The 72089-nt window shown below is 46.7% G+C and overlaps 1 protein-coding gene and 1 long non-coding RNA gene across 5 annotated transcripts in view; one reads left to right on the forward strand and one right to left on the reverse strand.

The window, feature by feature from the left end:
* Positions 1 to 20081: 20081 nt before the first annotated feature.
* LOC122463879 lies at positions 20082 to 35877 on the reverse strand. Of its 2 annotated transcripts, none has more exons than XR_006287585.1 (3): positions 35747 to 35877; positions 25243 to 25362; positions 20082 to 20136 (listed from the first exon to the last, which is right to left on the reverse strand). It is a non-coding gene; the product is annotated as an uncharacterized LOC122463879 (long non-coding RNA). The 2 variants fall into 2 exon arrangements; XR_006287584.1 differs by lacking the exon at positions 35747 to 35877 and adding an exon at positions 28704 to 28812.
* A 13855-nt stretch (positions 35878 to 49732) lies between these two features.
* HK2 (hexokinase 2) overlaps positions 49733 to 72089 on the forward strand; it is a 65681-nt gene continuing 43324 nt past the window's right edge. Inside the window, exons 1-2 of one of the 3 annotated variants that reach the window (XM_027827808.3) lie at positions 49733 to 50064; positions 64015 to 64177. In XM_027827808.3, coding sequence (XP_027683609.2) covers positions 50002 to 50064; positions 64015 to 64177 — 226 coding nt within the window. In that variant the 5' untranslated portion in view covers positions 49733 to 50001. The remainder of the gene's footprint in view (positions 50065 to 64014; positions 64178 to 72089) is intronic. The other 2 variants (XM_043536242.1, XR_006287523.1) reach the window with 2 other exon arrangements.

A 72089-nucleotide genomic window follows, 5' to 3' on the forward strand; every position in this document is an offset into this window, starting at 1 on the left:
ATACTGATTCCTAGACGAATATCTGCCTTGTCTATTCCTGGTACCCATGCGAATATATAAAGAGTGAAGGCAGGTTCGAACAGACATCAGGAATGAGAATTTCAGATGAAAGCAACCAAGTCGTTAGACTAGAAACCTCAAGCCAATGAGCAATATGAGGACATTTCATTAGACACGTAGCAAATGTATGAGGAGCCTGGAAAGATTCCATAGAATCATAGAATATCAGGGCTGGAAGGGACCCCAGGAGGCCATCCAGTCCAACCCCTTGCTCAAAGCAGGACCGATCCCCAATTAAATCATCCCAGCCAGGGCTTTGTCAAGCCTGACCTTAAAAACTTCTAAGGAAGGAGATTCCACCACCCCCCTAGGTAACGCATTCCAGTGTTTCACCACCCTCCTAGTGAAAAAGTTTTTCCTAATATCCAACCTAAATCTCCCCCACTGCAACTTGAGACCATTACTCCTTGTTCTGTCATCTGCTACCACTGAGAACAGTCTAGAGCCATCCTCTTTGGAACCCCCTTTCAGGTAGTCTGTAAATATGAGGATGGAGCCCATGGAGGGAAGGAAACAAACAGCTCCCTGCTAAAATCTCAGGCAGGGTAGGGAATTGGGGTGGATTGGCTTTTGAAGTTTGCATTAGTGAAAAGGGAAAACTTTTCTTCTGCCCTTGGCTAGTTGCCCATTCACTGTACCTTTTGGTCTGCCATTGCACCTTTTGAGCCTTGTTCCGCTATCACTTACATTGGTGTAAAGCCAACATAACCTACCCCTATTTACACTACTCTGAGAGGAGACTAGTAGCAAACTGACTGCTACTCCCCATGCAGGTGGGTCAGGAATGCCTTTGTTTGGCTGTCTCTGAATTCTTATGCAAAAGCTTCACTATGTTCCAAATCCTGATCCCCCCCACATCTGCTCCCAGCCACTCATGGCAGAGATTTAACCCCTGGGGAGCTGCTGATTGCATCTCCAGTGGTGCCCTATAAAGTACATCCCCTTTAGAAGGCCTTCCTGCCAATGGAACCTGGCTGCTCATCTCTCCTTCCTTATTTATGTGCTACTAAGAGTGATCGCTTTGATGAGATACTCAGCCAAGGGGGCAACAAGCCAGATGTTTAACAGCAAACAGAAAAGGAGTACTAGTGGCACCTTAGAGACTAACCAATTTATTTGAGCATAAGCTTTCATGAGCTACAGCTCACTTCATCGGATGCATTCAGTGGATGCATAAGCTCACGAAAGCTTATGCTCAAATAAATTGGTTAGTCTCTAAGGTGCCACAAGTCCTCCTTTTCTTTCTGCAAATACAGACTAACACGGCTGCTACTCTGAAACATGTTTAACAGAGAGATTCAGGACCAAAATAACGTTGTGCTCCATAGATCTTAAAGGTATCTTCTGATAGCTGTTCTGTGGCCTGCTTTCAATCATAGAACCAGAGAATCATAGGACTGGAAGGGACCTTGAGAGGTGTTCTAGTCCAGTCCCCCGCACTCACGGCAGGACGAAATATTTTCAGAGTGTAGAGGATCCTCAGTCAGCCAGTTTCCAAGTGGAGGTGCCACACCACAGCCACACAACAGCTGGTATTAGTGGTGACCCTTGAAGGAAGGCCAAAATTTCAGTGGTTCATGGAGACCATACTGACCTTGCCCCTCGGGGGGTCTCCCACCAACACTGGTAGTTGCAGCCAAGGAATATTTTAATCCATTTGATTTCTTAAAGCTAGAAATTGGAACTCAGGTTCTAGTCCTGGCTCTCTCATTGACCCCAGGCAAGTCACTTAACTTCTCTGGGCTCAGTTGCCTCCCCTCTAAAATGGGGATGATATTCAAACCAACTCGGAGGGGCGAAATGGGGCTTTGGTTTTCTAAAACAAGTGAGGATTTTAGGGCCTAGAAGAGCCAAGATAATTGTCTGCTGTGACAAGATAATTGTCTGCTGTGTAATGGCTTGTAAAGGCACAGGCTTGTTCAAAAAAAAAAAAACAAAAAAAAAGTACAGGGTTTTTTTAAAGCCTAGCAATCAACATGGTACTTTGACTCACACTTCATGCAATTCCACTGGAGTCTCTCAGATGACCAGGGTAAAGAGAGCTCATCAGAAGGGGTTTGTTTGCTTTTAAAAATTCTTTACCATCTCCAAAATCAAAAATCAAAAAGGAGTTGATTTCAACAATTTCCCCAGTCTCCAGAAAACTTCAAACAGCCGTGGAGGTGGCTGAGTCCCCTGGAAATTTAACACAACTCCTATATGTCAGTAATTTTGATCAGCTCTGCTTGTAACTTGGGTCAGAAGCTAGTTCCAAGGGAGGTGAGCTGAAGGTTCATTCTGCAGGTCTTTACCACTGAGAGAGCTGTCATCTCATATGGGAACGTCAGGAGACCAGAGTTTTCTTGCCTGTCTCTGGGACTGACTAAAGTCATGTCAGTACACTGAGTCTACCTGTAAAATGGGGATAATGATAATGACCAACTCCTGAAGGCGGCCCTACAGATGAAATGCACAACAGAGCAATGCAAAGTAGTTGTATACCGTCTCACTGTTTCCTGGTTTGCTGTCTGAATCCACCTCTTACCTCCTCTTATGTTTAGATTGCTCTTGGGGCAGGGGTCATCTGTGTGTCTTGTCTTTTTTGTGCCGCACCTAGCACAAGGGGCCAAAGACTGGGGCCCCTAGTTGTTACTACAATACAAATAAATAATGATGACGGATGACCTCCTAGAAACCTGACTGGCTAATACAGATTCAGTGTCGGTGGAACAGGAGGGGCCAGGAGGCCATGGCTCCATCACCTTTTACCGGCGGTAAGGCTGAGTGATGCAGGGGAGGGGCAGAGAAGAGCGGGCAGGGGGCAGATTCTTTGGAGGAAGAGGTGGTGCGGGAGCGGGGCCTCAGGGGAAGGGGTGGTGCGAGGGTGGGAGTTAGGGTGACCAGACAGCAAGCGTGAAAAATCGGGACAGGGGGTGGGGGGTAATAGGTGCCTATATAAGAAAATGCCCCAAAAATCGGGACTGTCCCTATAAAATCGGGACATCTGGTCACCCTAGTAGGGGTTCAAGGAGAAGGGGCAGAGTGGGGGTGGGACCTCGAGAAGGGGCGGCCCAGGGGGCAGGGCCATGGTTTGGGCGCCAGTGGCCCCCCCACTTTTAGGGAGCTTCCACTCCTGCATAGACTATAACATAAAATTTCTCCACCACTTTAAATGTCAGGGTGAGGAGGAAGCAACTGGAGACTTACATCATCCGAGAATGCATGAGTCACCTGGCTCTACCTCGGCTGACATAGCTGAGGTTAACACGATGCGATACGACAGGTCAGGCTAGGCGGAGCTGGTACTGGCAAGAAGCTTCTTGGTCAGGTGCCGGCCACCGCCCAGAGACTTCTGGGCAGCTGCCAGATTGGGATTACCAGCCAGGATCGGGTGCTGATGTGTCATTGGCACATAAACCCGGGGAAGGGCAGGCCCCTTCTTGAAGCAGTTCGTTAATGCTGTAGTCTACGAGCCGAGACATTAACAGGGTGTAAAAATCAGCAGGCACCAGTTTGGTAACTTCGTTCCAAAGGTACACGGAAAATCTCCTGGAGCGTTCGTATTTCTCCAGGGTGCCCCAGCGTGCGGCCCTGCTCTGGCTGTGACTCTAGCTGTTGGGAAGCGTGTTACTGCTCCCCCAACGACTTGGACCGGCTGAAACGGTTTTGGTTTAGTATAATGAAAATTAGAAGTAAGGGCCATTTTGGGGGGCCTGGCTACAGAGCCATGGGGCTGCTATTCCCCCTTCTGCTTGGGTGGATGGAACGCTGGCTGTGCCACCCCACTTCTGTGCTAGCCAATGCAACTATGCTCTACCTCCCAGGATACATGAGGGGGGGTTGTGTACTCCTGGCTCCCACCCCCAAAGCACTGGTCAGCACAGCTGTGCTGGGGGACAAACACTGCACCAGGTGTAGGGCTGGCACAGAGTACAGCCCGCTGGGCAGTAGCAGAGGATGGTGACTCTTCATCTATCTGCTCCTGGGCTACACACTGCCCCCAGGTGCGGCTTGGGACAGAGGCATAACTGACCCCAATGGGAGTACTTGTAAAGTAAGGTACTGCCCAGGCTCCGTGTATGTAGGGTGGCGGAATCTGGCTTTAGGCAAATCAATGCTGTAGCAGACTGAAATTCTGGTGACCTGGGTTCCAGTCCCAGCTCTGCTGCTGGGTGACTTTGGGCAAGTCACTTCCCCTCTCTGTGCCTCACTTTCCCCATCTGTAAAATGGGGACAACGATACTGCCCTTCTTAGTAAAGTGCTCTGAGATCTGCAGAGGAAAAGTGCCACCTGAGAGCGGGGCGTGATTGCACTTTTACTCTGATAGATGGATAAACTGAGCCTTACAATGATCTCTCCTAAAATGGTGTAAACCCAGAGCAGCTCCAGCTGGCTCAACACTGTTATGATGGTGTGAGCAAGGTCACAATCAGGCCCTCATTTGCCCAGAGAGGTTCCGGGCAGGCTCATGCCATCCTTGCACTCAGGGTACCCCTACTGAGTCACTTCTACCACCCTCAAACACCAGGCACGGCACCTTACTCTGCAAGCGGTGAGTACTGTAAAGATGGCAGAATCCAGTGACTTCAGTGGAGTGACTGCTGTGACTTCAGTGGGCTTTGGATCAGGTCTTAATGGACCTGCTTGAGTCTTCATGCGGCAGTGAGCAGGTGGGGAATAAAGCCCAGCACCCTTAGCCCCTCTGCTCAAACCAGGAAACTACACTGCTGCTCTGGAAAGTTGGGACATGATATTGTGAGATGCTGAACACACGCGCTCAGCTCCTCTTGACTTTACAAGGGCTCAGCACCTTGCAGGATGAGGCCCTTAACTGGGTTGCTTTGTCTCTCTCAGTCGTGTCTCCATTCACTGGAATCTGCTGCCTTAAGCCGGGAGGTGGCTGCATTCCAGAGACTCTCCAAATTCCTGAAGCATCCCAGTGGGAAGCACCAGGGCAGTTGTTCTCAGGCGTACTTGCACCCCGGGGGTATGCAGAGGCCTTGCAGGGGGTACATCAACTCTAGATATTTGCCTAGTTTTACAACAGGCTACAGACAAAGCACTAGCGAAGTCAGTTCAAACTAAAATTTCATACAATGACTTGTTTATACCACTCTATATACTATACACACTGAGATGTAAGTACAATAAATATTCCAATTGATTGATTTTATAATTATATGGTAAAAATGAGAAAGGAAGCAATTTTTCAGTAAGAGCGTGCTGGGACACTTGTGTATTTTTAGGTCTGATTTTGTAAACAAGTCCTTTATAAGTGACGTGTAACTTGTGGGTACGCAAGACAACTCAGACTCCTGAAAGGGGTACAGTTGTCTGGAAAGGTTGAGAGCCACTGACCTAGGGTGATGGTGGATTATCAGTGTCAGGGACTTCTGGAGTTATGGAATCTGCTACTGCTTTGTTTGGAGGAGCTGGGGCTTTTCTATCTTTGCTTCCTTCCCTGTGTCACCTTGGTGCTTTGGTTTTACACTAGCGGGAGATGGCTTTGAATGAAAGACACTAAATATTAAAGCTGTTACCGGGGCTGGCTCTGCTCGGAAGAGGCATGCTCCAAAAAGCAGCGTCTGGAAGGTTTACTGATGCAGCTGCTCAGCCGGGGGCTGACGCTCTGATGCTCTCCCTTGCTCTCTCTCTCTCTTCCTCTCCCTCCCTCAGGGTCAGTCTTGTCCTGAAACGACCGTTCAATTCTGGCATTTGTGTCCAGGAATTTGCTGCGGTCAGATGCTCCTGGTTTCGAGCTGGGATTCCTGAGCTGAGTGTGGTTGAAATTCCACTGGCTGTTGCCCGCAGGGATTTCATACCTGACACTGGCCTGCAAGAATATAGGATACCCTGCAGCAGTAAAGAGGGAGTCTTGAATCCTGAACCCTAATGTCCCTGTACTTTGAGGTAATTCTGACCTGAGCTGAGACATTAGGAGCCGTTCTCAGTAACACTCAAAAGGAAAGTGCATCCAGGGTTTAGAGAAGATGCTGTGGAAAATCAGGTAGCACTAGCTGTGTTAGGGAGACCTTCACAGTGGGGGAGGTTTAGGTTGGATATTAGGAAAAACTTTTTCACCAAGAGGGTGGTGAAACACTGGAATGTGTTACCTAGGGAGGTGGTAGAATCTCCTTCCTTAGAAGTTTTTAAGGTCAGACTTGACAAAGCCCTGGCTGGGATGATTTAGTTGGGGATCGGTCCTGCTTTGAGCAGGGGGTTGGACTAGAGGACCTCCTGAGGTCCCCTCCAACCCTGATATTCTATGATTCTATGATTCTATGATTCTCTACCCTAGGAAGGTTTAGGTGGTATCATACCAGTATATATCAGCAAAACCCTGCAGTGGGGATGCAGTTATAGTGGTTTTAAAGTGCCTTCTATACTGGTATAGTTTATGCTGGTTCCCCCAGCTGGCATAAGCTATACCAGCATAACTGCATCTGCCCTGGGGCTTTTACCCTCAAAGCACTATCAGTAACATAAGACACCTCTAAGCGAGCGAGCTATGCTGATAAAACTTAAGTGTAGACCAGGCCTCAGTCTGGGAGCCAGAGAGAACCACAGGGTGTGTCTGTGTCCAGCAGCCTCAAAGTCCCCTTTGTATTGTAACAGAGGTCAGTGCCTTGTCTACCACAAGGGACGTTACATAGCTGATATCTGAATACTTATGTGTTAAGGAAAGTCCAGATAGCGTTTTCATACTGATGTAACTCCATTGACTTCAGCTGTGTTACACCTGACTTAAAACAGAGATCGGAATTGGACTCCTAACATCAAACTCATATAAATCAAAGTAATTCCTGGTGCCCCAGCAGAACACACATGATTGTTCCATCTCTCCTTCAGCATCTCAGTCCTTGTCATCCTCCACAGTGCGCCACAGATCTACAGGTGGCATATTAGCCTTTGTGATGAGAAAGTGCGAGCCAGTCTTCAAAGAAGACGGCAGGATGTTGAACAGCTGGCTTCCATTCCTGGCTGTGCAACTCACTGCAACCTTGGGTAGCTCACTGCACTATATACCGTATCTTTTTGTAAGCTTCTCCAAGTATTTTTTCTTTTTACAGTGGGGAAACTGAGGCACAGAATGTTCTCTTTGACTAAAATGGGGGTTTTAAAAATGGCTGTGGGAAACACATAGTGAACATTAAAAGAAAAGGAGTACTTGTGGCACCTTAGAGACTAACCAGTTTATTTGAGCATGAGCTTTCGTGAGCTACAGCTCACTTCATCGGATGAAGTGAGCTGTAGCTCACGAAAGCTCATGCTCAAATAAACTGGTTAGTCTCTAAGGTGCCACAAGTACTCCTTTTCTTTTTACGAATACAGACTAACACGGCTGTTACTCTGAAATAGTGAACATTGTGTCAAAGGGATTCACCAGATCCTAGCTCTCCCTCCTTGTGAGGGTTTTGCAACTGACCAGCTCTGTCTAGTATTCTGTAGCATCGTAGTACATTTCTCAGTACTGACTATTTCCAGAGACATCTCTCAACAGGAGCAGGGCTAAAAATGCCTAGTTCCTGCTTGGTAGATCAGAGGGGCTTTCAACCCACAATACGTTATATTACCCTTATGAATGATATATGTTCAGGAAGCACAATGGGACTCATTAAGTGCAGCATACCTAGGAAAAATGCAATTGTTAAGCTGATATGCCTGGTTTTCAAATATTTTCTAACAATGAGGACCCGCTAGCCACATTTTCTTTGTTCTGGAAGCTGTTAACATCAGGGTGGGGACAGCTTAGTGGTTTAAGCCACAGATTTAACATATCTTGACTCCTTCCCCTTTCTAGCGACACACACACACACACCCCCACTGCCAGCAACGGTACAGTCATTTCAGTGGTTTTGTATTGGCCTAATTTTCAGAGGCTCTGAGCACTTGTAGCTCCCACTGTCGCAGTGCGAGTTGCGGATACTCAGCACCTGTGAAATTCAGGCCCCCATGTTTATAGCATAGGTGGGTTGGAAATCCCTTGGCATAAAAGGGGATACAGATAAGTACAGTACAAATAGATATTTGCATTCATTAAACATTAAAGAATCAAGCCACTCAGTACCCATGTCTGCATTTCACAGATGGGGGCACACGGCAGAAACAGAAGTTAAGTGACTTGCCCGTGGTCACACAGTGGGTCTGTGGCAGAGCAGGAAGTCAAATTTAGGAGTCTGACTTTCCTGACGCATACCTTGGTGTAAATCAGGAGGTGTTCCACTCTAAACAAGGGATTTTCACTGGTATAAATGAGGAAGAATTAGATTCTATCTCTGTACTCCATTTTGTCCAGATTCTGGGCACTGTGTCCATCACCCTGATATCTGTCTCGTACCTCCCAATCCTGTGCTTGTCTGAAGACCCTCCAGGACACCGAGACGGGCCCACTGGTGCCAACTGGCAAAGGGTTCACTGTTCTTTACAAGCAACTCCTGTCTCAGAACTGACAAACTCACTTCAACTAACAAACTGCTTTCATAGTATTTATACATAAAGGATGGCATGTGAGGTCTCTACTGGAAGTGTGAAACTTGTTGATACTCATAATCATTGCGAGATATGCATACAGGGACTATTTAAGGAATAATGTAACTATATTGACATTATGACCTTATTATCTTGGAGTAAAATGGAGCCACCAGCTAATAATATGGTGATAGCCCATTCAAGCAGGAGGAAGTTGTCATCCCTCCCTGGCTAGCCAATTATAATGTCTTGCTCAACTGTGTACCTTGGCACGAAACCCGAAAAGTCAAGGGAAAACCATCAAAGATAAACTATAAACATCCAAACCACTTGGAAGTGAAATATAGCAGTCTGTGAATAAAGACAAAAGTCTGATTCAGTGTATCACAGGGTGGAGGAGGACAGTCTGGATCCTTTCACTGAGGAGATACTTTGATGGGGGTGCTTCATGAATGACTAGGGATGAATTTTGGGGTGAGAATTTAGTTTATCAGATAGAAAAAATCCCTATTAATAAGTGTAGGCTGCGGTTCACATTTTGTGATTTTCTTTGGTACGTAACCATTTGTTTCTATCACTCACACTTGCTTCTGTTTGAATCTCTATTCTTTCCTCAATAAAACTGAATTCAAGGGCCGTGGGTGATACAAGAGTGGTATCTAAAGTAAAGCTGGTAAACTGGGGTACACTGTTCCTTGGGGAACAGCGGATCTGGGATTTCTGTGGGTATCCAGTGATCCAGGGCTGGACACCACTTTTGAAGGGACTTAGGGACTAAGGTGCACTTACCATCAACCCGCAGGGCAAAGGTGAGGCTGCTGTCACCAGAGGAGAAGGGCTGAGCATCTGACAGGCTGGTTGTGTTAGGGCACGAACACCCAGCTGGCACAGGCTAGATTCCCGCACACTGGAGACAGGTGATGACTCTCAGCCCGGTATGCCAAAGACAAGTCACACCCTCCAGATGTCTATGACTAGGCAAGATTTATGAGTCTGCATACTGCTTATTGTGCCTAAATGGAGCCCTTGGATGGAATTGTTTGCGGGAGTGAATTTAGATCCTGCAGATGGGTCACACAACTAGCCTGATTTTCAAGGGAAGGAAATCCAAGCTTGGGCCTCTTCTTCCAAGTTAACCTGCCCCGAGCTAAAGTACAGAAACAGCACCAGACACTAAGCGGAGTGGCGCGATATAAGGCGGGTAAAAAAAGCCTCCAGCAACAACCTAATGGTGACCCTAACCAGCGTTTCATTTCTCACTTCGGACCAGCTCCGGTGGTCTTGAAGTTTTATGACATATGGTTGCATTCTACAATCATGTACCCTTCCTACGCTGATTAATTCGGACTAGGTCTGAGCCCAGCCTGCCGCTCCATCACAGATCTTTCTCTTCGCAGCACTGATTGTTATATAACTGTCACATTTTTTTTCCTGGTATGATCTAAATGCAGACATGTCAGAAGATATACCCTCAATCACCCACCATGCAGCACTTTGTCTCCTGTTCAAGCAGTAGCAGGGGGGAGTAAACAAAGCCCTCTCTGTTCTCTCCGCTTGGCCGGTGTTTCATATTTCAGTGATTTTAAAGACTAGCTTTCCCTAAGATGTTCAGGTGGTGGAAGCCCGTTGGGTGAGGGGAAGCAATGTCAGGCTATAGCTGTTCGAATCAGCAGCACGCTTCTTTCCTAAGTGCTTTAGCTGTGTTGGAGCTTGCAGAGATAAATGTTTTCAAATAACAGAAAGTGTCTCCAAAAAAACAGCATGAGCCAAACTGCTGGCCTGGAGCAAGCAGGCAACAACTGCCCTCAAAATCAAGGGATCAAAGTTACATTGGTGTCAATCTGGAGGAACTGCAGGCCACGCTTTGGTCCAGGAACTCCTGGTTAGGTTTGTTTTATTCCCATTCTTCCCCATCAAGTAGTGGGGAGGTTTCATGGTCCACTAGAGCAGTGGCTCTCAACCTTTCCAGACTACGTACCCCTTTCAAGAGTCTGATTTGTCCTGTGTAACCCCAAGTTTTACCTCACTTAAAAACTTAAAAAATCAAACATAAAAATACAAAAGTGCCACAGCACATTATAACTGAAAAATTGCTCACTTCCTCATTTTACCATATAATTATCAAATAAACCAACTGGAATATAAATATTGTACTTACATTGCAGTGTATAGTATACAGAGCAGTATAAATAAATCATTGTCTATGAAATTTTAGTTGGTAGTGACTTCGCTAGTGCTTTTTACGTAGCCTGTTGTAAAACTAGGCACATATCTAGATGAGTTGATGTACCCCTGCAAGACCTCTGAGTACCCTCACAGATACACGTAACCCTGGTTGAGAACCGCTGCACTAGACTAGGAGCTAAGAACCCTGAGTTCTAGACCCAGGGCTTCCACTTATGTGCTGTGAAACCTTGAATTCTTCCTATGTCTGTACCTCCCTTTGCCTGTCCGTTAAATGGGGATAATCGTGGTACAATATCTGAGAGAACAGGATAATGGTGCAGTAGCTGAGAGAAAGGATGGCCTTGTGGTTATGGCAGTGGATAGAGACTTGAGGTTTAATCTGGGGTTTAATCCAGTTGGATCTTGGGCAAGTGACTTAATCTCTGGGCTTTAACTTCCAATCTGCAAACTGGAGATACCATTTCCTTTTCACACTCTGTCTTAGCTTGTAATATTTTAGTGCAGGGACTCTAAGCATTTTGTATCACACTTTGTTTTGTTTTTAAATGTTAAACTAAATACCAGCAACTTTTGTTTCCTGATTTTTGAGCTTTTAGGGTCAACCTCGGATCACATTGTTAAAGCTTTTCCTGCAACACTGAGGGCTAAAAGCTGTCTTGGAAATGAAAGCTGAGATTCTCACATAATCGCATGAATCTGGCAGCTAGGGTCTAAAAAATGCACCAAATCTTGCAAGACGCAAGATAAAATCACAGGGGGTTGGAAACCCACTCACTGTAACCCAACCAGGGGGCAGGAACCATTTTGTTCTGATCGCACAGCGCCCACATCGGGAGTCATGATCCATGACTTGGGCTCTAGGTGCTGTTATAACAACATGTACCAGCTGAAGATCTGTGTGAATGTGTACAAGTCAAAGGAGCTGAGCTGACTTACCTCAGCTGAGAATTAAGCCCACAGTGGAGAGTGGTTGCAGACTTAATGGTAAGTACAATAGGAATGAACTTAGATACACTCCCAGAGACTTACAATTGCTCTTGTGAATTACACTGAGTTTCTGTGAAGGAGACCCTCCCTGTCTGCAGGCAGGTGGAAATTTAAGACTCCAAGGCTGTAGGCGGAATGATTTTTAAACTCAGTGATATCCAAGACTGTGGCAAGGAAGAATTTGGCAAAACTTTCAGTGCTATTACATTTTCCATGGAATTTCTTGCACAGAACAAAATTCTACCTGACCACAACAAAAAAATAACTCTCTCTTTCATGCCTCTTTTGTCGTAAACCTTCTGAATGTGAACTGAAAAGCAAACATTCCCAACTGGACTAATCAGTATTATTTGCGGATTAGATTATTGCCTCAAGTAATCATGACGTGATTACAATAAAAGCTTGCCCATTAAGGGAAACATACACTGATTAAATCATCATAAAAGGCTTAGTTAAAAGGTCCTGGAGTGCAGGTATTTTGTATAATTTTCAAAATGTATGTAAGCTTCCAGAGGGTTTATCTAAAGCACAACACTAAAATCCATTTTCTGTATCTTTCCTCCTCTAACATACACACGTTTGTTTTCATTCATTTATTTATTTGTTAGATTGCTTTCTTTGCCCAGTAAACGTGGGGCCTTCCCCCTGCAGGACTGGGTCCATAGCGCTTAGAAATGTAGCAAAGTGAAGGTACAAAGGGGGTATTGTCTGCTGCGATGAGCACAGTACAGTGATCAGAGCCATGGGCTGCGTGCTGGCAGCGGTGAGTTATAATCCCAGCTCTGGGACTCGCTGTGTGATTGGGAGCATCAGTTTTCTCCTCAGGCTGCTTCGTGGAGGGACTTTCTCCTCTGGGCCTGGCCTACGCTGTGGAAATCTCCCTAAAAATGATAACCAGGCTTGTCATTTATTTGTATTCCCATGCTGCCTCAGGGCCTCATTGTGCCAGGCGTGGTGCAAACACAACGATGGCCCCTGCCCCAAGGAGCTCCATCAGACTCCACGTGGCTAGAAGCAGTTCTGGAGGGAGGACTTTCCCTACACTGATCTGGCCTCAGAGCTACAATGACGCTAGCTAGGCACAGCTCGAAGCAACAAGCTGTGCTGGGCCCCCAGGGGTCCCTAGCTGTACCAGGGGGCGGTGAGGCAGGAATAACTCTTAATCCGCCCCCCCCCCTTTTTTTTGCAGTGGTTAAAGTAAAATGAACTGAGGGTGGGCGAGAGGGGAGATCTCACTGCACAGCCAAGGATCAGAGGGAGATGGGGTGGGGGTGCACTGGGGGAGTGCTGCTCCCTCAAGGCAGGCAGAGGAGGGGGAGCTCCCCGCTTCTGCTTTCAGCAGAGCTGGGGGAGGTGTCTGTGCTTTTTCCTGCTCCCTCTTACTTTAACCTTGGCATCAGACCCATCCCCATGGGCCAGCCAGCTCTGCTGACCGGCATGTCGGGGCCAGGGCTCCGTTCAGTTGCTCCTTGGAAGGCATGTGTGCAAAGGTGGTACGTGAACCCCCCATTCGGGGAGGCTATCCCCCCTGCCCTGCCCCTTCTGAATATCTGGGTGTGGAGGGCATCCTTCCCAGCATCCCTCTGTGGCAGTGCAAGGCAAGAGAACAGTCTAGCTGTTAAGGTCTCTCAAGTGCTTTGAGATCCCTCAGATGGGAGATGCGCTATCTGTCTCTTGGGTCTTTCTGTAGCGCCTATAACTATTAACACTTGCACTGTCTAGTGCCCTAGCTAGAATGATACTCTGAGAGGCTTTTTCTTTCCTCTGGTTATATCGGTTGTAGGGTTCAGAAATGTGGGGTTTAGCAGAGTCGTGGTTTGGCCATAGAATGGGATAGGTGCATTGGGAGAAAGCCAAGAAATAATTAATTGGTGGCTCTCAATAATCCCATGCTATCCTCACCATATTAGCCCAGGGATTACTTTGACCAAAGGCTAATGCATCTTGGTGACACCAAATTATACCAGCAGCACTGAGACCAGGATCTGGATCCTGGTCTTATGGTAAGATTTGGATTTAAGTAAACCCATTTCCCCCTGCAAATTCAACTGGAGGAGCTTTTTTTTCCTTTTCTAACACATGCTGCCAGGACAGTTAACGTAGGTCTCTCATATGGGCCAGTGATGCGCTACCAATATTTTAAACACCAATTGCTCCCTTGTGACCAACCCTTGGAGCAGGGATTCATTTGTTGATAGACTAGGGACGTTGTTCCTTTGTTTTCCCATCTAAAGGAAGAACAATACTTGGCAAACTTGCATGAAGTTGCTGGAAACATTTATCCTGGATGCCTGGGAGGTATATACAGTAACTTGATAATATTCTGCTTGGGGAACTGCAACTGGGGGGGGTGAAGACCTTGAAGGATCTGTAGACAGCTTCCCTTGGGATGTTTTATTTTAATGGCTACAATTTGTCACAATTCAGTTAATCTTGAAGGCAAAAACCAGTTGCTTTGTGAGGATCAGTTGTCTCTGCCAGGCAGAGGGGAGGGCAGGAGAGAGAGGTGACCCCTTCTCAAACGTCTCCCTCCATCTTATTTTCAGAGCTATAGCAAGGGGCTCTGGTTCCCGCTGTCAGACACTGCCTAGCTTGCCCATTGCACCATGAGACCAGAGAATTGGGTCAGACCTGATTGCTGAGGCCAGGTCATTCCAGGGGAAGAGCTTGTTTCGGGCGCTGATGCGATGGCATGCTCTCAAACCTATATAATCTAAATGTGATTGAATTAATTGTGCCTCTGCTTAAAGCTCATAAACTCTCATCCCATGACACGGGCGAGGAAAAGTCGCCCCAGCCTGCATGCCTGAGATCACGTACCGGGAAGGCTGATTCAGCCGTGGAGACGGGCTTTGATGGCATGTTGCCATGGTGCTCAGGCAGGCAGCTCTTTCCTTCCATCGCTGCCAGGTCCTCGCCTCCCTTTATTTCTCTGTGTCTCTTTGTTTCAGTGATATTCATGCATCGCTTTCCCCCCTGCCCCTCCCCTTTTGCTTCTTGGGGTGGGGTGGAGGGGGGTCCCTTCAGACTGCTCTGAATAAGCACAGAAGCTGTTCTCACATGATGCGGCACCAGATGCCCGCAGCTGCTGAGCTGATTAAGCACTTCAGAGGGCATCCATTTAAAAGCCATGTGAATGAACACATGCCGCACACACCCCCTCCACTCCCCTTGCTGCACGTCTGCTAGGAGAGAGGCTCTTCTAGGCCGATCAAGGCTTTCCTTCGGCCAGGATGAGCTCATGTGAATGGGTGGGGTCGTGTGTGGGCGCAGCACAAAAGGGGGGGTTAGGAGGGGGAAAGGGATTATAATAATCCTCTGTATTTCTGCAGCTCCTTTCATCTGAGCATCTCGAAGCCCTTGCCATACATTTAATGAATTAAGATTCCCAACACCCTGGGGAGGAAAAGAAGGGACATTCTTCCCCCTTTTTCAATCAAAGCCTAAAACGAGGCAGAGGTAAAGGCCCAAATTCTAAGGGCCGCTGGGTGTGCTCAGCTCTGAATAGACGGGCTGAATTCTGATCTCTTTTAACCACTGTGAATCAGGAGTAACTGTGTTGAAGTCAATGCAGTTACAGTAGTATGGGTGAGTTTGCTATCAGGTCCACCTATTTCAATCATCTGTCTCACTTGGCATCTTTTAACCATGCTCATCTTTGTTGGTAGAATTTGGCTCCAAGGCCGTAGTGTGAGTGACTGGGTTTGATTCTGCTTTCATGGGCCACTGCTATAACTCCATTGACTTTAGAGAGTAACTTCTCTTTCACTCTGGCACAGATGAGGTCAGAATGGCCCCCACCATGCTGGAGATTAGACTCCCACCTTCTGCTGGAACCCCCGTTGGAGGGCAGCCAAGGATCTGTCAGTGAGACAAGATGTTCTGAAATTGTTGCAACCCAGATGCTACAGGAAAGGAAGACAGTTGAGCCAATGCCCCAAGAGTGAATTCCCAAGGATGCAGGACAGCAGAAAGGTCTCCTTACCATGCCTCTAGCTCCAGCCTCAAGTGCTGGACAGCCCCCGCCCCAAAACTAATCACTAGCACTCACCAGTAGATCTTAAAGAGCTTTATGCAGGAGGTCAGCATTTTAATTCCCATCTTGCAGATGGATAAACTGAGGGACTTGCTCATGGTGACCCAGCAGGCCAATGGCCAAGCCAGGAATGGAACCCAGGTCTCCCAAATCCAGTGTCTATCCACACTAGGCAACACTGCCTCCCTTACCAACTGCAAAAGAGAACTGAATGCAACTTTTCTGTCAGGGTTATCCGCCTGAGTGTTCTTAAAATGTCCTCCAGCAGCATGAGAGGCTGTGACAAAATGAATGTACCTTTTGATCTAAAAGATGCATTGTGGACTGGTTCTCAAACTGGGGGCTGTGACCCCTCAGGGGGTCGCAAGGTGGTTACATGGGGGTCACAGACTGTCAGCTCTGTTGGGCTGACAGCCCCAAGCCCTCATTAAATTAACACCCCCCCCCCATTTTTAATTTATAAGGGGGGGGTGTCACGCTCAGAGGCTTGCTGTGTGAAAGGGGTCATCACCAATACAAAAAAATTGAAAACCAGAAGGATCCCATCCAAAATGCAAAGTGAGCTCTTAACCACAGAGCACTGTGGATGCTTTGTTTTGTCAAATCCCAATAAAATCCCACCCTTAGCCGCCTTAGGCCTCCACTGCCTTCAAAAGGAGGAAGACTCAGCCCAGGACTTTGGACATCCTGCTGTCTCAGACTGGGATAGGAGAGTGCATGCCAGGGGAAAGGGACCATCCTAATGAACTCTCTGCCAGCAGCCCCCTTTTCCTACAGGGGTTTCCCACTCACCCACCCCTTCTGATCTCAACTGCAGCAGTAGTTCATGGGCTGAGAGGCAGATGCCGAGGCAGGAAGATCCTAGGCTACTGATAGCTTCATAAGGCCAGAAGGGACCATTAGGATCATCTGGTCTGACCTGTGGAACACCACTCGTTGGATGGCTCTCAGTAAATCCCGAGGTAAGCCCGTATCCTGTGGACGAACTAGAGCATCTTCTTTTCTAGAAAGGGACGTCTTATCTTGATCTACAGCTTAATAGCTTAAAAACAACACTTTGAACTCCGCTGGAGAGCCAACGGAGAGCCCATGCAGACCCGGGAATACAGTTTCTCATGTGCTCAGGGCAAGAAACTCCCTCTCTCAAGCTGGCTTTGGAGCCTTTCCCTTGACTCCACTGGGCTTTGGATCTTTAAACACAGTGGCTCCGGCAGGGTTCATGCTGCCTTCAGATGTTCTAATGAATGTCAGGAAGATTGGTAGAAAGAGGGGTCTTGATCCTCCACCTGCTATAAATTGTAATGCGCCAGGGCAGGATTCAAAGACAAATGTCAGCTGAGAGACTCCAGTAGTCTAAAGGGAGGGATAGCTCAGCAGTTTGTGCATTGGCCTGCTAAAACCAGGGTTGTGAGTTCAATCCTTGTGGGGGCCATTTAGGGATCTGGGGCAAAAATTGGGGATTGGTCCTGCTTTGAGCAGGGGGTTGGACTAGATGACCTCCTGAGGCCCCTTCCAACCCTGATATTCTATGATTCTAAAGGCCACTGAATGGGTTTTTGGGCCAGGCCCCAGCAGAGAATCTGATCCAATGTATCTGAAGCCAGAATAGTCTCCTATACATGAATTTGGAGTCACAATGGAAACCTGATTTTTATGCTCATCCCATTAGGGAACAGAAACATCATCATGAGCTTGTGGTGTTAGGGACTGTGCTTTTAAGGGCAGAGCTTCCCATCAGACGGAGTCTGGGTAGGACACTGTGAAGCTCTTGTTATGCAAAGCCAACTGGCACCGGACAAAAGACAGCAGAGGTCAGCGCCTGCAAACACAGGGTCCCTAAGCATGGAGCGATCACCGAAGAACACCATGTGGTACCAGGAGTAAACTGAACTGCCTGCCCCTGGGATATCAGGAGCTCTCACTGCATCAGGAAATGAAGGGTTCCTGTGTTAGTTTATGATCTGTGCTAGTCTTATAAGGATACATAAGGAGCTTCCGAAGAGATTTTCCTAGGGAAGGACACAGGTGACGGAAGCTTATAGGCTGAGATGGATTAGTATAAGCAGCAGGACTCCTAACCTTTTTGCCCCCAGGGGTTAAGTAAGTGACCCTAAAATCAGGAAGCAAGTTGCTAGCCATGGCCATTTTTAGCCCCTTCCTCCCCCCTGGAACTTTTTATGCCTCTCCTGAGTGCCAAGCCTTCCAGCATTTCCAGACAGGCCACTGTTTGGTTCTTATATGGTTCATCTGGAAAAGCACTGGTGGGTAAAGTTTAAACAGAAGATACAAATGGCCATACTGGGTCACATCAACGGTCCATCTAGCCTGTATCCTGTCTTCCGACAGTCGCCAATGCCCGATTCTTCAGAGGCAGTGCACAGAACAGGGCAACTTATCAAGTGATAGTCTGTCGTCCAGCCCCAGCTTCTAGCAGTCAGAGGTTTTGGGACACCCAGAGCAAGGGGTTGCATCCCTGACCATCTTGGCTAATAACCATGGATGGACCTGTCCTCCAGGAACTTAGCTAATTCTTTTTTGAACCCAGTTATACTTTTGGTGTTCAAAACACCTGGCGGGGAAGTTCTGTGTCAGGGATGTTTTATGACCTGTGTTATGCAGGAGGTGAGACTAGATAATCACAGTAGTCCTTTCTGTCCTTAGAATCTATGAAGTTTCATACACTTCAGTCCACAGTAACTGTACTCACAAGCCCTCTCGCTCACACTGCAAATAATAGAGGGATCTGAGGGTGTCCCTACACCTGGCCCTGGGGCTTGGATCGCACTGCTCCTATCACAAGGCTGAGCTCACGTTACAGCCACTGAAATACAAGTGGAAGGAGTCACCCTGAAAAGGCAGTATTCAAGGGACGCAAGGGAATATTCTTGCACAGCTTGGTCAGAGCAGTCCCTGGGGGCACAGGAACACAAAGACTGCCATTGTGCCAAGCCACTTCCTGCAGGAAGGATGGAGAGGAAGGCTCCTGTGCCTCTTTCCCACTCAAGCCCCCTGCACGCCTCTCCCACAGCCAAGCACAATCAGTGTGAATGCTAAGGGCCCAGTCCACTGTGCTTGGAAGTTAATGGGATTCTCTTTCATTGGATCAAGCCCTAGGTTTGCATCGTGGTACGTTTTTCTAATAGCTTCCATGTCTCCCTAGTTATTATTTGCATTCCTAATGCTAACACTTTCCAGTGCAGAGTGTTGGGAATACCTGTGATGTGGGTTTCAGACACCCCCTGGGCAGCTGTTTCCTTTCGCACATCTGCCTTGCTCTGGATCTCATGGCAGGTGCCCTGGGGGAAGGGTTATAAATCATCCCCATTTCTTCGTCACAACCCTCCTCAATCACCTTCCACCCAATTGAAAATAGGTTGCGTAGAACCGTGCTCACTGACTGGTTCAATTACATGCTCTGTGTGCTTCGGCGCTTTGGTCCCTGCTTGACTTCCGCTCTCGGGGGAAGCTCTTGCAAAGTGTAACTTTCATACAGTTGTGATTCATCGACACAAACTCACAGACGGGGAAAGATCACGGAGGTTATCCTGTCCTTCTCCCAGTCAGTGTATTAATAGCAGTATAACTGTAGTGCCTTAGGGTGCCAGCAAAGATCTGGGCCCCATTGTGCTTGGAACCGTCTGTACGAACACCTGGTGAGAGCCTCTGCCCTCAAGAGCTTACATTTTAAAGAGACAAGAGACAAAGGGAGGGGAAACAGAGGGATGTAGAGGGGAGGTCCAAGCCCAAGGTCACGCTGTGAATTATTGGCAGAGGTGGAAATAGAATCCATGTCTTCTAAGTCAATTGCTAAAGCCACTGGACCATGTTGCCTCTCAAGGCAGGACTGTCCACTAGAGTATGATCCATCATATCTAATCTAGAGGCCAGATCTTCAGCTCCTCCTAAATCCTCTACCCTAGGGGGACAGGCTGAAGACATGCCAGGGTAGGACTGCAATGTGAACAGAGAACACTCTGCGTCTTGCAGAAACTGCTCAGCTCTTCACAGGATTAGGCCCATTGGCTGGAACAGGATTGGGCCTTAAAGGCAGAGTGGAGCCCCAGTCCATTCTCAAGTCCCACTGACCTCAGAGCTCCACACTACGGGGGCGGGGGGGGGGGTAAACAAGTTGGCAATGATTCATTTAGTCCTTTATTTTCATGGCTCTTCATTTGTCCACAAACAGCTTGCAAAATTCCAATCTAGTCCAAAAATGTTGTGGGTTTTTCTTCCCAGGTTGATTCTTAGACTGGACATACTTCTTGAAGGATGCGTTGTAAAGACTTGCTGTTCGCTGCTGGTAGGTTGTGTAAGTCCCCCTCTTTTCCATGATTGGATGGTGGTTGCTGTTCGTATATTTTCATTGCAGTGACTAATAGGAGCCCGAGTAATGGCCCAGCACCCGTTGTGTTACATGCTGTACAAATATAGAAAAAAAGACAATCCCAAAGAGCTTCTAGTCTTAAGTAGTAAATACCTAGCCAACAAAACACAGATTTCAAAAGCCATATGCGTACTGCATTGGGCTAGTTGTGCAATTTTAGATGATTTTCTTAACTTATCATTCGCTCTTCATAAGTATTTATATCAATACATCTTGATGGCTGGAATATTAACTTCAATATGGAAAGAGATCAGCACCATTCAGGCTCATAAGAGACACAAAATCCTTTAAAAACAAACTCCTGTGCTAGCCGGGGCTTTTTCCCCACCCGCTTCTAACTTCTCCTTACTGATATTAAGTCCAGTAGATTCTAATAGGGATGAAACCAAGTAGAGTTGTGTAGAAATTATTCTAAAAACCTATAGATAGAATTTAATAGCAAATGAGATCCTTTATATAGAATTTTTAAAACAGTCTTATAAATTTGCACATTGAATTGATATAGGACTCTATAGGTTGTTTTTAAAAACTTCTTCGGGGAATCTAAATTGGCTGTTAACCACTTTACTTTCACTCCTCATGAAAAAGGCTAAACAAGGGCTGCTTCTTGATTTCCTTCTTTAGTTTCTCAATACAAAGTAGAATTAAAAATCTGATGCTGTAGTAGAATGATGGGGACTGGAGGAAAAGTGCCAGGTTTCCGGAGGAATCTACTTCAGTATAATACCATCCATAGGAACACCTGGTGATAGCCTCTGCCCCCAAGAGCTTACATTCTGAAGAGAGAAGAGACAAAGGGAGAGGAAACAGAGGGATGTAGAGGGGAGAATCGTAGAAGATTAGAGTTGGAAGAGACATCAGGAGGTCATCTAGTCCAACCCCCTGCTCAAAGCAGGACTAACACCAACTAAGGTCCAAGACTATCTAAGGTCATGCTGTGAATCATTGGCAGAGATGGCTGGAAATAGAATCCAGGTCTTCTGCTCTTCAGGGGCCAGGCCTGGCTGTAGAGACCTTTGAAGGTATGCCTATACTGCAAGTAGACACGCACGGCTGGCCCGTGCCAGCTGACTCAGGCTTGAAGAATAGGTGCTGGAACAAGGGTTGCTGGGGAGGTGGGGGTGGACTGCCGCACCTCCTGGCCTGAAGTGGTTTCCATCATATACAGAGTTTATAGTTTGGTTCAGTGGCTCTCAGCACCTCCCTTCACAGGGCTGGATTAAGGTTATGAGGGGCCTAAGGCTAATGGGAATGGGCCTAAGGCTAATGGGTTATGAGGGGCCTAATGGGAGGGAAGAACCTAAGTATGAATTACATATTGCAAAAAAAAAAATTATAAAGTCAAATATTTATCTATATGCATAGTTACATATTATTTATGTCAAATTAACTAGTTTATTCTACTCTCACTACACTTAACTTTTCAAACAAACCATTCCCCCCCTCCCAGCTTTAGCTGTGGCAAAGTCATGAATGATGTCATCGTAATTCAAAGACCCGACTATTTCATTCTCAGTGCTCAAGTGGGACAAAGCACTGAGATGCTCTTGAGTCATGGTGGATCGGAGGACATTTTTGGCCCTTGTTAGAAGAGAGAAGGGAGGATGGAGAGGATAAATTGAATTTGCAGCCATAAATTGAATTTGCAATCTTGAGGGATTAATTTATACAAAGCAATATGTAACGAGACAAAAAATTTCTGATGGCCCCGCTCAGCTGTAACTTCAGTATGGAATGGAGGACCTACAGTAGGGCCTAAAAATTAGGGACTGAAAATTGGAGGGCCTAAGGCTACAGCCTTATTAGCCTACGGGTTAATCCGGCCCTGCCCCCCTATACAAATTGTTCCAGCACCCCTGCTTGCAGGGCTTGGGCTGCGGGGCTGTTTAGTTGTGGTGTAGACATTCTGAGCACTGGGACCCTCCCATCTCACAGGGTCCTAGAGGCCAAGCCCAAGCCTGAACATTTCAACCTCTCAGCATTAGCCCTGGCCTCTATGTCCGCTTAGTAAAGATCTTTCCTACAATAATCTGCTTGCCTGCTGCATCGCTTATTGCTAACAAAACAGCTGCAGCTGCCAATGAACATTGTAATGCTTTAGCTGTGGCTGACAGGCTAAAAAGTGAAACTGCCCTGGGCTCAGTCTGGAAGGAAACTGGGGTGGAACTGAATTCCCCTCATGAAAATGAATTACTTGCAAATTATGATCCTAATGCTCTCTGCTTCTGTAGTGAATAACAATACTCAGCAGGAAGCATTGTCAAAGTGCTTAGCAAATTTAATAATTTTATTAAGATGATGTTGAAGTAAAAAAAAACGGTACAGAGTTTAAGCATAGAAGTTTCTGGTTATCAGGGAATAAGGTACAGATTATCAAGGGGTGCGAAATTCGGTTTAGGAACGGTTGGCGTAAGGAATACATAATCTGCAGTCTCCCCAGTTGGGGGTAAAAGTTTAACGGGTCAAAGTACAGACATCGAGATATGGGGGTATGTTGTTCATATAATGGCTATGTTCAGGTGTGGAGTATAATGAGTAGATACGATGAGGAGGATGGATTTACCCTCATTTGGTGGGATTTAATGTTCAGTGAGTTTATGGTTCCAGTTCATATGGTCCATACTAATCAGCCTCACAACACCCTGGCGAGGTAGGTCAAAGAATACGGAGCCTGATTCCGATCTGAGTTATGCTAGAAGGAATAACTCCACCAAAATTAATGGAATATCACACCCGGCACGAGTGAGATCAGACTTGGCGCCAGGCTATTTTGTGCACGAATTGTTACGGACACGTTTCTGTAGCGCGGGTTGCTTATAAAAATAATGAACACTAAGGCCTGATGCTGCAAGTACTTCCTATTAGTAGTGCATACGGCTGGGTGTAGCTCTACCGAAGTCAATAGGAGCCACTGAAGTCAATGGGACGCCTCTCAGTACTGACAGCTGTAACTGGTAGTAAGCATTTGTAGGCTCACGTAATATACAAACAGATGAACTAACTCGATGCAGCTTAAGCCAGTGGTTCTCAACCAGGGGTACTCAGAGGTCTTCCAGGGGGTACATCAGCTCGTCTAGATATTTGCCTAGTTTTACAACCGGCTACATAAAAAGCCCTAGGAAAGTCAGTGCAAACTAAAAATTTCATACAGACATTGACTTATTTATATGGCTCTATATACTATGCACTGAAATGTAGGTGTAATATTTATATTCTAATGGATTTATTTTATAGTTATATGGTAGAAATGAGAAAGTCAGCCATTTTTCAGTTTGTAAGCAAGTGGTTTTTAAGTGCGGTGAAACTTGGGGGTACGAAAGACAAATCAGACTCCTGAAAGGGGTACGGTAGTTTGCAAAGGTTGAGAGCCACTGGCTTAAGCAGTAAGAAAAGGAGGACTTGTGGCACCTTAGAGACTAACCAATTTATTTGAGCATAAGCTTTCGTGAGCTACAGCTCACTTCATCGGATGCATACTGTGGAAAGTGTAGAAGATCTTTTATACACACAAAGCATGAAAAAATACCTCCCCCCACCCCACTCTCCTGCTGGCAATAGCTTATCTAAAGTGACCATTGGAAATGGCCCAACTTGATTATCATACACATTGTAAGGAGAGTGATCACTTTAGATAAGCTATTGCCAGCAGGAGAGTGGGGTGGGGGGAGGTATTTTTTCATGCTTTGTGTGTATAAAAGATTTTCTACATTTTCCACAGTATGCATCCGATGAAGTGAGCTGTAGCTCACGAAAGCTTATGCTCAAATAAACTGGTTAGTCTCTAAGGTGCCACAAGTACTCCTTTTCTTTTTGTGAATACAGACTAACACGGCTGTTACTCTGAAACCTGGCTTAAGCAGTGTTTCTCAAACCTGTTTGGTACCAGGGACCGGCTTGGAGCCTTCCTAAACAGTGTCAGGGAGAGCTCAGGGACCGGCGCCCGTCCATGGACTGGTCCTTGAAAAACACTGGCTTAGAGGATCTTGACTCTTTCCACATCCAGCTGGGGTTTTTTGTTTTGTTTTATAAAAAACCCTTCAAATTCTTTCCCATTTATTTTACGCTTAGCTGTGTCCCACTGTCATGCAGTGAAACATTCTATTTATATTTATACTACAAATTACATCACAGATTATGCAAGGTGGGAAGATCAGTTCCACTTTGCTTGAAGTTACAAATACAATTCAAAGATTTAAATTCAACCACCTCCCTTAATCATGTCTGCTTCATGGGCATGAATACTAGCAGAAGCCTGTTCTCAATCTGCTAGCGGGTAGAGGCATTTCTGCAGGTTTTTTCCTTGTTGCCTGTTGATGTCTTTTAGAACCCCTTGCCAGTGATGCAGTTTACTCAAGTGCTTCTGAATTAGTGCTACTTTCTTCTGTAATGCATTTTTTGGTTAGGAGGCATCCTCTTTAATAACGAGCCCTGGTTTCGGTTGCTCTGAGCAGCACGTTTACAAAGGTAGAGAATGCTTCTCTCTTGTGTGGATTAGTGTCTGCAAAGTGCTTTCAGAGCCCCAAACACAAGACACTATAGACGTGTGTGGTATTATTGTTTTTGTGCTATGGATTTAGGGGGCATCATGCTGTAAAGGAGACCGTGTAATATCACACATGGTGAGTGTAACCAGGCTGGCCACCTCCCAGCCTCCTCCTGATTTAGAGTCACACTAATGGCAGTCTGCCTCAGTTTCCCCTCTTGGACTGTTTAATAAACTCTTCTGTCCGTTCCCATCCCTTCTCAGATCGTGCTTTATTAAAGCAACAAACATTCACAACAAAGTTTTCAAAGTCCATCCGAAAGTCCACATGCAACAAAGGTTTCTCTTCCTTCTTGGGACCTTTCCTGCTTTGGCAAACCACCCCCGAGACAACACCTGGCTGGAGTCCTAACTCCCAGGACTGTCTAATGGACCCTGCTCACTCCTAGTCATCTCTGATCCCTGAGTGTTCTCCCCTTTGTTTTCTTTCCTTTTTCTTCTTTTTAATGGTGAAGCAGACTTAACTGAATAGTCTATATCTGCCAGTCATTTATAGTCTCTTGCTCTGCCCTGTGTCCTTCAGGTAATGTAACAATCCTAATACAACCCCATTTCCCTGATTTTGCTAAATAACATAATGTAACTTTTTTTATTACCTTAGGATGTTTGAATTCCTCAGCAAGCTTTTCCCTTTCTTTATCAAAGCCGTTACCGACCCATCAAAGGTGCTCAGTCGTTTCTTCCGCCTTACAGAGTGGACTGGTCCATCTTTGTGTCTATTTATTTAAAAAAAGATTTTTGTTTAAGCCACAATGGCACTTCATTTTTCCTATCCAGGCCCAGAAGTATGTCATTATCCTCAACTCTAGGGCACAATTCAAAAAAATTTTTCCTCTTTTTCTGTTAGTGCAAGTTTTTCACCATTTCTCTTTTACATTTTTCTGTACTAGGCTTTTGAATAGGGTATTTCTATGTCAATCTTTCCATTTCTTATGCATGTTTAGCTACTTTGTCCATCATTTCATTCCGGTACCCCAATATGCACGGAGATCCAAGCTAATGTTAAATCTGACCCCATCTGCACTCGTTCTGTTATTAGAAATAGAATTTCATTGGTTAAATCACTCTTACTTCTTGAGACACCCTTTTTTATTGCCAAAAAGCTGGAGATCAAATAAAAAAAGAAAAGACTGTCGCTACTGGGCATACATCCCAGATGCCATTATTGCTAGCATTATTTCTACCAGTTTGGCTGTCGTGACGGCTACAAAATTGAATATTCTTTTAGATATACTAATTCCAAATTGTGGTATACAAATATGTTCTCCTTGCACGTCCTGTTTTTCTTTTATGGACCCATCAGCATATATTTGACAAAACTGACTCCACTTTTCATCTTTTTTTTTCATTTTTAATACCTACGGTCTCTTTTTACTCTTAAGTTTATAAGATAAATCCGAATTCATGTTGGAACATGTGACTGCATCCAGAACACATTTCCCCATGTCTAAAAGTTCTGATATCGTTTCGCTTTTCCCTGTCTTTCAAATTCTGCATCCACGCTGTCACTCGAGTGGCATGTGGGGTTCAAACGTCACGTGCAATAGTCCGCCTATGGAACTCCCAACCATCCTCATATATTTGGTACTTTCATTGTTGCAGTTCCCATTAAATTTGGCTCAGAAGGTTAGAGTCAGTCGTTTCATTCATAGTGTAACTGGCATTTCACTAGACGCTATCTGTAGCATGCATATAAGTGTTGTAATAAACGCACCTCATGCTGTTTGTAGTACCTGGGCTTGTATTAAATCTAATTTTGTAAGTTCTAATTTTGATGTCGATCCGAAACCAGTCTGAATAAGGCTCTGGATACTATCAGCAGTGTTTTCTTGTCTACCGCCCCCGTCCCAATCAATCCCAGCAAGACTTTTAAGAAGGTTAATCCTTCCTCTACATTTATCTTTAATAAACTTTATATGATCTTCCCAAAGTAATGTAGTATAAAATATTACCCCGAGGAATTTAAATCTTTTAACTATAAGTATTTGTTTTCCATACAGATACAGTTTACACTCCTTTGTCATTTTCCTTTTTGTAAAGATCAGTCCTTTGGTTTTGGCAATGGAGAACTTGAAACCCCATGCGTTTGCCCAGTCAGAAGTGTCTCGTAACGCTTTTTTGATTCTCTTTTTCTGCCACCTCAGTATTCCTGTTCCTAACCCACAGTGCACAATCATTTGTGAACAGAGTGACGCTCACTTGGCACTCACTCACTTGAGTCATTTTGAGAGATCATTTATTGTAATACTAAATAAGGCCAGGCTAATAACACTTCCGTGCGGTGTACCATTTTTAATATTATATATAGTCAACATAACTTGCCTAACTCTGACCTGCACGGTCCTTTTACTCAAAAAAGTTTCTGATCCCTCCATACATTTATGCCCTTATCCCTAGTGCACCTATTTTGAACAAGCCTTCCCTCTGTAGCATGTCATGCACCTTTTCAGCATCGAGAAAGACAGCTGTCATGAAAGCTTTGTGCCTCACATGGTTTTGTATTTCAGTTTCTAATTTAACAATGTGATCAGTGGGGCTGCTTCATCTCCACCAACCACTCTGCACCTTATCTATAATGCCATTGTTTTCCAACTAGGCAACCTATCTTCCATTCACCACTCTTTCCATAATTTTACCCAGCCAGGATGTAAGGGCAGCAGGTCCATCAACATCCACTTCTGTGGATAGTTTGCCTGGTTTCCGTATTGGAATTACTAGTGCGTGTATCACTCCTTTTTCCCCATACAATATCTGAAAGTTCTCTTGGAACTATGTAACTGCTTTCAGAGAAAGAGTTAAACATTATGTTGCGTATATAATTAGGGCCCTACCAAATTCACAGCTGTGAAAAACTCATTACGGACTGTGAAATCTGATCTTCCCTGTGAAATCTGATCACGGGGAAGACCAGCATTTCTCAAACTGGGGGTCCTGATCCAAAAGAGGGTTGGGGGGGCTTTGCAAGGTTCTTGTAGGGGGGGTCACGGTATTGCCACCCTTACTTCTGTGCTGCCTTCAGAGCTGGGTGGCAGAGAGCAGTGGCTGTTGGCCAGGTGCCCAGCTCTGAAGTCAGCGCCCCACCAGCAGCAGCAGGGGAGAAGTAAGGGTGGCAAAACCATACTGTGCCACCCTTACTTCTGCGCTGCTGCCTTCAGAGTTGAGTCAGGACCCCTACAGTTACAACACCATGAAATTTCAGATTTAAATAATGGAAATCATGAAATTTACTATTTTAAAAATCCTATGACATTAAATTGACCAAAATGGACCATGAATTTGGTAGGGCCCTATATATAATTTTTCCTGGGGGGTGTATTCTTACTGATAGCAATAGCTAGCTCAAGTTCCAGCCTACAAAACTATTTGTTCAGTATAGTGTCTTCACGTTTACTCCCCCTATGTAATAGTTCATGATTTTCTTCAATGAATTGACTTCTAATCTGCACTTTGATGATTGTCCCTCAGAAAGTTTCTGCTCAAACTTCTGCTTTCTTGTTATTAGAACTGACAAAACAGAAGTACTGATAAGACCCAGGATGTGACTGCTCTTAGTCTGAATTCCATTCATTCTTCTAATTTGCCTGTATATTTGTGATGTCTTGGTATCCTTATCTGCCCACAATACTTCTACCAACTCACTTTCTTTGATATTTTTATAAGTCTTTGTGCTATTGCCTTATTTCTTTTATAGTTCACTAGCAAAAAAAAAAAAAATACAATGAATAGCAAAAAGCTCTTTTATAGGCTTTGTTCCTTTCTTTAATTACCATTTGCATTCCAGCATGTGGTACTTGAATATCTTAGGTATGGCTGCTGTAGCTGCTGCTATTAATCCCTTGAATGCACGGTCATTGAAATTCTCTATGTCATCACTCACACAATGAACATTCACAAATTCAGTATCTTTACAAGCTCACAAATTCAGCTCCCAGTTGGAAAATTACCCACCTGATACTTTAAAAAAATCTAAAAGAGTACTTGTGGCACCTTAGAGACTAACAAATTTATTTGAGCATAAGCTTTCGTGAGCTACTGCTCACTTTACCTTTAACCTTACTTTTGACTTGAAAAGTAGTAAGTATAGAGAAGTTATCACTCCCCAGTCCTTCTTCCTTATTTATTTCCAGTTGTATCTACTTGCAATATTTGGTGTTATAATTGCCAGGTCTAACAAGAAGAACTACCTACCATCTGTTGCATTAAATATAATTGGGGGTGCCACTAGATTGTTTTCAACAATTAACTTCTCTAAGCATGTGCCCTTGTTATCAGTTGTCTTACATTGTGGGGATGTCTGATGACTATTTAGGTCACCACATATCATATAGGGTCTTTTAGCATTCTTCACTATTTCCTGTAACCCCGAGCTTTCTAATTTCCTACCCGGGTTATAGATATTATAAGTCCTTAAAGGACAATTTCTTTTCTGCATTGGGATTTCATCAGCATTATATTCAAGACTTACTTCTTTATTCTCTACTACCGTGTAGTTTAAGCTTTCCCTTATGAAAGTACAAATGCCTGGTCCTCTTCCTAGCTTTTGGTCTTGTCTAAAGGCCCTGTACCCTGGAATTTTAAAAGCAAGCTTTTTAACCCGCGATGTTTACTGCATACAGATGGCATCTGATTTCGCTTTCATACCCAAGAGATTTTCTTTTGGTTCCTGACCATGTGCGATCAAACTATGTGCAGCCCACTTGCATGGCCACCTCTTGCTGCTCTTTATAGGGCAATCACCATGATCTCTCCCAGATGTTGCTCATTCTGTGGTCAGGGTTGGCTAGCCCCAGCCCTTAAGGGGCAAGCCATGCAGTGAGTTCTTCTAAGGGTTTGCCTACATGGTGCTGTATGTGGACTACAAAGATGTGAACTGTAGAGCACACTAACACATTGTGCTTTAACTGCCATGTGTAGACCTGCTGGCATGAACTAAAAAGCTTACGTTGATGTAAACAGGGCTGCATTAACCTGCACTGGGTACCTTTTAGTTTGTGCCAGCCAGGTCTACCCAGGGCAACGTTAGCACACACTACAGTTCACACACCTGTTGTCCACCCTGCAGCAGCATGTAGGCAAGCCCTAAGTGAAGGCTTTTGAGGAATCGTATGAATGGTGTTATCTGTGTTAGAAACAATAGCTGCCTTTTACATTTTACTCTGCGGAATTTGCACGGGTACAGCTACGCAGATTATTTGCTACTTTGATTCGTGTAGTACCAAAGGGTTGACTGTAATGACACTAATACATCGCTACCCTAGGGCCTGATTCTTTGTTGCCCTGTACCTTCGACAGTCATCTACGCTCGTGGATGTAAAAACACTTCTATTCTGGTAGCATTTGATGCCCACGGTGCACTGATGGAAGCACATGCGCAAAGCAATGCGAGTCAGGCCCATTAGCCCTGGCGTGCTGCATGCGTGACTTCATAGTAATACTTAGCTTTTATATAGTGCTCTTCATGAGATCTCACAGCCCTTTATAAATGAGGTCAGTATCTTTACTCTCATTTTACAGATGGGGAAACTGAGCCACAGACTGGGGGAGTCACCAAAGTCCTCCAGCAAAACAGTGGCAGAGGCAGGAATAGAACCCAAGTCTCCTGAAGCTGTCGAGTGTTCTAGGCAATCTGCACTAGGCAACACTGCCTCCTTTGGTGCAGTTAACCCAGGTGCAAGTCACTCTTTTCACTAATACAGTGCAACTACCCTGGTGGTTCTCCCTGTTGCAGCATCAGTGCAAAAACTGCAGCACAAACAAGTCCTTGGTTATCCCAGTGAATTCCAGTGCCTTCAGTTGAATTGCTCTGGATTTACACAGACGTCAGAGTGAGCAGAATTTGGCCTGGAGTTAATTTCCCATCCTTCCAAGGTTGCTTTGGTTTTTAGTTTTTTAACCTAGGCCTCTTTCTTTCTCCAGAGGAATGAATTATTTGTGCTCATCACAATCTCTGGGATTAAATCACTGGCTGCTGAAATCCGTATTTAGCTCTACTTTGCCCAGCCAGTGACCTCAGGCCTGACGTTCAGGGCCTCCCTCTGCGAGGATCCGAGATGATAAAGCTGTCTCTACGCTAACTTCCTCAGTTCTGAACCTCTCCTGGGCAGGGGATCCTGACACCACCACTAGCCCACATTGTCTCCAGAAGTAGAAGATGTCGGCTGAAAGCTCAGTGAACGTGAAGGATGGGGCTGGCTTCCCTCAGGTACAGGGATTTTATTGTCTAACCGCCTATTCTCATCCTCCTAGCTAGGAGCTAGTAATAGGTTGTAGTGCACTTGCTCCATCCCAGTGTAACCTGAAGGCTCCCCAGACAGGACACATGGGTATTCAATTGATTGCAGATTTGCTACCTAGGGTAGGAAGTGACCTGGATACCAGCTACATCTCGGCTTGACCTGGATATCAGGAGATCATTTGACTGGTCCTGGCGAACTAATAGCAAATGATTACTTAAGGGTGTTAAATGACTTCTTTAAAATCCATAGGATTGCGTCATGTTGGGAATTATCAAAGCCTTTTTCTAATGGGCAAATTTCCGGTGTAGATTTCAATGTCGTTTCTGCATGGTCTTTTCTTACAGCAGCCTTACAGGAAACCAATGGGAGCAAAAGGTGCAATTGAAGGGAGACAGAAGGAAAGTTTTTGTTTAGTGGGTTGAAACTCTTGGCTGAGCTTTGTGGGCGCGGTACATGAGATTGGCAGGTGTGTGATATTGACAGACACTCACCCTCACTGCTGTTGTTTAGCTATACTATCCAGCGGAGATTCAGACTTTCGTTCAGGGAAACTTTGACAAGTGGCCTGATGCAATGATTTCAGATTCTGGTTCAGGGTCAAAGTTGCTTTTTGCCAGATCTGGCAAAGAAAACAGCAGCATCTCTTTGGTAGCAAAAATGACCTACTATCTCTGAGCAAAAGCTAGGAATATTGATGATATTGAATATTTTACTCAGATGTCTATTTGCCAGCTTTTGGAGACAATTTATTTATTCCCCTTACTCCCCAGCAGGATGGCACTTCTGTCTGTCTGTGTAAACTGCTTTGTTTTTGCAAAAGACAAGAAAACAGAGAAATATTTTTTCATTAAGCCATAAAATTATGATTCCCACTCCCATACCAGCCCAGAGAATTTTCAATGCAGCAATTTCTTCTGGGATAGGACAGCAGAGCTGTGGCTAAATTATTCATGCTGATAAGCAGCATGTGTGTCAGTTGCAAGAGACAAGTGCGAGTCAGGACTCCTGGCTTCTGTCTCCTCTTGAGCCATTGACTCACTGTATACATGGCTGTCACTTTGCCTCTGTGCTCCAGATTCCCCACTCGTGCAGTGATGATCCTGACTCACCTTGCAGGCGTGTTGTGAGAATGAATTAACGTTTGTAAAGCACGAGGAGACCCTCAAACGAAAGGGTTGCCCATGTGCACTGTATTATTACAACTCTGTGGAAACACACACACTCATTCGCTCCCTGGTAGACAAGCTTAGTCATTAACATACTTTCAAACACTTTAACCAACTTCTTTGGGGGCCTCATGTCCTGAAACACCACCGTTCTTAGCCGAGGAGTGAAATTAGATTTAAACTCTCCCGCCCCTTAACCTTCTTATGGTGTGGTGAGAGAGCAGGAAAATCTGTCAAAGCAAAGGGCCCAGTGCTACTTTCAGTTAAGTCAATGGCAGTTGTGAGGATGGCAGGGTTTGGGGCCTGATCCAAAGCCCATTGAAGTCAAAGGAAAGACTCCCACAGACTGTCCCTCCGCTGGATGCTGGATCAGGCCCGTGACTCCTGTAGGAAGTCAATGGGAGTTTTGCCTCTGTCTTCAGCAAAGCAGGCTAAGGCTGGCTCTTGAATGCAGCTGAAAGGCAGAAATGTGGCCCTTTGTAACTGAGCTTTTATGACCTAAATGCACTGGCTCTTTTGTAGCCTGCTGAATTGCTCTAAGAGCTGTGAGCACTTGGGAGAGCACAGTCTTAGCTGGCAAGAGTCGGCCTTGCTCCACTGCAGTCACGCTGCGAATCTGGCCCTGGATGTTTAATGCCTTCAGTTTGTTTTGGAGTCAAAACACAAACGGAAGTTATTAAAATGACAGATGCAATCACATCAGAGACATATTTTAAAACTACATCAGAGGTCTCTGTTAATGCTTGTTTTAAAAAAGAACCGGTTTGTCTTTTTAAATTCCTTTACAACCGTCCAGCAGAATTACAGATTTAGCGAAGTAGCCAGGGAAATCCTTGGGAGGATTTATTTGCCACAGCTATAACTCAATCATAATAAAAATGAGCAACACATCTATCGTGACAGACATCTGTGCCCTTCAGAAGATGCTGGCATATAGAAAGTAAGTCTGTCCTTGGCAAGAGCAGATGAGCTTCATGCAACAACATGCCAAATAACCATCAGTTATGCATGAAGAAGGTGTTTCTTTATGCCCAAGTTGGATTTCTTCTGTGTTCAACTAAAATCTTATCTAAGCCCCTCTCCTGGCTGTGGGGCATTTCTCTTAGTCCTCCATTAGGTTTCACCTCAGTGGACCCTGACTTTACATAACTATGGCATAATATTAAAAGGATGTGTAGACTTTGGCAGTGCATTTCCTATGAGGATCTCAAAGCAGCCTGTAGGCACTCAGCCTCACAGACCCTCCCTGTGAAGTCAGTACCGCTATCCCTATTTTACTGATCTGGATCAGAGCGGCTGAGGAGCCAAGCCCGCGAGAGCCAAATTGCGCCCTGCAAGGGGCTCGACAACTTGTAGGATCAGTAACTTTCTCAAGGCTGCACACTGAGCTGGTGGTAGAACTGGGAGTACAACTCAGGGATTTCCAGCTCCCACCTGCGGGGTGATCAATTACAGTTTATTCTGATGCAGCCATGCTTTTAAAGGCCTGGTCCAGTATCCTGCCCTGCTGAAGTTCCGAGACATTTCTCTCCCACTCACAAAGTACAATAAAGCTCCCATTCAGTTTGTTGGTTGTTGTGTGTGGGTTTATTGAAGGTGTTGGGCTAGTGAGCCTTGGGACCGAATTCCTTGTGTTTCATAGAATCATAGAACTGGAAAGGACCTCGAGAGGTCATCTAGTCCAGTCCCCTGCATTCGTGGCAGGACTAAGTATTATCTAGACCATCCCTGGCAGGTGTTTGTCTAACCTGCTCTTAAAAATCCCCAAGGATGGAGATTCCACAACCTCCCTAGGCAATTTATTCCAGTGCTTAACCACCCTGACAGTTAGGCAGTTTTTCCTAATGTTCAACCTAAACCTCCCTTGCTGCCATTTAAGCCCATTGCTTCTTGTCCTATCCTCAGAAGTTAAGAAGAACAATTTTTCTTCCTCCTCGTAACAACCTTTTACATACTTGAAAACTGTTATCATGTCCCCTCTCAGTCTTCTCTTTTCCAGACTCAACAAACCCAATTTTTTAAATCTTCCCCCATAGGTCGTGCTTTCTAGACCTTTAATCTATTTTGTTGCTCTTCTCTGGGCTCTCTCCAATTTGTCCACATCCTTCCTGAAATGTGGCACCCAGAACTGGACACAATACTCCAGTTGAGGCCTAATCAGTGCAGAGTACAGCGGAAGAATTACTTCTCGTGTCTTGCTTACAACACTCCTGCTAATACATCCCAGAATGATGTTGGCTTTTTCTGCAACAGTGTTACACTGTTGACTCATATTTAGCTTGTGATCCGCTATGACCCCCAGAACCCTTTCTTCAGTACTCCTTCCTAGGCAGTCATTTCCCATTTTGTATGTGTGCAACTGATTGTTCCTTCCTAAGTGGAGTACTTTGCCTTTGTCCTTCTTGAATTTCATCCTAGTGACTTCAGACCATTTCTCCAGTTTGTCCAGATCGTTTTGAATTGTAATCCTATCCTCCAAAGCACTTGCCACCCCTCCCAGCTTGGTATCATCCACAAACTTTATAAGTGTACTCTCTCTGCCATTATCTCAATCATTGATGAAGATATTGAGCAGAACCGGACCCAGAACTGATCCCTGCTGGACCCCACTCATTATGCCCTTCCATCTTGACTGTGAACCTCTGATAACTACTCTCTGGGAACGGTTTTCCAGATAGCAGATAAGTTGCCTCAAATCTGACTCATAGGGCTCACCTCAAGAAAGGGAGCAGAGTCCACAACAGGCACCAACCTCTCCTGGAGTGGCTGCCACTTAGTGCCTATTGGGTTCTGGACATGTGGCCACTGACTGCATATTTAGACAATGTTTACAATGTTGGCAAAGTAAGCCAACAAAAGTACATACAACTTCAGCCATTCCTCAGGGAACAGAGGGGATTTTCTACTGGTGTCAGGCTTCCTATGAGACTATCCTTTTTATGTGTCTTTGAAAATCCTGTCCTGAGCTGTCCTGCCTCCTTTATTGAGCATCCAAGGGAAATGCCTCGGGGTTCAGGTTTCCAACCAACCAGTCGCCGGTTGCTTTGCGACACTAAAGAATCTGGGGTGGGTGTTGCCACGACCACCCGGGGCCCATTTTGGCTCCTGAGGGGTCTTTACCATTCGTCATGCTCAGACAAAGCTGTAGCCGGAATTTCTGAGGGAAACCTGATAGGGAAATTGGAGTGATTGCCCTCTGGTCTAGACTATTTCCTTTATTCTCTTCTGCACTTCCAGTAGCAGAACTTTCCTTCATCCTCACCTGCAGAGCCTGATAGATAAGGCCCTAGTTGAGGGGTCCAGAGGTGACACAAAGGCTAAAATGAAGGGGGCCTGTAGCGAAGTGAAGACTCACCAGTGCGGCGCCTCCTGCTGGTCATCTGGGAATTAGCTCTTTTCCTGCGTACGGCGCACCCTCTGCCCGTGTCTTGCCTGCCGCTGGCCCCGTGTCCCTCCCGGACCCCGCTGCCCTTTACCTCGAGGTTCTGCCCCAGCAGTACCCACGCTCTGGGTCTCCCCTCCCAGGGGAACCCCCAACCCTCTAAGCCCACCTTGCCACAGTGGCTACTGCCGGTCGTCATCTAGCCCCCGCTCACTGGGGCAGACTGCAGTCTGTAATGGCCACTCATCACTGGCAAAGGGTTCGGACCTGCTGCCTTTGCCTATCCCCAGATTCTGCCCCTCTGCAGCCCCAGTACCTTTCAAAGGCCTTCCACAAGGCCTGCAGGCTGGGGGGCTACCAGGCTGGAGCTCCCCAGCACTGCCCTGCTTCGGTACCTTGCTCCCAGGCAGCTACCCCTTCCCACTCCGGGGCTAGAGCGACATGCCTCCAGCTCCCAGTCCCCAGCCCTCTTATAAGGGCCAGCTGGGGCCTAATTGAGCTGGCCACAGCTGTGGCTGCTTCCCCAATCAGCCTATCTTGGCTGCTTTCAATCCCTCTTCTCCAGGAGTGGGGTTGCCACCCCACTACAGGGCCTATCTGATCTAAATCGAGATCTAAAACACAGATGGCTGTCCCCCACTCAGAACCGTCACGCTCCCCCGGGCCTGCAGGTCTTCCAGATGACTAAGGATTTGCAGGTAAACAGGAAGTGAGGTCGCCATGTCTCACAGGATGGGTAACAGCTGCTTGGTGTGGTGCCGGGTCAGGAAAGTGCCTGGGATATTCTGAAAATCTCTCCTTTCCATGGCACCAGTAGAGTTTAAAGAGCAGTTTACCTTGAATGGGAAGTGATTGAACGGCAGATGCTGCTAAAGCAAGGCTCTGTCATTTGTGGCACTTGTGTGCTGGTGTGGGAGTGGCACTATTTGTGAAAGGAAGCGAAGAGTCAAATATAGTAAAAATCTTCGAACTGTACCATCGAATCTCAATGGATAGAAATTCCATGCTTGACCAACAAGAGGATAGCAGTAGGAATAGGCTACCGACGACCTGACCAGGATGGTGACAGGTGATTGTGAAATGCTGAGGAAGATTAGAGAGGCTGTAAAGGCAGAAAACGCAGTAATAATGGGGGATTTCAACTATCCTTACACTCACTGGGTCTGTCACCTCAAGAAGGGATGCAGAGATAAAATTTCTAGACACCATTATGAATGCTTCTTGGAGCAACTTGTCTTGGAACCCACGCAGGGTGGAGGCAATTCTTGATTTAGACCGAAGTGGAGCACAAGGATCTGATCCCAGAGGTGAATATAGTTGATCTGCTCAGTAATAGTGACCGAAGTGTAATTAAATTTAACATCCTTGTAGGGGGCAAAATGCCAAAGAAACTCACCATAGTAGCATTTAACTTCCAAAAGGGGAACTATACAAAAATGAGGAAGCTAGTTAAACCAAAATTAATTAGGTACAGTCACAAGGGTAAAATGCCTGCAAAGTGCATGGAAGCTATTTAAAAACACCATAATAGATGGTCAAACTAAACGTATACCCCAAATTATTTATAATATATAAGCAGCAAGAGGACCAAAAATATGCCACCGTGGCTAGACAGCAGAGTGAAAGAGGTAGTTAGTTGCAAGAAGGCATCCTTTAAAATAGGAAGTCAAATCCTAGTGAAGAAAATTGAAAGGAGCACAAACTCTGACAAGTCACGTGTGAAAGTGTAATAAGGCAGGCCAAGCAAGAATGTGAAGAGTAATCAGCTAAAGACACAAAGAATAACAGCAATTTATTTTTAGTACATCAGAAGCAGGAAGCCTGCCAAACAGTCATTGGGTCACTGGACAATCAAGGTGCGAAAGGAGCACTCAAAGAAGACAAGGCCATTGTGGAGAAGCTAAATGAATTCTTTGTATCAGTCTTCACTGCAGAGGATATGGTCTACATCCCTACACCCACGCCATTCTTTTTAGACGACAAATTTGAGGAACTATCCCAGATTGAGGTATCAGTAGAGGAGGTTTTGGAACAAATTGATAAATTAAACAGTAATAAGTCACTAGGACCAGTTAGTATTCACCCAAGAGTTCTGAAGAAACTCAAATATGAAATTACAGAACTTTGGTATGTAAACGATTGCTTAAATCAGCACCTGGCATTGGCCACTGTCGGAAGACAGGATGCTGGGTTAGATGGACCTTTGGTCTGACCCAGTATGGGCCTTCTTATGCACCAGGTGATTGGAGGGTAGCTAATGTAATGCCTATTTTTAAAAATGGCTCTAGAGGTGATCCTGGCAACTACAGGCCAGTAAGCTTGACTTCAGTAGGAGGCAAACTGGTTGAAGCTCTGGTACAGAACAGAATTATCAGACACGTAGATTAACATAGTCTGTTGGGGTGGATTAACTACAGTGACAGAAAAACCACTACAGGGTCCACACTGTAGTGACCCAGAAGCTGCACCGCTGTCGCGTCTGTAGTGTAGACAAGCCCTTAGGAATCTGGAGGGGACATTGTGCTGAGTGGGGATTGTGTGATGAGTCATTCCTGAGTCACCTCTGAGCCTGAGCCAGAAAGTGTGATGAGTCAGAGACAGTGACCTCTTTTGATAGGCCCCACCCCATTCAGCCAGGGTTCTTCAGCCAGTCCACAGGCAAGGATCCACCCAGGTGATCCCAAGGCTGCTATATAGGACCCTAAGGGAAGCAGTCTTCCTTTCTGGTCGGCTTAGTATCATTATCTGACTGGGAACTCTTCCATTGCCTAGTAGAGGCGCTGGAACCATTTGTATACTAGGGGTGCTGTTACGCATGTATATATATTATAAACCCTGTATATAATGGAAACCACTTCAAGCCCAGGGGTGCTGCAGCACCCCTAGTTCCAGCCTAGTTGTGTTGCCTAGTGGTGCTGACAAACTTCTCCTGCTCCTGCCAGCCCTTGCTCCCACTCCTGCTCTAATCCCACGCCTGTTTCCATGCCAGCTAGTCCAGAAGCAATGTGTGTGTGGGGGGGGGCGGCACCCCCCTCAGATTTAACTGCTTGGCTTGTACTGAGCATGATCACACAGACTGAGCATGCTCAGTAACATCTGCTGAAGCTTCTGCCCTCACTCTGCCCTTCCTTGTGCCCCCTCCCCGCCCACTATCGGCAGGTACGGGTCGTCCTAGCAGAGTGGCTGGTAGGTCAGCAGGATCTTGGATTTATGCCTTCCAGCACAGCTGAGGGGTGGATATGTTCCATTGCTTTGTCTTACATCTGCCCGAGAAACAAAAGTAACCAGGCCAGTTTTCTATTTCAAACAATGAAACATGAGCCAGCTGGGCATTGAATTAAAGGTTTCTGGTACATGTGTGAGAAAATGCAATGTAAAGAAGTGGTTGTTTTAAATTCAGGGTGTGTGTGGATGTGGGCTTAATGAGATGTTGTCAGAAAGTATCTGGTGCAGCTGTGGGTAGATGTGTCAATGGCAGGTGCCTGAACACAAGTAAATCATAGAATCATGGACGTGTCAGGCTTGAAGGAACCTCAAGAAGTCTTCAAGTCCAGGCCCCTACACTGAAGCAGGACCAAATAAACCTAAATCATCCTTGACAGGTGTTTGTCCAACCTGTTCTTAGAAACCTCCAGTGATGGGGATTCTACAACTTCCATTGGAAGCCTATTCCGGAGTTCAACTACTCGTACAGCTGGAAAATATTTCCTAATATCTCACCTAAATTATTTCTTGTCCTACCTTCAGTGGACATAGAGAGCAATTGATCACAGTCCTCTTTCTAAGAGCCCTTAATGTATTTGCAAAAAGAAAAGGAGGACTTGTGGCACCTTAGAGACTTACAAATTTATTTGAGCATAAGCTTTCGTGAGCTACAGCTCACTTCATCGGACGCATCCCTTACCTCATGGAGGGGGACTGCAGGCTTCCTTTGTAGAAGTCCCATTTGTTCCCTCACAGGTGAGCTTCGTCCTAATCAGCTTCCCCTAGCCTAAGTCTCCCCCATTTGCAGCCTACATGGTTGATTGGGCCCACTTGGTCCTTGTGCCCCATAGTCCCTACAGGTACCCTAACACGGATATGCTCGTGACATTGGACTCAGGTCAGTCAGCATCAGGACTTCCTGCTGCCCACTCGGCTGGACAAAGGTGCCATGCCTATGATTTCTCTTTTATACATTGATACAAACGAGTTCTGTATAACACTCCTGACGTAGTTCCCAACCCAACACCTTGTACCTGCTGGTTCGAACAAAACGTCTCCATCCATCATCCTGTCCTCCCATCCTTGTCTTGCTCCGGGTCAGTGTGTTCCTGAGCCATCCCCCAGGAATGTGTTTACATGAATATCGCCTACTTAGGCGTGCCTGTGTTTTAGCAATGCTTGCCATACCTTTGCCAAGTTCATGTGCCAGACATTAAGACAGAAAATATCATATTGCCTCTATATAGATCCATGGTACGCCCACATCGTGAATACTGCATACAGATGTGGTTGCCCCATCTCAAAAAAGATATATTGGACTTGGAAAAGGTTCAGAAAAGGGCAACAAAAATGATTAGGGGGATGGAAAGGCTGCCGTATGAGGAGAGATTAATAAGACTGGGACTGGAAAAGAGACGACTAAGGGGGGAAACGATAGAGGTCTATAAAATCATGACTTGTGTGGAGAAAGTAAATAAGGAAGTGTTATTTACTTCTTCTCATAACACAAGAACTAGGGGCCACCAAATGAAATGAATTGGCAGCAGGTTTAAAACAATCAAAAGGAAGCATTTTTTCACACAATGCACAGTTAACCTGTGGAACTCCTTGCCAAAGGATGTTATGAAGGCCAAGACTACAACGGGGTTCAAAAAAGAACTAGATAAATTCATGGAGGCTAGGTCCATCAATGGTATTAGCCAGGATGAGCAGGGATGGTGTTCCTAGCTTCTGTTTGCCAGAAGCTGGGAATGAGCAACAGGGGATGGATCACTTGATGATGACCTGTTCTGTTCATTCCCTCTGGGGCACCTGGCATTCGACACTGTCAGAAAACAGGATACTGTGCTAGATGGACCTTTGGTCTGACTCAATATGGGTGTTCTTATGTTCTTATTTGTTCTTGACAAATCCATGCTGGCTATTCCTTATAATCCTATTATTCTCTAAGTGCTTACAAACTGATGTTTAATAATTTGTTCCAGTATCTTTCCAGGTATCAAAGTTATGCTGACTGGGATCTAATTCCCTGGGTCCTCTTTGTTCCCCCTTTTAAAATATAGGGACTATGTCAGCCCTTCTCCAGTCCCCTGGGACCTTACTTGTCCTCCATAAGTTCTCAAAGATAATTGCTAATGGTTCCAAGATTTCTTCAGCTTGTTCTTTAAGAGCCCAAGGATGAATTTCATCAGGCCCTGCTGATTTGAATATGTCTAACTTAGCTAAATATTCTTTAGCCTGTTCTTTCCCTATTTTGGCTTATGTTCCTTCCCCCTTGTTAATATTAATTGTGTTGAGGATTTGGTCACCATTAACCTTTTTAGTGAAGACCGAAGCAAAATAGGCATTAAACAGCTTAGCCTTCTTGATGTCATCAGTTATTAGCTCTCCTCCCCACACAAGTAGTAGACCTACACTTTCCTTCGTCTTTCTTTTACTCCTAATGTATTTAAACAATCTCTTCTTCTTGCCTTTTATGTCCCCTGCTAGGCGTCATTAATTTTGTGCTGTAGCCTTTCTGATTTTGTCCCTACATACTTGTGCTGGTCTTTTGTACTCCTCCTTAGCAATTTGTCCATGTTTCCACGTTTTGTAGGATTCCTTTCGGTTTTCAAGTCATTGAAAGCTCCTGATGGAGCCATATTGGCTTCTAACTATTCTTCCTGTCTTTCCTTTGCATCGGGATAGTTGGCAGTTGTGCCTTTAATATTATCTTCTTGAGAAACTGCCAGTTTTCCTTAATTCCTTCTTCCGTTAGATTTTCTTCCCATGGACCTTACCTACCAGTTCTCTGAATTTGTTAAGGTCCATTTTTTGATGTCCATTGTCCTTACTCTGGTAGTCTTACTTCTTCCTTTCCTTAGAAACAGGTAATCTATCATTTCATGGTCATTTGCACCCAAATTGCCTTCCTCCTTCAGAGTCACAATTCCTCCCTGTTAGTCAGAATCAGGTCGCAAATGGCTGTCTTCCTGATTACTTTCTCCACTTTCTGAAACAAAAAGTTGTCCCCAATACACCCCAAGAATTTACTGGGTGCAGCTTCTGAAATTCCTCCAGCTTTGAGATAATCCCAAGTATCTACCACACTCAGCCAAGTGGGTTTTAGAGCTAGTTCATTACATGAATAGCACATAAATACCTCTGAACGGGATGCCTACAGCACTGCAGAAAAGAGGTGCAACAAACAATGGCCATTGGCTCCCCAAATACCTAGATTCTGTTCTAGTCACTCCACCTCTCTGTGCCTTCATTTCTCCCTCTGTAAAATGGGGATAATGATACCGACTGCTTTGAGATGTATGGATGAAAAGTGCTATGTAAGAACTATGTATTAATATGTCTGCTTCGTGGGGTGCTGAATTTGGTCCAATATGTTCTGTTTGGTTGGAGAGCAACGGTGAGGGACATTGGCGCAGTTGAAAGTTGTATTTGCTCTTGTCATGTGATCTCCAAGATTCCTTCAGGCAAATTAGTATAGCTGGGTGGAGAATTATAAGAGGGCCTGATCCTTTGATGGGAAAAACCAGTGTAACTCCATGACTACACCAATTTACCCTAGCTCAGAATCTGGCCCATGGTTTGCTCTTCTAGGGCATCTTGTACTCAAGGACCTCAAACATTAGTTAATGAACCTCTATTTTACAGATAGGGAAAATGAGGTTCAGAGGTACAGTGAGTCAATCCAAAGCCCATTGGGAGTCTTTTTCATTGACTTCAGCATGCTTTGGATTAGGCCCAGTTTGCCTCTGGCTCCCACAGTGTGTCAGTGGTGGTTGTAGATAGGACCAAGGATTCCTGATTCCCAAACCCGTGCTCTGATCATTAGACAACACTCCCTTCTTGAAAGCTAAGGAGAAGCTATTGTCACTATAATAAGACAGCTCTGCATCTGCAATTGTCTTTAAAAAAAATCTGTGTCAATGGAAATAGCTCTTTTATTAATATTATCCAATTTCATGAACCATCCCCCAAATTAAATAATTTTCTTCTCTGCTTCCAGCGTTTTGGTGAAGTGTGCAGCTTGAAATGCCTTTGAATCATTGTTCACTCTATTCTGGGTTTATTGGCATGATTGCCAGTCTCTTTGTACAGCTGAGAAGTGCCGTTTTGTGTGAAAGGAATTCTAAAATAATTTATTTGAAGATATAGTTTGAAAATGGGATTATTTAGAATGTCATAAAGCAATCTAATACCAGATTATATTACCTTTACTTACACTGAGTAATCTCTTACTCTGCAAATAATCCCGCTGGTTTCAGTGGGGCTACGCCCGAAGAAGAATGGGGAGTAAGGGTAGCAGAATCAAGGGCAAAGGAAATGGAAGAGCTTGTGCCATGAAATAAAGATAACGTATTGCATGCATTGAAACCCAAGATCATTGTGTTAGACATTGTGGATACACATAGCAAGAGACAATCCCTGCTCTGAAGAGTTTACAGGCTAAATACATAAGTCAAACATAGGGAAGGAGAAAGAAAAGGAGTACTTGTGGCACCTTAGAGACTAACCAATTTATTTGAGCATAAGCAATAAATTGGTTAGTCTCTAAGGTGCCACAAGTACTCCTTTTCTTTTTGCGAATACAGACTAACACAGCTGTTACTCTGAAACCTGTCATAGGGAAGGAGGGAAACGAAAAGGCAAAGGGATTTGCCAAAGGTCACCCAGTAGGTCAGTGGCAGAGGTGGGAATAGACTCCAGGTCTCCTGACTCCCTGTCTAGTGCCCAATCCACTCCATCACAGACCCAAATATATTGATTCACAGATGGTGAAACCGAGGAACAGAAACGTTAAGTGAGGCACTGACCAGGCAAAGCAAGGAAAGAATAAGATCTAGAAGAGGAGTCCTGGCTTCAAGGCTCCTGTTCTAACCTCCAGAAGACACATGTTCCCTTTGTAATTCAAACCCCAGCATAGGGAGAAAAGGGACAGATGTGCTGTGTTATTTTTATCCAACACTATGTTTTAATTTTGCCCTCACTACAAAGAGTTTGGTACTTAGCAAAAGCTGGATGAGGGGGCCAATGAAATGGAGTCACGCTGAAAAGATTATATGGAATCATCGCTTGACGTAACTCTCCCCAGCGTTAAGAGGCACACGCCTAGCTCTAACTTTTGCATGATGAAATAAGGTCAGCCAAGGCCTGGTTTACTCACAAAAAAACCAAAAAGGATGGAGTTTGGCTGAGGAAAGCAGGCTTTGTTGGCTGCATTGGACAAGCTCCATGCTTTTTTTGAAATCCTGAATTTCATTGGTAGAAGGGTTTGAAATGGAACTTGACTCTATATCCTCCCAAAGTAATCACTCTACGACACATCTGCTGACTGTTGGAATTTCTTAAAACTGTTTGAAAGGACGGCTTCCACAGAAGAGGTCAGAGCATCTATAATGGTTAAATAAGCACTGCACACACACACACACACATACACAAATCTCCAGGCATGAAGGAAAGAGGCTGCTAAAACCCGTCTGATGGGTAGAAACGATACAGGCAGCGGAGGCTGACTCCTGTCGAATTAGCAGGAGAGAGAGGCGCGTAAGACGTGTTCCGAGGAGAACTCGCAGCCCCCTGCTATCCTGTGTTGCACATGACATCCCTGTGTGTCCATGTGTTTGTGTGTGTGAGTGCTCATGCCCTGTTAGCAATTCTGTGAGTCACTCTCAGTTTTACTGTGAGACTAGTAGGGGCTCTGCTGTTGTCTATCTTGTGTTGTAACAGGATGATCCTCCTGCTCTGGGGAAGGGAGCAGCTTCCTCCCTCCCCTCCCCTTGAATAACCTTGCTGGGGGCTTCCAAAACCCTAAAGCCAGCTCTGACAAACAGACTCACTCAATAACTGACACACACACACATTCCTATGCACAGACCCGTTGGCTGAGAGGTCCGTGCAGTGATTGATCCACAGGCAGATGACCCGTGCACAGACAGCCATACAAACTAGACCCACGCAGCACAAACAGCCCGGCCCTCCGACAGACCCTATGCTCAGCCTAGACACACGGCCCTATGCTCAGACAGGCAGACCCATGTATAGACACATGCAGTGCGGACTGACACACGGCGCTGTGCTCAGATAGACAGACCCATGCGTATGCAGTGTTGTAGCTGTGTCGGTCCCAGGATATTAGAAAGACAAGGTGGGTGAGGGGTAATATCTTTTATTGGACCAACTGCGGTTGGTAAGAGAAACAAGTTTTCGAGCTTCCACAAACCTCTTCTGGGGCTGGGAAATATATGTCATGCACAACTCCCCTCCACACACACACACGCACACTACACACACAAATGTAGACATTGAAATCTCACACAGATACAAAACATGCACATCACACACATACAAAATATTCTTGGGAAATGTAGTCAGAGGCCAGGTCTACACTACGTAGCTACATCAATACAATTACATCGCTCAGGGGTGTGAACCCATACTCCTGTGTGATGTAGTTACACCGACCTAATGCATGGTGCAGACATAACTACCATCTCTCGGGGAGAGGGATTAAGTGTGCGGACGGGAGAAGCTCTCCCATGGTCATAGGAGCGTCTTCACTAAAGTACCACGGTGGTGCTGGTGCAGCGCTGTACATGAAGACAAGCCCAGAGTGTCACAGCTAAATAGGAAGTGGAGCGGATTGTTTAGCATAAGTAGTTAGGACATTTTTCAAGGGACCCTTCAAAATGAAGTGGACCGTTAACACCTCTCAGTCATAGGGAGGGCAGGGGGAAAGCTGGTGGTGTGGGGCAACTGGAGGGGTTAGAGATTGTTGCAATAAGCCATAAATCCAGTGTCTCTATTCAATCCATGATTTTTAGTGTCAAGCAAAGTTATAAATGTAAGCTTCCAGGCTCATCTTTTGGAGGTGCTGTGCAGGTTTCCTTTGAGGATGGGGACGGAGAGGTCAGAGATAGAGTGATTGTTTTGTGAACATTGTTCACCCACAGGTGATAGGGTGTTTTTGTATTTTATCATTTCTCTGTGTGAGTTTTATTCAAGAGTGTAGCGACTGTCTGGTTTGACCCAAATAGTTGTTATTGGGGCACTGTTATTGAGTGCACTGGATGAGGTACACCACATGTTGTGATAGGCATGTGTAGGACCCATGGATCTTGAAAGCGTTGTTGTGGGGGGATGTTGATGATTGTAACAATGGAGATGTGTCTACAGGTTTTGCATCTGTTGTTCTGACATGGTCCGGTGCCACTTTTAAGTTTTAAGCTATGCATCCGATGAAGTGAGCTGTGGCTCACGAAAGCTCATGCTCAAATAAACTGGTTAGTCTCTAAGGTGCCACAAGTACTCCTTTACTTTTAAGTTGGTGTGTTCTGGTCTACGGGGAGCTTGCTTATGATGATGAGCTTGGAGAGGCTAGAGGGTTGTTTGAAGGCCAGAAGAGGGGGTTCAGGAAAGATTTCTTTCAGGATGTGGTCTCCATCGAGTGTGGGCTGTAATTGTTTGATGATACCTAATATGGGCTTTGGTGTCCGTTGGCAGGTGACAACTAGGGGCTGGAAGGGGTTTTATTTCTATATTGAAGCAGGTTGTCTGGTGGCCTATTTCACGATGTGATCTACTTCTCTGGTGGAGTGTCCTTGTTTGGTGAAGGCAGTTTTTAGTGTGTTCATGTATCGATCCTGGACTTTCTTCTCAGAGCATATTCTATGGTATCTGAGAGCCTGGCTGTAGAGAACACATTTCTTGGTGTGTTTGGGGTGATTGCTGGATCTGTGAAGGTAGGTGTGGCAATCCGTGGGTTTCTTGTATATACGTAGTTGTCTGTAAGGTTTCTTTATTCAAGCCGATCATGCATAGACCCGTGCAGCACGGACAGATGCATAGTTCTGTGCTCAGATGGACTGACCCACACCTAGATACATGCGGTGCACAGACAGAGACACAGCCCTGTCTGTGCTCAGACACGCTGGTATAATGCAAGATATTACCTCCCCCAAGTTGCCTCTCTAACATGTAGTGCAGAGAGGCACCCGTGCTCCGACAGACGCAGGCATAGCCACATGCAGTGCGTGCAGACACACTGCCCTGTGCTTAGACAGGCAGACTCATGCACAGACACATGAAGGGCACATAGAGACATCTGTGCTCAGACAGACAGACCCATGCACAGGGCCAACAAGAAGACACACATCCCTGGGCTCAGACAGACTAATGCATATCCACATTCCGTGCAGACAGACAGACCACGGCATAGAGGGGCCATGCAGACAGACCCATGTGCATATCCACATTCAGTGCAGACAGACAGACCCGCGCCCAGACCCATGCTGGGCGGACAGACCCATGCATAGAGGGGCCGTGCAGACAGACCCATGTGCATATCCACATTCAGTGCAGACAGACAGACCTGTGCCCAGACCCGTGCATAGAGTGGCCGTGCAGACAGACCCGTGTGCATATCCACATTCAGTGCAGACAGACAGACCCGTGCCCAGACCCATGCATAGAGGGGCCGTGCAGACAGACCCGTGTGCATATCCACATTCAGTGCAGACAGACTCATGCATAGAGTGGCCGTGCAGACAGACCCATGTGCATCTCCACATTCAGTGCAGACACACAGACCTGTGCCCAGACCCGTGCATAGAGTGGCCGTGCAGACAGACCCGTGTGCATATCCACATTCAGTGCAGACAGACAGACCCGTGCCCAGACCCATGTATAGAGGGGCCGTGCAGACAGACCCGTGTGCATATCCACATTCAGTGCAGACAGACAGACCCGTGCTCAGACCCATGCATAGAGGGGCCATGCAGACAGACCCATGTGCATATCCACATTCAGTGCAGACACACAGACCCGTGCTCAGACCCATGCATAGAGGGGCCGTGCAGACAGACCCGTGTGCATCTCCACATTCAGTGCAGACAGACAGACCCATGTTCAGACCCATGCATAGAGGGGCCGTGCAGACAGACCCGTGTGCATATCCACATTCGGTGCAGACAGACAGACCCGCGCCCAGACCCATGCATAGAGGGGCCGTGCAGACAGACCAATGTGCATATCCACATTCAGTGCAGACAGACAGACCTGCGCCCAGACCCACGCTGGGCGGACAGACCCATGCATAGAGGGGCCGTGCAGACAGACTCGTGCATATCCACATTCAGTGCAGACAGACAGACCCGTGCTCAGACCTATGTGGGCGGACAGACCCATGCATAGAGGGGCCGTGCAGACAGACCCATGTGCATATCCACATTCAGTGCAGACAGACAGACCTGCGCCCAGACCCATGCATAGAGGGGCCGTGCAGACTGCCCCTTGTGCATATCCACATTCAGTGCAGACAGACAGACCCGTGCTCAGACCCATGCATAGAGGGGCCGTGCAGACAGACCCATGTGCATATCCACATTCAGTGCAGACAGACAGACCCGTGCTCAGACCTATGTGGGCGGACAGACCCATGCATAGAGGGGCCGTGCAGACAGACCCATGTGCATATCCACATTCAGTGCAGACAGACAGACCCGTGCTCAGACCTATGTGGGCGGACAGACCCATGCATAGAGGGGCCGTGCAGACAGACCCATGTGCATATCCACATTCAGTGCAGACAGACAGACCTGCGCCCAGACCCATGCATAGAGGGGCCGTGCAGACTGCCCCTTGTGCATATCCACATTCAGTGCAGACAGACAGACCCGTGCTCAGACCCATGCATAGAGGGGCCGTGCAGACTGCCCCTTGTGCATATCCACATTCAGTGCAGACAGACAGACCCGTGCTCAGACCCATGCATAGAGTGGCCGTGCAGACACACCCGTGTGCATATCCACATTCAGTGCAGACACACAGACCCGTGCTGAGACCCATGCATAGAGGGGCCGTGCCGACAGACCCGTGTGCATATCCACATTCAGTGCAGACACACAGACCCGTGCTCAGACCCATGCATAGAGGGGCCATGCAGACAGACCCATGTGCATATCCACATTCAGTGCAGACAGACAGACCCGTGCTCAGACCCATGCATAGAGGGTCCGTGCAGACTGCCCCTTGTGCATATCCACATTCAGTGCAGACAGACAGACCCATGCATAGAGGGGCCGTGCAGACAGACCCATGTGCATATCCACATTCAGTGCAGACACACAGACCCGTGCTCAGACCCATGCATAGAGGGGCCGTGCAGACTGCCCCTTGTGCATATCCACATTCAGTGCAGACAGACAGACCCGTGCTCAGACCCATGCATAGAGGGGCCGTGCAGACTGCCCCTTGTGCATATCCACATTCAGTGCAGACAGACAGACCCGTGCTCAGACCCATGCATAGAGTGGCCGTGCAGACACACCCGTGTGCATATCCACATTCAGTGCAGACACACAGACCCGTGCTGAGACCCATGCATAGAGGGGCCATGCAGACAGACCCATGTGCATATCCACATTCAGTGCAGACACACAGACCCGTGCTCAGACCCATGCATAGAGGGGCCGTGCAGACAGACCCGTGTTCATCTCCACATTCAGTGCAGACAGACAGACCCGTGTTCAGACCCATGCATAGAGGGGCCGTGCAGACAGACCCGTGTGCATATCCACATTCGGTGCAGACAGACAGACCCGCGCCCAGACCCATGCATAGAGGGGCCGTGCAGACAGACCAATGTGCATTTCCACATTCAGTGCAGACAGACAGACCTGCGCCCAGACCCACGCTGGGCGGACAGACCCATGCATAGAGGGGCCGTGCAGACAGACTCGTGCATATCCACATTCAGTGCAGACAGACAGACCCGTGCTCAGACCTATGTGGGCGGACAGACCCATGCATAGAGGGGCCGTGCAGACAGACCCATGTGCATATCCACATTCAGTGCAGACAGACAGACCTGCGCCCAGACCCATGCATAGAGGGGCCGTGCAGACTGCCCCTTGTGCATATCCACATTCAGTGCAGACAGACAGACCCGTGCTCAGACCCATGCATAGAGGGGCCCTGCAGACAGACCCGTGTGCATATCCACATTCGGTGCAGACAGACAGACCCGTGCCCAGACCCATGCATAGAGGGGCCGTGCAGACAGACCCGTGTGCATATCCACATTCAGTGCGGACACACAGACCCGCGCCCAGACCCAAGCTGGGAGGACAGGCCCCCAGCTCGCCCAGACAGAGGCGCGCGCCCCGCCCCCCGCGGAGCACACACCCTCCCGCCCTGGCCAATGGGAGCCGGGCGGCGGGGGCGCGTCACTCCCGGGCCGGGGGAATCTCTTGAATGAGCCACATTGTTGCAGCGGAAAGTGACTAACGTGCCGGCTGCTGCCCGCTCGCTCGCTCCTGCGCCGCCGGGGCCGGGCTGATCGAGACCGGCGTCGGCTCCCGCCCGCCGCGGAAGATGATCGCGTCCCACCTGCTCGCCTACTTCTTCACCGAGCTCAGCCATGACCAAGGGCAGAAGGTGGGCGCAGCCCCCCCCCCATCGATACTTGAGTGCTCGATACCTCGTGTGTGTGCGTGTGCAAGGGTGTGTGCGTGTGCAAGGGTGTGCAAGGGTGTGTGTGTGTGTAAGTAAGGGGGTGAGTGAGGCTCGGAGCGGGACCCGGGGCTGGAGGAGGGATCGAGGCGGGCTTTGCAGGCTATAACCGATGCCCCCATCCCCGGGCGGACTGGGCGCGGAGGCCGTTCCCGAGCCGGCTCGCTCTGCGGTGGGTATCGATCCCGAGCCGGGGGTGAGCGAAACGTGGGGCATGTGCCTGTCCGGTCGGGGAGAACTCACCGGTCCGGGGACTGGAGCGGGCGATACCTGGCTCCGGGTGGGGGGGGAGGGTGTTTCCGTCCCCCGTCCCCCCCCCGGATTCCCTTGTGGGGGAGCTGCAGCGCCTCCCCGCTACCCCCCCATCCCCTTGTGGGGGAGCTGCAGCGCTCCCCCCCCCCCCAGGTCAGGTTGAATTGCTGACCCGTGTTCGGCTGTGCGTCCCTCTCGATTTATTTTTTGGCTGGGGTGAATAGTGGGAGTGTGAAGTGGGCTTCTCCCCCCCCCCCCGCCCCCGGCAGTACCGGGGGGCTGGGAGCCCGGGCGGCGGGTGGACGGGGCAGCTCAGGGTCCCTCCTAGGAGGTCCCATTCTGGGAAACTCCGAGCATACCTCACGTCCTGTGTCTCGCTTTGCAAACCCGGCAAGTGGGGGGGAGGGCTGGGGAGGGGGGTGCCCTAACCCCCTGGGCCGCAGCTGCAGGGGGGGCCGGTCTTCCCACTGCCTTGCTTTTATCGTGAGAATAGGGGGGGGGTCCCCGGCCCCAGGGGGTCTTGCCTTGACTTCATGTCTCCACTCCACCCCCCCTGGGCCGTGGGGAGAAGTGGCTCTGGTTTGGGGGGTTCTGCCCACCGGGCTAGGGGTGGGTGGAAGGATGTGACCTGATCCTGGAAGGGGCCGATTCTGCAGGCGTTTTCCCCTCCCCGGGGGTTTAGTTCCAACACACGGATGTGCTTGGAAAGGAAGCGGCTGCAAAGTGTCTGTGGGGAGGGAAGTCTGTTCTGGCTCCCCTTGTCTTGCCTGGCCCAGCAGGATGGATGGGGGCGCCCCTGGGATTAATTTCCTGGCAGTTTGGGAATGCAGATCCCACTCCTGCTGTTGGGTTTTACAGGACCCATGTCCCTGTCCGCCAGACCCTTTCAGTGCCTGCTAAATCTCCCCCCCTCCCAGCCCTGGGGTAGGTGGGGCGGCTGGGAAATCAGGGGGGCGCTTTCCCGTCAGCCAACAAAACTGTTCCTTTTAAAGCATCCCAAAGTTCCTCGCTCCGTGGATTTGAGATTTTGCTTTGGCCCATTATAGAAAATAACCTTCCTGTAGCTTGTTCCAGCCAGGGCTCTTACCCCCAGTCACAGAAGGTTGTAAGTATTGTCCCCCAGTTTATAGCTGGGGGCTAGGGGAGGTGAGGGACAGGTTATAACTTACCCAAGGTCCCATAGGAAGGCCAAGGCAGAGCTCAGGTGAACCCAGATTTCCTGATCCCCAGGCCTAGCTTGAGCCACATGGTTAGAGCGCCCCCCTCACCCCCCCAGGGCGCCAGTGGTGAAATATAAATCCTTGTTTGGGTTCCAATATTGTTCTCTCCCCTTGGCCTGCTCCATGGTGGGCGGGGACCTTGCGATTTAAAGTTTTGCTTTAGGGTTAGGCTCCCTGTCTATAAGAGTGAGGGTTATTTTAGGACGTGTCGGAGTGGGATGCTTAGATTTATGTGAAAACCTTCCCTGGAGGGTTCCTCCCTGCAAGCCCAAACAGGGTTTTTCAGTGATGCCATGTGTCAAAACCCTGCAGTTCAATGCTTTTCCTTTCCCCCTCGTCTTGTGGGGTAGGGGAGTTTAACTGGGGACACACTGAGCGTCAGCATTAGCAGGATGGTGACACAGTGTGGATATATGCTGAATGTCCGGTTTGGGTAACAGAGCAGGGTTGAGGAGATAGTCTAGGTCACTCAGGATTTGCAAACCAAATAAATGGCTTTTTGATGAAGTTGAGAGGGGGAGGCAGTGAATTATGTTGTGACTGGGAGCTTTGAACCCAATTTTAGTCCCCACCAAACCTGTGTTACATCATGAATGTGTTTTTTGATACCAGTTAGAAAACAAAAAAATTAACTCTGCCTCCTGCTTTGTCTGGAAAGTGAACGGCAAATATATCAACGGTGCTTTTAAAAAAAAAAAAGAAAAATTAATACAAAAAACCTATGCATAACTTGAGCAAACCACGGTCTCAGTCCTTGGATTGAAAATGCAAATCAACAAATTGTGTGATCTCACTCTATTATTGTATAGTTACAATTTTCACAAGTAATTATGTATTCAGAATGTGGACATACTGAAATGTACTAGTGTTCGTTTAGCTTATTTGAGTAAGCGAAATGCATTTGTCCTGCTTTGAACAGAACCAGCTGTTGGTCTCTGAAAATGAACAGTTAGGTGAATCCTCCCCCCACTTTTTTTTTTTTGGCCGGGGGTGGGGGGGGAAAGAAGCACTCTGGTGGTGAAACTTTATCTGAAAATGGATTCTGAATTCTCCAGCTAGTTTGGTGAATGTCCTTAAATTAGATCTTAGAGACGGACCAGCTTTTTGTTACATATATGGACACCCAGTAAAGCTCAATTCTAAGTGCTACGGTCATACGCTGCTGTACACACATGCACACAGATGCTGTAGCTCATCTGAAGCTGCTGATCAGGATTTCGAAATTCCAATTAATGCTTCCTTTTTAGCGGGGGGAAAAAAAAATCACTTCCTCATTTTAGTACCATATGTTCCCTTTGTAGCAAGAGTGACACAGATAAGAACCCGCTCGCCAGGGAGACCAGATGTAAAACCAAGAAATGCTACCATGTCTGTGATGTCCCTGGTGGTGGTTGCATTAAATTGGAAGTAAAAATACCGAGCAAAAATCAAGTTGATATGTAAAGAAATATAGTTTAGGCTTCCGTCTTGTTCCATTGCATTTAGATATAATGGGGCTTGTGTAACAGTGGAATCAGCTCCTATGATATATGTAATGTAACAAGACACAGGAGGTAGGCAAATAGTGTTGGTGCCTTAGCTCTGGGTTTTCTTGCTGTTCTCAGTTTGCTATGCCCTTATCAGTAACTTAGCATAAAGTTCTTTCTTAAGGAATTTCACTTGGTTCCAAACCAGGAACGTGGTGTGCAAAGCATGGTCTGTCCCTCTGTTTCAGTAACTACTCTTGCTAGGGAGAGCAAACAAAGGTTATTGTTCGGATGTGGGAAAAAGTTGCAAGCAATAATTGGCCCTGTTAGTCTCTAAGGTGCCCCAAGTCCTTTTCACTCGACAGAAGGTTCAGCTACACTGGCTGCATTTATGTATGATGAAATAGGTTAACAGATACTTTCCCCGAATAACTGCTTCCAGACTTCGGATTTCTTTCAGAATTGTTTATTAAATAAGCTTCTGTAAGCCCTCTTATTTAAAAAAAAAAACCAAAATCTTTAGCTAATGGCCATGCTACTTTGAACGCCGAGTGTGCTGTTTCTTTGTCAAGACAGTGGATTGTGTTTGGCTGTCTCTTGCGATGTGGCTGCCATGGGCCTGCCATTGTTACTTGGGGGCCTCTGGACACCATAAAATCAAACAATAATAACGCATAGGTGCTCTAGCTTTTTCAGTGTGGACTGCATCACGTCTCCCCTTTGCAGTTGCATGCACGGGAAAGTAATATTCGGAAAGTAGTGAATGTATCTCTTCGCTGTTTCTAATGCACCTTAGCAGTTGGAAACAAGGAGATCCAGGTAGGCAGCCCACCCTCTGCAAACCACAGTTGGAGAACCACCAATAACCTTGGCTGACTGATTTAGTGAAATGACACTTCATTAACTTGCATCTTCATGGAACTGACCGGGGAAGAACAGAGTATTTACATATTAAAAAAAAAAAAATCAAAAAAAATCTGAGCAGGTTATGGATCCTGTTGCTCCAACCACGGCTGATGGAAACCGTTCCTGATCACAATCCTGTTCAAGGGGTCATGTTGTCTCTTGATTAGAGCTTGAGTCCCTGAGCTTGCACTCCTGGATTCTGTTCCCCACTTACTGAGTTGCCAGGACGTAGCATAAGTAGGGCCCTACCAAATTCACGGGCATAAAAAATGCATCACGGACCGTGAAATCTGGTCTCGTGCTTTTACCCTATACTATACAGATTTCATGGGGGAGACCAGTGTTTCTCAAATTGGGGGTCCTGATCCAAAAAGGAGTTGCAGGGGGGTTGCAAGGTTATTTTTTTGCAAGGGGGGGTCACGGTATTGCCACCCTTACTTCTGTGCCGCCTTCAGAGCTGGGTGGTCAGAAAGCAGTAGCTGTTGGCCAGGCGCCCGGCTCTAAACACAGCGCCCCTCCAGCAGCAGAGCAGAAGTAAGGTTGGCAATACCATGCCATCCTTACTTCTGCCCTGCTGCCTGCAGAGCTGGACCCTCAGCCAGCAGCCGCCACTCTCCGGCCACCCAGCTCTGCAGGCAGCAGTGCAGAAGTAAGGGTGGCAGGGTACGGGATTGCCACGCTTACTTCTGCGCTGCTGCTGGTGAGGTGTTGCCTTCAGAGCTGGGCTCCTGGCCAGCAGCCGCCGCTCTCCAGCTGCCCAGCTCTGAAAGCAGGACTGCTGGCAGGAGTAGTGCAGAAAGAAGGGCAGAAGTACTGCAGCCCCCCCTACAATAAGCTTGCAACCCCCCCACAACTCCTTTTTGGGTCAGGATCCCGACAATTACAACCCTGTGAAATCTAAATAGCTGAAATCATGAAATTTACGATTTTTTTTTAAATCCCATGAAATTGACAAAATGGACTGTGAATTTGGCAGGGTCCTAGTCATACCTCACTTAACCTTCAGTTTGCCCAGTTGTAGACTGGGTCGAAGTAACACTTGTCAAACCTCAAAGGGATTGTGTAAACTTAATGAATGTTTGCAGAGCACTTTGAAATCCACAGATGAAAGGTGCTTTAAAAACACTAAGACTATTAATATTTGAATGTGGCACATTCACTGGGTCGGTGCTGTGTGTCTCATACATTAATGTTGATTGAACCATTATGTTTTAACTGCTGTCATTTGTGGCAGAAATAATGCTAGGAAAAGTACTAACTGCATGTGGACACTTGTGATTCAGAGCTGAAAAATTGGGCTGGTCTGTTTTTCTTTTCCTTCTAGCTAAAGGTACTAATTAGGGATAATAGCTAAGTTTAAGTTATTTAATTTTACTTTCATAATGAGGCCGCCCTTTCAGTACAGTGTCTCTGTCTGTCTCTTCAAGTCAAGTCGGCTATGTGGAAGTCATCAACCTTCCATCTTCTGCAGAGTTGTAAAACTTCCACTTTCCTTTGGATACCAGTCCACCTGACCATTTTCTGACGTGACTGGCTCTTTCTTTCGCTTGCTTAGAGGAAGGATTTAAGTGTCTTCTTCCCCTTGTCACTTGGAGTCATTCTTAAATCTCAGTGTCATTGTCTTTCTTTTAAACTGTGACTGTCGTTATGCTGGGGAAGGATGGTGGGTGGATGGTTCCCTGGACACTGGCAACTTCCAGCCACTGAACGAGTCCAGCAGTGTCTGTGGCAGACAAGCTTTCTCAAAATACCCAGCCAATCACCTTCACTTTTGCCCTGCAGGCAGCTCTTCTAAGGGCCTCTCTGCTCAGCATCCCATTGTGGTGGTTTCTGCATTGTGGATACCTGCCATTGAGGGACTGGATAAAGTCCCACCACCACACTCCGGTGGAGGGGCCTGGGGGCACAATGAGCCAGCTGGACAATAGTATTGTGTCAAGGTGGAGGGACTCTGGTGGGGTCCTCCTGCTGTCCATTTTGTTTTCTGGCTGGATAAGATGTAAACCTTCAGGGCTGTCGATTTAGCACTTGGTTCATTTTCTGTCTTGTTATATAGCATGGCCTACTGGATAAAGCACTGGGCTAGGGCTCAGAATACCTGGGTTCTATTCCCAGCTCTGCTACCTGCTGGGTGACCTTGGGCAAGTCACTTCCCCTCCCCGAACCTCAGTTTCCTCATCTGTAAAATGGGCACAATGATATTGCCCTCCTTTGCAAAGCGCGTTGAGATCTACTGATGAAGAGCGTTAGGTATAGTTATTACTTTATTAATACACACTTATATTATCTTAGCACCTAATAGCTCCAATCAGATCAGGGCTAGGTGCTGCACAAACACGTAATAAAAGACATTCCCTGGCTTTAAGAGTTCGCAATATAAAGTTAATGGGGGCGGGGGGGTGGAAATGAGGTAACAAAACCCAGAGGCTGTTTTATCACAGTTCATCTCTGTCTGGCCTCTCTTGTCCTGTGGCAACAGCAGTAGCTGATAGCAGCTGAATGGAAGCTTGGCTGGAATACACAGTAGCTTTTGGTTTCTGTGCTTCGAGCCACAAGCGTCAAATGCTCCCTGCGCTGGGGTGGGGGTTTTCCTGGGGGCTGCACTTAGGCTGCTGCGAACAGCAGCTGGTTTCTCGTAAAACGCTCGGTGAGGGCAAGACTGAGTATGTCGGTCCTTGATGATGCACTGTAGCATGACTTCTCTTAGTAATTGGTTCCTTACTCCCCACCCCTCGAGGCGTCCCGTTCGCATGCTTTGTCCTGTAAAATGAGACTCCTGAGGGAGGGGGGTGGGGAGGAAACTGGCTGTACAGGAAATTGTCTGACTCAGGCTGTAGTGTGCTGCAATAGGATCCGGGAGGAGTGTCAGGCTTTGCTGCTCTCGTAAAGTCACAATGGGGTTTATTTCTGCAAAGTGACGAGTTCTTCCAGGGCAGTCGGTTGGGGGTGAGGGCCGGCAGCATCTTCCTGCAAAACGCTGAGCAATTCCTGGATCAGTGTCAATACTAGCAATCCGTACCCAAAACACAGTCACGCAGCATATCGTGACTTGTAATTTAGTAGCTGGCAGAATTTCTTCCTTCTGTCCCTAAGATTTTAAGCTCTGTGTGTGTGTGTGTGTGTGTGTGTGTGGGTTGTGTTAGGCCACCCCTTGATGCTCACCCGTGTGATCACATTTGCCGACCTAAATTTACCAGTATGTTTGGAGATGGTCTTAGCTGTGGCAATAGGCCAAAGCTGGGAAATGGTTTCTGTTTCCTGCACTTCTGCTGCTTCAGAATGTGACCTAGGGCAAGTCGCTCTCACCTCATCGTGCCTCAGTTTCCCCCTCTGTAAAATGGGGATAAAAACACCAATTTTGCAAAGCACTTTGAAATCCACTGATGATACAAAGTGCTAGATGGGTGTTTATTTGCTTCCTGTCCTAAACTGGGAGCAGTGTCACTCTGTGCTGTTAAACGCTTGCTGCATTCCCCACCAAAGTGACTGCATTTTAGTGGCGGGTCCGGTGATCTATCTGCCAGCCTCTTAGGGATGTTTTGAGAATTGCTTAATGTTTGTACAGTGTCTTTCATCAGAGGACCTCAAAGTATTATTTTGTGCTTCAGAATTTGAGAAACTTTCATTTTTTAATTACATTTTTACTAATCCGTAGGTGGGATGGGGAGTAAAAATGAAAACCTACTGGGGCCACCATCCTGTGGGACTTGGGAAGAAGTTCCTGATACCAAGCAGAACTTCTATGCAGAGATCAGGCCTAAACTAAACCCCTGAACTTCAAGGGTATTTCACATCCTGATTTGTGGCTGGCTATTGTAAATGGCTTGTCAGTGGAGCAGGTCAAACCAAAATCCCAGATTTGAACTGATCACCATGGGGCTGTTAAATCCGGATCCAAACTTTGCAGCTTAAACACAAGCTCTTTCTAACACACACCGAACTTTCAGTCCACCACCACAAAAAAAAAAGGCCTTTAATGTTTTTTAACATTAAATTCTCTCAGTGCTTCTAAAATGCACAAGCAGATCTAAGAACTAGAGAGAGAAAACACTGTAGAGCCGGACACATTTATTCTGAATTTAATTCTTGCCATGTCTGTGGAGCTGAACAAATCAGCCAAAAAATGAAGTGATGATTCATAGAAAAAGGCAAATGGCATTGCTCTCCTTCAGAGGGCCAGCACGCAAAAATAATTTAAGACAAGCATGTGCCCGGGTTCTTTTGCATTAAAATAAACAGCTCTGTAGTACTTCCCATGCTGCATTATCTTTGTTATGCAGGAAGTGTTTGTACTTAACAGGAAGCTACTATCATGCTATGATTTACAAAACATTCAGATGTAGTCAGATAAGTGTTGCCACTCGATTGGGGAAACAAAAGCAAGACAAAAGATCCACATAACTGGAGTACTGCTTTAATCCATACAATGTCACCCTTAATCTTTAACCATTAGGTTGATTCTTCATTCCTTTTGCTCCTAGTACTGTTACTAACTCCATGGGAGTTGCTGATTCTTCAAGCACTTGTGTGCTTTTACCCCTGAGTGATTTTACTCCTACAAGTGGCTGCATTGAGGGGACCAATCTTGCAAGCACTCGAGCATGGGGTTTAACTCTTTCCACATGAAAACATTGAACTGAATTTGAACAAAACTCCTCACACGCTTAAATGTTTGTAGCATCAGGTCCTTAAGGTGTACACTTTATATTGTGAGCTCTTAAAGCCAGGGAATGTCTTTTATTACGTGTTTAGAGAAAAGGAGGACTTGTGGCACCTTAGAGACTAACCAATTTATTTGAGCATAAGCTTTCGTGAGCTACAGCTCACGTCATCGGATGCATATACAGTATGCATCCGATGACGTGAGCTGTAGCTCACGAAAGCTTATGCTCAAATAAATTGGTTAGTCTCTAAGGTGCCACAAGTCCTCCTTTTCTTTTTGCGAATAGAGACTAACACGGCTGTTACTCTGAAACCTGTTATTACATGTTTGTACAGCACCTAGCCCTGATCTGATCGGAGCTATTAGGTGCTAAGATAATATAAGTGTGTATTAATAAAGTAATAACTATACCTAACGCTCTTCATCAGTAGATCTCAATGTGCTTTACAAAGGAGGGCAATATCATTATGCCCATTTTACAGATGAGGAAACTGAGGTTCAGGGAGGGGAAGTGACTTGCCCAAGGTCACCCAGCAGGTAGCAGAGCTGGGAATAGAACCCAGGTATTCTGAGCCCTAGCCCAGTGCTCTATCCAGTAGGCCATGCTACATAACAAGACAGAAAATGAACCAAGTGCTAAATTGACAGCCCTGAAGGTTTACATCTTATCCAGCCAGAAAACAAAATGGACATAAATACAGAATCAAGCCCCTTGCTAACCTCATGTGCTCAAGAGGAGGGAGACAAGTTTGCAGGAAAAGGAGAAACCTCACAACTTGACCATTGAGGAAGGTACATCTGTCCTGTCCTTTGCTGCTGCACAAATTGTTCCCAAGTGCCCACCCAAAATTAGCTGAGACTTGTTCTTCAGCCATGAGCACCCTTGTTTTGTGTCAATCATTCTTCACTTCCTACCCTCAAAAAGTCCAACCATTATCTAAAGGTGAAATAAGTATGTATTTAAAATATTCATTTCCCTTTTCTCTATAATTTGATGGAGGCTTCAGTCATAACATATTGGCAATAACAGTAGACTTTGCACAGGGTTTCTGTAACCAGTCCCCATGTTACAGGAATGCAGCTGTGTGCACACAGAGATGGGCCCGAGCTGCAGAATTTGGATGTGGATCTGAATTTAAAGTTTGGGGCTGCTTTCGCTCTGGGGTTGTGGTTTCAGGGCCATCTCCACTTTATTTCTCCCAAAGCTACGCTGCCAACAGAGATCATGCGGGATGGTAAAAGATGTGTAATTTCAGTTTCTTCCCTTCTTTGGTTTAATTCCACAAATAGGGATTGCAGTTATTCATAATCACTGCTTAGGTCTCTTACAATTTCTGTCAGCTGAGCATCTCAAAAACGCTTCTCTAATATGAACTACATAAGCCTCTTAACACACCTGTGAAGTAAGGGCTATGTAGGGATCCTGTCACCCCCGGGTGAAATGCAGCGACCTCTGGGGTGAAACACGGCAGCTGTTCAGTTTAGGAAAAGAAGCGGACTACCCCATAGTCAGTTTTTCAAGGACTTAGTTTTTAGACTTTGATTTTCTGCTTTATACAGAATATGCTTGGAGGTATTTTTAAATAGCTGGTAGCTATTTTAAATTGCCCCCTACTCATTACACCTGCTTTAGTCTATATCTCTAATTGTGATTCAGGGTTTGCTTTTACAGTGTCTGGACAATTGCTAATAGGAGAATAAGGAACAGGAAATGAATCTTTTAGGTGTCTTTCCGTAGCTCATTCCAGATTGTTCGTGTCTCATTCTGCTGGAATCTTAACAATTCTTGAGGTTTGAACTAAACTTCTGCCCAAGTGTAACGTTTTTCTCTGCTGTGTGTGCTATAAATATGTATAACACATGCCATCTTAAACTCAGTACTACAACTTTGTGCCACCTACCTGGTTTTGATTTCCTCAGGGAAACACCATTAACTTGTGAAACTTTTTTCCATCCCAAAGAAATTTCCTTTTCCAGATTGCACTCGAGTAACTTATTGATTTGAGATTGACAATGATCTTAAAAAGGTAGAACAACCAACGAGGATGTTCCTCCCCAAAGGCATTCATCTGTCACAGTCACAAACTAATTCTCCCATCTTGCCAGATCGTACCTGTATAATTAGATGTAAATTTACTTACATTAAATACAGATGGCTAATTGGAACAACATAGCATTGTGGGGTTATATATTTAATTGCCAAATAATTTCATTCCTGGTCATTCCTAAATAACATAGTCAATTTCCAAATAGTTTTGCGTTTCAGCATCCCGTATGCCGTCCGAATAGCCACAAATGCTGCTTCGTTATAACTTACTTGGAGTCCAGAGTCATCACTTTGGCCCTGATTCAATAAAACACTTGTTTATAACTCTGAGCTCCATGAGAATGGTCAGTCTTGGTTTCAGACTGGTGATGTCCCACCCGGCGTAGTCCCTGAAATCACTAGGCTAAAGCACATGCTTAAGTATTTTGCTGAATCAGGGCCTTAATACCTCAGCTGCGGGGACTATTTGCTCAATGGGACCTCAGTTTGAAACCAAACTTGGCCATTTCTCTAACCTAGCTCATGTAGTTGCTGACATTATATATATTTTTAAATTCATTTAATGCTGTTCCCCAGACTGGCTTTGGGATAGCATGACTTACAGCCTTGCCTGTGTTAGCCATTAGTCTACCTTCTAGCTAGTAGCCTCAGGAGATGATGGATCCAGGCTTTAAAGAGCTTTGTGGAATTAGCGGAAGGTCACCCCGCTTCTTGACATTGCTGATTATTTTTAATACCGTGGAATCGTAAGTACATCAGGATCTTGGCAAGCACCAGACTTATAGTGAGAGGGGTTTGTGGGGATCAGCCAAGGCGCATCACCATGTAGTCACAAACCGGGCACCGTGGTGTTGAGCAAGCGTGTTGCGTGCTCTCTGCTCGCTGTACCTTGCCATAGGTGGAGGTGGAAGAGCAAATATTGTGGATCTCAGCTGGCAAGTGATTGGAAAGCACTTGGCTACCATGTGGGGAAGGAAAGATTTTCCACCAGCAGCACCATGGGGCAGCGGGAGAGAAGGATCAGCAGTGAAGTGGGGGAAAGGGAGGAAAAATAAATACTTTGGCTTGGGAAGGAGGGTGTGTGTCTCTGGTGAGGACGGCCCGACTGGGCTCCCGAAAACTGCCTGTACTTCTCACTAAAGAGAGGCCCAGGGTGTGATGATAATGGATCTTCAAGAGTTGAGGGTGTTGGGGTGCAGGCCTAGTTAGCATGATGTAAACCCCATGTGAAATCTTCCTGCTAGATGGCTGAGTTCGTTCTTGGTTAACTGCACGGCTGGCTTCTCCCAAGGAGACTATAAAAGGGCACAACTGAAGAACAGCAAGGACCCGCCATGCAGGATACTTACAATGACTTCATTCCTCCAGCATTAAGCTCACAGCTGAGAAATAATATTGTGCCCCTTGCCCTGTGTCCAATGCATCAACTGCTAACTGCTCCTGCAGGCTTTGAAGGCTGCAGTGTTACAAACAGCCTGGCTAATCTGATTTTAAAAAGCAAGCACACTCCCACTTGCCCTGGCTATGCTCTTGTTTCGACTTTCCAGCATGTCCAAACATCTGAGCAGTCTGGAGATGGGACAGGCCCAGAGTCCTAGATCCTGAACTCTTGCAAAAATGAGGATTTGGGCATGTGCTTTTCCTCTCATGTTTTTTTCCACTCCGAGTGGGAGGAGAGGCACATAACTGAAGGCTATTACCTCCGCATTGGTATGTGGGCTGCGTGGGAACTGATTTCCTGTGAGTGAAAGAACATAGCTGGGAAAGCGGAGATAAGTATTTGGCTTCCCCGCTGTACGGTATTTAAAGGTCCCATAAAGGAATCCTGTCTAGCTTGCTCTGAGAAGCCCTTTCAGATGTCACTCTTTGCGTGTTCACATCTGCCTGTCGGCTTGTCCTCTGCTGGCCTCTTTTTGTGACTTTATTCAGCACACCAGAAGTAAGAATATTCTGGCTGGATAGCAAAGATATGTTTGCGATTCAAGGGACAGATCCCAAGGGGGTGTAAATTGGTGTAGAGCCACTGACTTGAATGGAACAAAGCTGACTTAGCCCAGCTGAGGATCTGGCCCCAAATGCATGAGCAACTAGGAGGCAGTCTGGCCGAAAACACACAAGGAATGAAAAAGGGGGGGGGAAAAAAAAAAGCAGCCCTTAAAATTATACTTATTTTGCTCACCCTAGTGGTCATATGGCCACGTCCATGAATGAGGTCACTTCTCAGCCAGCTGGATGTTGCTGGCCTAGGAAATGCCAACTGTCTCTTTCAATACAGCACTTTTAAAAGCCATCCACTTAATTTCTGGTGAAGCGCGCTCTTTGCCTTATGTGAACAGAGCGGGTAGAGCTTTCCTCTGACTTCACTGACACTTGAACGTGCCTTTTTAATTTGTTTAAACCAAGTAATTAAACTGCAGGGATGTTTTCAATCGGGGGCTGGCTGTCTCCGTCTAGGGTCAGGGAAAAGACTCAGTTTAGGTGTGGAACTCTGACGGTTTTATTGTGTTTGAATAATAAAGGAAGCCCAGAGTGGAAAGTCTGATCCTAACTTTGCCATGGTGTTCGTCCTTCCCGGCTGGAGGGAGAGGCCAGCAGCTTACCCTGCCCTGTTGATATAAAACTGGTATTCCCAGAGACCGACAGGCTGGCTAGTTTCAAAGGCCTTAAGGAGGAGAGTCTTGGTAACTAAGGCATTCAATGGCCTTTGAGGATCTTGAATTCAGTTCCTACTTCTGCCTCAATTTTTCTACGAGGCCACAGACGAGTAACGTATAGCCTGATTTGTCAGAGATGCTGAGCACCAGAAGCTCCAATTAATGTTTGATGAGAGTGATGGGTGCTTGGCAACTCTGAAGAGCAGACCAGGCAGCTGCATGCCTCAGTTTCCCCCTCTGTACAATGGGGATAATTCTGACCTGCCTGGGGGTTGTGAAGCTTACTTCCTTAATGTGAGAAGCGCTTTGACACTGAGAAGGAACGCATGTGGGAAGCACAAAGTATTATCTGTAGTGACTCAATTCAGCTGATGAGTGTTAGTTGTGATATGAGCTGAGGCGTTAGCTTGATTTGGTCCTTTTCAAACGCCGTGCTATGTCTGTTCGGAAATGTACCATGCTAGCGGCTGGTCCATAGAGAAGACGATAGTCTACTGTTGCCAAAAGAGTTACTCCTTTTGCTCCATTGAGAAAGGCCAGTGCGCATTGGTGCTGAGGGTCTCTGGTTCAGTCCCCAGCGAGGACCCGTGGTTGGGTAATGTTCTCATGGGTCCATCCACGATGCCTGACCCCCATGCTGACCCACTGGCTTTCCTACACCTTTCAGATTGACAAATACCTCTATCACATGCGGCTCTCCGATGAAACGCTCCAGGAGGTGTCTGAGCGCTTCCGAAAGGAGATGGAGAAGGGTCTCAGAGAAGACACCAACCCCACAGCGTCGGTGAAAATGTTGCCCTCGTTTGTGAGATCCACCCCGGATGGAACAGGTAAAGTGCTGCAAGGAATTGCTTGTTCTGCGTACAACGTGGGTGGGGGTGCTGGTGGAGGAATGAGCTCTTCTGTTCCTTATTTGTTCCTCTCTACACCCTGTTCCTGATTGTTTTGTCCTCCTGCTCTGTTTGAATTGGGGAATGAAGGGTCCAGTTCTCCGACTTGCCCTGGTGGTGTAATTCTCTTGACTTGAAGAGAGTTGCGCCTAATTCACACTGGGGTCGCAAGCCAAGAATGCCCCTTCTTGCAGGACAGAAACAGTCTCAGGTAGAACACAAGGGGCTGGGAGTGCCAGCAGGCCAACTGACCTCTGAATGACAATGGGAAACCTTAGTTCCCCATAATACACACTCACCGTCGAGCCTTTTAACTGAACACTTCCTGCCAGCCACTATCCTAGCATAGGAGTGCCCAGAAAGTGCTCAGATATTACAATGATGCTGGTATAATAACCGAGATAGATGCAACAAACTCCTCCCATGGCTGACAGCTTTGTTCTCCCAGGTCCGCTAGCCAAGGCAGCTTATTACTGTCCCTCCAATCGTTGTGATCTCTGTGCAATCACCAGATTACCTTTAAAACTGATTTGCTGATGTAACATCTATTTATTGCTGGTCCTGAATGCTTTAGACAGATCAGCTGGGGTATTTGTTAGGAAAGTTTCTAGATAAATGACTGTCAGGAAACCGGGTGTAGGATTTGTTTGTTTCTTTAAAGAGCGCTGAAAGGCTTAGGTTAGGGAGAAAAGAAGGATTTCTGGTTTAAAGTCAGGGAGTCAATTACATGCAGAGGGTGACATGGAATAACCCCTGGCCCCTGATGGAGACATGAGAAGGAAGTTTGGCAGTGGTTTCCCACAGTTGCTGACCTCCCTCCAGCAGAGCTGAACATTGGGGAGCCCTAAGGTAGCCAGGAGGCTGAGGTGTTAAGTAACCCGGTTGATTAGACTGACCCTGCGCAGGACAGGAGACATGACGGCTGAAATGCTGGCAGCAGCTGGTGTCTTTGTGACACTGGTTCTCCCAACGTTGCTGCCCCGGGGGAGCTGAACCAGCATCAGTAGTGCAGGGAAAGGGGTGGGGAATGGGTCAACGACTGCTCAGATAGGAGATCAGCTGGGTGAGCTAGGGGTATGTAGAGGATCTGGAAGACTCTGGGGCAAATTCCACTTCACTGGACCTGTATTTGCGTGTGTCCTGGAGTGGTTCTTTGGCCCAAAGAGCATGGTGACCTCGCTGGCACCACTATAAAGACTTTGTATCGAAACGACCAACCTGGGACCCGGTGGCTAGCATCCCAGAGAGGGAAAGGGAGGAGGAACTGAGCCGTAGAAGAAGGCACCCGTTTGCATTTCTCCTCCCGTCTCCAGCTGCTGTGCTGTTGCTTTGGGTTTTTTTCCCCGGCTGCTTCTGTCTGTGGTCCTGTCTACACTGCAGCAGGGTAGCTATGGTGCTGTAATGTCCTAGCATCTATGGAAGGGCTTGTTCCATCGCTGTAACTCATCCACCTTTCTGAGCCACGTCGCAGGTGTCTGGCAAGACCGGCTGAGCCCCGGAGCGTCCCCTTCTTCGGGTTGCGGTCTCGTGAGAACAGCTCCTCTGACATTGGTGTCACTGACCCCGAGCCCCCATCACAGGGTGTGTCTGCAGCAGTGAGTCTCAGAGCCCGGGTCTACAGACTCAGGCTCACGGGACTGGCGCCACAGTGCTCAGAACAGCAGGGCAGACATCGTGGCTCGGGCTGTGAAGTTCACCCTTGTCCCCGGGCTTCAGAGCCCGAGCTCCACCCTGAGCCCGAAGGTCTACGTAGCTGTTTTTAGTGCTGTAGCCCGAGCCCCGCGAGCCTGTAGCCCCGAGCTCTGAGATTCACTGCCATGGGTTTCTGCTAGGCATGTCCCCATACGGACCCTACGCCAAATCCCATCCGGAGGTGGTCTCTGGTTTCGCTAGCCTTAGGCAGCGTTGAAGGAATCTTGGTGTTTTCCTGGAGCTGCTGCATCTTCTGCTTTTTAAACAATAAAGCTCTAAACTTTACCCTGGGTAACGTTTCGTCCAACGATGCACAGTGACTTGCCAGTCTACTGCTGCTCCTATGCCTTTGGGCAAAGATTCAGCAGAGGGATTTCTCTCAGGAGAACTATATCTTTTGCAGGGAGAGGAGTTCTCTGATCATACGGGTTCTTCCATCAGGGGTGAATATTTTATTTTTAGTTAGATTCAGTTTGTTCCTGTGGTTGAGATCCCATAGTCTAAAAAGGAGCTGAGATTTAAGCAGCCTGAACATCTTAGAGCCTGATTCTCCTCTCAGTCCGTCGGTTCCAGGGAGTTACTCCCTTGATGTCAGCCTAAGTGAGAGCAGAATCTGGCCCTTGCTGTCAGCTTTGAGCCGCTACTGTGTGGGTCCAGACCGAGAGCCCGGTTCAAATCTATCACTAATATTGAATCGCCAAATGATTGTGTCACTAATGGACACATCCCATCATAAACTTTTTAACAAACTGTCTCCACTCCATTTGCTCTTTTTCCTTAGTGATTGATGCTCACATGTTCTGTCCTGTTTAAATATTAATCTGGGCGGGGTGGGGATACATTTCCATCATAGGTTCTGCTCTGGGTCTTGTGGCTAAGGCACTGGGTTCAATTCCTTGTTCTGAGAACGTGGGCTAGTCAGTTGGCATTTCTGGGCCATGCTTCCCTGTAAAATGGGGATACCTCCCTCCCTTACAGGGGTGATGTGAAGATGTGATGTTGAATGTGCGGTGCTCAGATACTACAGTGATTTGGGGCTGTATAAGTATCTAGATGGAATTGTTTGGTTGTCTAATACTTAACATGAGTGCCCCTTCCACATTTTAGAAGTAATTGTAATCCACTCAATCTTGCTCAGAAGCAGACAGATGTTACAAATTTAAGGCCCTATGGGAGCTGATGGTGCTCATTGCACAGCACCTCCTCAGGGTGAGTTGAGGGCTGTTAGTATCTTGCAGGATCAGGTTCCCAAATACATTGGCACCTACTTAAGTGAGATGTGGTTGGACAGTTAAAAAGAGCTCAATTCTCAGTTTGATACAATGTATTGTAATGGGCAGCAGGGTCTCTGGAGTCTTCGCTAAGAGGGAATTGGTGTTAGGGATAAAGGAGGCTTCCCCTGTAGACAAAGACCAATAGTAATTCTCTTATACAGCATTCATAGATTCATAGATATTAAGGTCAGAAGGGACCATTATGATCATCTAGTCTGACCTCCTGCACAACGCAGGCCACAGAATCTCACCCACTCACTCCTGCGAAAAACCTCTCACCTATGTCTGAGCTATTGAAGTCCTCAAATTCTCCATCCGTAGATCTCAAAGCACGTTACGAAGGCAAGGAGGCATCATTAACCCCACTTCACAGATGAGGAAACTGAGACATAAGAGGTGGGCAATGTCAGATCCTGAACTCGAGCCCATGTATCCTGACTCTCAGTCCAACACCCTATTCTTTAGGCTGCGATCTCCCCATAGGTAATATAGCAAAAGCGAGGCAACTGACCGTGTACTGTCAGAGCTCTGTGTTCCTCTCATTGTTCAAGCTGGATCTTTCTTAAAGGAAATCCTTACTGCTCCTTTTGGGTCACCAGGCAGGCTTGCTACCAATTTTTTGCTCTGAATACCATATGCTGAAATATGGGGCTTTTGAGATGGGTCAGCTGCATCTGAACAAGCAGCTGGGCTCTGTCCCCAGGAGACCATTATAAGCTGGCTCCTGCCACTCACTGCCTGTTTGCCACATGAAGGGTTAATCGAGACACAGCTTGTGACTGGTCCAGCACCATGTCTAGCTTTAACAACATGCTGCAAGAGAGAAAAGGAATCTAAGGCAAATCAAGTGACACATTTTATTGGAAAGTGAAGTCTGATCTAAATGTGCCTCTCAGCTTTGTGGGTTTTCCCCTCAGCACTTGAAAGTGTGGGTGGCATTTGTCCATTTCCTTCTTCCCCATCTCTCTCTGTTTGCTGGCCTCAAATAGAGGAAGCATTAGTCAGGAGGGTGCAGTGTTATAGTTTGCATACCCTTTTTATGCCACGCCTTCTTTATTACGCGAAATGGCTCTTGGAAGCTATGAACACGCAGCTTGCTCTCAGCAATGCTGGTTCTCTTCTGTTTTCACTACTGACTTGAGGGAGACCCAGTCCCTGTGCCCTCTTGCTTAGACCCTGAGCAAACACAAGTCCTGCTGGAAAGAATGGTATGTTCAGTTACCAGGTTTTAATCTCCAGAGGCTCGGTTTGTTTTCTCAATAGCGTAGGCAGTTCATATACCTTGCCAGCTGATTGTTTTACTTTTCTTTGAAATCTGTGGTAGCCAGGTTACTGGAATATTTTGCTCCTTTGCTTTGCCCTATGGGATGGAATCCTGAAATGTCACTTTCATTCCGAAGATGTAATTTCTTCTTCATGTTACAGCCTTCCCCATGTTACCATAGACAGATACTCCATTGCACATACACATCAGTGTAATACCCACATTGGAATTAGACTAACACAATATTCAATGGACTGCCTAAATCCCCAAGTAGATCAATGTACTTAGAATGGGATTTTGAAAGAAACCTAAGGGCATTAGAAATCCAAAACTCATTGAAATTCAGGGGATCTTAGGTACCTCGAGGCCAGATTCCTCCTCCTCCCCCGCCCCCCCCCCCCCAAAAAAAAAAAAAAAAATGCTGAGCACCCATAACTGAAGTAAATGGGAGAACTGTGTGATTGCCCCACCTGGAAAAGCCAGGTCACAACACATATGGGTTTGAAGGATTTTAAATATATCATAGTTTATAGATCAGAGGGGTAGCCGTGTTAGTCTGTATCCACAAAAACAACGAGGAGTCCAGTGGCACCTTAAAGACTAACAGATTTATTTGGGCATAAGCTTTCGTGGGCAAAAATGCATCTGAAGAAGTGGGTTTTTTTTACACATGAAAGCTTATTCCCAAATAAATTTGTTAGTCCTTAAAGTGCCAGCGCACTCCTCATAGTTTATAGAGAATGTCTGATCTGCATGAAACTTCAGCTCTGGTATTGTATTGTACTCAGTACTGACAGAACCAAACAAAGTCGTTCCCATCTGATGATAGGTTTTTATTTTAATTGTCAGGTTAAATTGCTTAACTTTACTGGACCTGATTCTGAACTGACGGCTTACACTGGGGGTTCCTCCATATGTTTACACTGACCTGAAAGCAATATTAGGTTACTCCTATAACTGTGCCAGCCGAATTTGGCACAGGTGTGTTGAAGTTTAGAACGCTTGCCCTTTTTTCCAGCCTGGTTCTTTTGCTAGAATGATCCAAACTTTATGGAATAATCCCAGCAATAGGTTTAGTTGGTGGATCCACAACAATGAGATTGTAACAGGCACAGAAAAGCCATTGACAAAGCTGTGTTGTGGTGTGTCCCCACCCACCCCCTTTGTTTCCATGGTGGACAAAGTCTGGAGCGGCTCCAATTTTTCTCTCTCTCTCTCTTTTTTTTTTTTAAGCTGACTGGATTGAATATTCCAGATCACTTCAGCAGACCTGCGTGTGGGTCGGTGGAGTCTCAGTCTGCACCGTCATGGAATTCTAAAGTTCTGTACAAGGGGCGCGGTGGGGAGAACGGGGTGAAAACAAATTTAAAAGTACATTTTAAAGCTAAGCGAAAAATAACCCTTTCCAGAGCTGCTGTCCCGGCACCTGCTTACTCAGATCAGGCCGAGGATGGTGTAAGCCACAGGATTTCAGTCCCCTTTTGGATTCGGGGCTTCAGTTTTATTTCTTCAAGCTAACACAGGCATGGGTCGTGTCGCTCCCCCACTCCCCCCGGGTAGATGCAGCGAGGTCGACAGAAGGAAGGTAGGAAGCATCCATGCTACAGTATTAGCAGCACGACTGCAGCCCCGTAGCTGTCCCGCTGTAGTGTAGACAAGCTTCAGCTACCGATCGCAGTGACGCTGTGACAGCGCAGACTGGATGCCTGCGTAATGGCCCAGCGTCCCAGGCAGGCTTGTACAGCTGACGCTGCCGCAGGGTCACGGCCGTCGGCACTTGCAGTTGCTAGATGACAGCCAGCTCAGGTATATTTCCATGTGGTGCCGTCGCACCTCTGATTGCAACGTAGACATACCCTGAGTGTCTGCAGCATTTAGCACAAGGGGGGGCCACGATCTCCACTGGGGCCTCCACACACTACCATAATGCAAATAATACTGTTTAATTGGCATCTCCAGTCGTGGTTGGATTTTGCACTTCGTAAAATCATCCTGCCCAAAAAGCCTCCCTTTCCTACCCCAGAACGTTTTCCTCTCCCCCAAAAACTCTGGGAGTCAGTCTGGATGACCATTCCAATCCTTCGGACACTTTATAACACCTTGACATTAAAACGGATCCTAAAAGCCCCAGGGGTGGCTGTTTTATTTCTGCTGCTCGTGTGTCCTGCGATCCTCGTGCTGGTATCAACTATAATTACCGCGTTTCTTATGGCAACAGGTATTGAGTTGCTCCCTGGATGGACGCTATTTTGGTAAGACTGTGTGACCCTGGGTATGTTGCACATCCCATATTACTGAATACTTGGCTGCTGTTGGTGTGCAAGGTGCGGTACAAGGCTTAGAGGAAATCCTAGTCTGTGCCCTAAGGACTTCACATTCAAAAGGCTTGATGCTGCCAGATTCTGAGGACCTCCCACAAGGGGCTTGTGGTAAGATGAGGCCCTGAAACATAAACCCTTGTATCAGAGGCCTGGTATGAGGCCTAAGGCCTGGACTAAAGTAATGGTCAAGACTTTGTTAACATAAAGCAAAGTTACACTGTGACCCAGAGGCAGGCCCTGTCACAGAAGCTGGCAAAGAAAGGGCTGATGTTGCAAAAATACACATACCTAAAAGGTCCTGGGCACTAGAGATACAAACATATGCCAGGATGATACCAGAACTCTCCGATACTTGCTCATTCCACAGAGATAACAAAGAACAGGCAGACCCATCCTAAAGACAGGGGCAAAAGGGTACTATGATGGATAGAGTTGTTTTGTTCGAACCAATACGTGCAAGGTGAGAGGCGGCACCTTACTACATCGAGGGGTTGTACCTCAATACGTCAGGAGTGATGTGTAACTTGTTTGTACCTGTGTATAAGGATGCACCCTTGAAGAGTTTTCATTGTCTAGCCTAGGGGGCAGGGGTAAATCCTGCCACTGACTGAGCCGATCCATTGTCAGGGAGCACATATGTACTAGCAGAACTGTAGACATCTGATCCAGGGAGCTAGAGACTGTGTTTCGTTTGGCAATAAACCTGGCTGGGTGCTTTCGTACCTTATCGGAGCCTGTGGTCATTGGGGGCTTCTCTCGGGGTCTTCTGTGTCGGCGATCTGTGGAGCCGGGGCAGCACACAGAGGGAACACACGCACGCAGCCGACTGTCATCAACATTGAACAGAGCAGAGCACCACACTGGTGACATCTGACAACATCGGTGACACCCTCTGTCCTCGTCAGTGATTTTAACGGGCGTTGAAAATCCTTAGAGCCTGGCAGCTTCTAAACGTCCCTTCAGGTGTTTTGCACCGATCACTTGAGAAATGCTTTTGGAAATGAAACACAGGCCTTCTCTGTAACTGGGATTAGCCTGTCTTGAACACAGTGCAGATCTTGGCTTTCCCTACAGGTTGTATTGGTGAAGCTAAACCCATTGCTGCTCATTGGTGGTTGAGTCCCAGATATAGACAAGGGCTGTCTTGGTGACCGTTACAAGAATTAGAGAAACTAAGAAGCTTGTTAGTTTTCAGACCCTCTTACCTTGATTCAAGGGTGATCTAAGCTACCTGACCTGCAAATTGGGTATCTCAAGGAGAGAAGCAGTGGTGCCTTGCTGGGGTTTTATGGCTATAGAAT

This window comes from Chelonia mydas, chromosome 26 (assembly GCF_015237465.2).
Source record: "Chelonia mydas isolate rCheMyd1 chromosome 26, rCheMyd1.pri.v2, whole genome shotgun sequence".
Taxonomy (NCBI): domain Eukaryota; kingdom Metazoa; phylum Chordata; order Testudines; family Cheloniidae; genus Chelonia; species Chelonia mydas.